This window comes from Pinus tabuliformis, chromosome X, assembly GCF_031772625.1.
Source record: "Pinus tabuliformis cultivar Carrire ecotype Pingquan chromosome X, CPIR1, whole genome shotgun sequence".
NCBI lineage: Eukaryota > Viridiplantae > Streptophyta > Pinopsida > Pinales > Pinaceae > Pinus > Pinus tabuliformis.
Window position 1 is genome coordinate 915,405,547 of NC_142308.1, and position 72,089 is coordinate 915,477,635.

The following is a 72,089-nucleotide window of genomic DNA, read 5'->3' on the forward strand; positions in this document are numbered from 1 at the left end:
ATCCATGTGGCGGGATCCTTGCCATCAAACTTCCTCATATCGATTTTTGGAATATGGTGATTCTTCGATCCAACATTAGCGTCTATGGAATCATGATTAACATTTCTTTTGTTCTCATCATGAGTTTCCTTTACTACCTTTTCACCATTAGTAAGTATTTCTTGTAGAAAATTTGTCAAATCTGTCTTCAAATATCCCATGCCTGTCTTCAAATTTGTGTTCAAATCTATCTTCAAATTGTCCATCTTAGCTTCCACGCCATTTATCTTAGCATCTGTTAACTTTTGTGAGCGTGACATTTGTTGCACTTGTTCTTGTAATTTTGATATATCATGTAGCATTTCTTCCTCTTCTTCATGAGTCATGCTAGAGCTTTCAGGTTCCTTACTAGGTGTTTGCATTTTCTTTCCTCGGGGCATCAGTTACCGATAATAATGCTCTACTATGCCCTTTGAATTCCTTCAAAATAAATTTTCAAACCAAGCTTAAGCAAAAATTTAAAAAAATCTACACACCTTTTTTCACTTTGTAGGAGCTCGATATTGCCTCTGATGTATCTCTGTAATTTCCAGTCATCTAGTTCTAAATTTGTGACCTGTAGTAGCCCTCTGTGTCCTCTTTCCAATGCCACCAGTCTGATCCAAATTGGATTCTCCAAGAAAGAGTTATGCACAATCTCCCAAGATGACCTGATTATAGACTTTCAGTAGAGCGAACTTGTATGAAGTGCCACGTGTACAATTTTCGATCTTTGGTTCTGAAAATGATATACAAGAAACTACAGTCTGTCCTCTTTCTGTACCTTCTTACGAAATTTCAATCTGATTCCCAGAGAGAAAGTTATGACGATTTTCCCCAGGTCACCTGTTTTGAATGTAATTCAGGAGTCTGCAAAAAGACCAACTTCCTCAGATCATATCTCCGAAAATATCACGCGAAAAGCTCTGAAATTCGGACCCAAGGTTCAGCACGATTTCTTCTCAAATGGTTTTTTTTTGGGACTTCTGAAACGTCACAGAAAAAAAGTTATAGCGAAAATTCCACGATGACCTGTTTGGAGCAGCGAAACCCTAGAATCCAAAGCTCTGATACCAAATGTTATGAAACCAGCTCAAGAAAAGATAGAAAAGATAGATCAACGCCTTAGAATTCAGCCTCTTCGAGGGGGCAACCTCCTTTACATTACATAAATGAACAATTCTTGGATGATTCAAATGACAAAACCTCCTTTCTATATATAGGAGTCTAAGGAGTCACAATATAATCCAGCCGACCTAACAATAATAATATAAAGCCACAAAAATAACAATAGAGGGATTCTATGGGGCACAGAAATAACAATATGGGGGTAATAGGGGCACAACAATATAAATAAGGGGTATAACTACAATAGTAATGGGGTAATCACTAGTATTATAGGGACCCAACAACAACATCAACACCTCCCATTGGAATGGAAAGCATTGGGCTAGTCAATACATATTCTCCCATGGATAGCTTGATATTATGGCACTTTCCAGAGCAATTTATTGTTCCTCCATTTGCAACCATCACTTGACACTCTGGTGCTGGATATAGGAAGCAATTCAATTCTTTTGCTACCTTACAATGAATAAAATTGTGGGTACTTCTTGAATCAATCAACACTATTACCTTCTTCTTCTTGATTTGTCCTTCTATCTTGATGGTTTGAGGAGTGGTAATTCCAGCCAATGCATTACAAGATATGGTCAGATTCATTTCTTCTTTATCTAGGCTTTGTTCCTAGAGTATATCCTCTTCTTTTGACCTTTCTTGCTCCTTTTCTTCTTCCTCTTCACAATCTATGTAGAATAATTTCTTCTCAGCACACTTATGACCTTTAGTGTATTTGCTATCACAACTGTAACAAAGCCCTTTTGCTCTTTTTTCTTCCAATTGTTATGGTGTCAACCTTATATGTTGTGGAAGACAAGGGGTAACAATACTTCCATCTTTATAGTTGTGAGTTGTATGCTTATTGGTTGGCATAATTTTTCTTTCCATTTTTTTGCCAACCTGAATTCCTTCTCTAGTGAATCAGGTTCCCAAAGGCAAACATCATGTTGGATGTTATCCTTTAAAGTCTCTATGAACACATCAATCCTATGCTCCTATGGAATATTTTTTACCTTTATGTTCAATATTTGGAACTCCTCAATATGCTCCATTATTGAACCCTTTTGTTTGAGACTTATCAATTGGCTAAAAAAGGTGTTTCTTTTTGTATCCTCATAATGTGCTATAAATTCTTTTGTAAAAATTACCCAAGTGATAATTTGTTTACAAGAGAAAATCCATTGATACCATACAAACTGATTTGGTTCCAAATATAAAGTTGCAATATCTACCTTTTGTGTGTTTTGCACATTATTGAGATCGAAAAATTGCTCCATCTATAATATCCATGTTGTGGGATCATTGCCATCAAACTTCCTCATATCGATTTTTGGAATATGGTGGGTCTTCGTCCAACATTAGAGTCTATGAAATCATAATTAACATTTCTTTTGTTCGTATCATGAGTTTCCTTTACTACCCTTTCACCACTAGTAAGTATTTCTTGTAGAAAATTTGTCAAATCTGTCTTCAAATATATCTTCAAATCGTCAATCTTAGCTTCCATGCCATTCATCTTAGCTTCCACGCCCTTTATCTTAGATTCCATGCCACCTATCTTAGCTTCTGTTAGCTTTTCTGACAGTGAAATTTGTTGCACATGGTCTTGTAATTTTGATATATCATGTAGCATTTCTTCCTCTTCTTCATGAGTGATGCTAGAGCTTTCAGGTTGCTTATTAGGTGTTTGCATTCTCTTTACTCAGGGCATCAGTTATTGATAATAATTATCTACTATGCCCTTTGAATTCCTTCGAAATGATTTTTCAAACCAAGCTTAAGCAAAAATTAAAAAAAAAATCTGCACACCTTTTTTCACTTTGTAGGAGCTCGATATTGCCTCTGATGTATCTCTGTAGTTTTGGATCATCCAGTTCTAAAATTGCGACCTACAATACCCCTTTGTGTCTTCTTTCCAATGCCACCAGTCTGATCCTAGTTGGATTCTTCAAGGAAGAGTTATGCCAAATCTCCCACAGTGACCTGATTATAGACTAGTTCAGTAGAGTGAACTTGTACAATGTGCCACGAGTACCTGTTTTGACCTTTGGCTCGAAAAAAATATATACAAGAAACTACAGTCTGTTCTATTTTTCCATCTTCTTATGAAATTTCAATCTGATGTTCAGAGAAAAGGTTATGATGATTTTCCCCAGGTCACCTATTTGGAATGTAATTCAGGAATCTGCAAAAAGACCAAATTCCTTAGATCATATCTATGCAAATATAACATGAAAAGCTTTGATATTCAGACTCGAGCTTCAATGTAATCTCTTCTCAAATGGGTTTTTTTCACTTTTGAAACATCGCAGAAAAAAAGTTATAGTGAAAATTCCACGATAACCTATTTGGAGCAGCGAAACCATAGAATAGAAAGCTCTGATACCAAATGTTATGAAACCAGCTCATAAAAAGATAGAAAAGATAGATCAACACCTTAGAATTCAGCCTCTTCGAGGGGGAAACATCCTTTACATTACACAAATGAATGATTCCTTGATGATTCAAATGATAAAACCTCCTTTCTATATATAGGAGTCTAAGGAGTCACAATATAACCCAGCCGACCTAACAATAATAATATAAAGGCACAAAAATAACAATAGAGGGATTCTTTGGGGCACAGTAATAACAATATGCGGACAATAGGGGCAGAACAATATTAATAAGTGATACAACTACAATAGTAATGGGGTAATCACTAGTATTATAGGGACCTAACAATAGGTCAAGAGGATGTCAAAGAATTCCTCCTCCCTGACACATCTTCTCAAGATCTGATTTGGGGCAAGTTTGAAGAGATTGCCTCCAATCCAGGTGAAAGGGTCACTTTTCCTTACTATCCTGCTCTTCTCTTTTGAGGATAGGTGTGGTGGGAACTGTGTTGAAACCAAGTAGTTTGCTATATCAACAAACCATGGAGAGAGTACTGATATAGCAAATAGGTGTTCATTTGGCATTTGGTCATCCACCATTCCTTCTTCACCTGCAGGCAAATTTACTCTAGACAAAAAGTTAGCAACAACATTCTCTTTACCAGGCTTATCAATAATGGTCAGATCAAACTGCTACAGTAAAAGAAACCATCTAATAATGTGAGCATTTACATCTGGTTTGTTCATTAAATATCTAATTGCAGCATGATCAGTGTGCACAAAGGTTTGATAGCATGTGATATAATGTCTGAATTTGTTTAAGGAATGCACGATGGATAGGAGTTCCTTCTCAGTCACTATATAGTTTAACTTTGCCTTTGACAAGTTTTTGCTTATAAAGTATATGGCATAAGGTAAATTTTCATCAATTTGTCCTAAGGCTACTCCTATTGCTTTGCTCGAGGCATCTGTGTGAATGTGAAAGGGTAGGGCCCAGTTTGGGCCTCTGAGAATTAGGGCACTCACTAGCTTGCTCTTCAAGGTATCTCGGGCTTCTTGATAGTTTTCTAACCATATGAACTCAACATCTTTGCCTAGGAGGCAAAACAAAGGAGAGGCTAACTTGCTAAAGTCTTTAATGAATCTCTTGTAATATGCATCTAAGCCTAGGAAGCTTTTGACATCTCTCACATTTTGAGGAGGTGGGACCCTTTGGATGATGGCAATTTTGTTGGGGTCCACCTACAGTCCTTGTTGAGATACTGCATGACCTAGCACAGTCCTCTTAGCCAAAAAAAATTCACATTTTTCCAAAATGAGGGACAGGTTCATCTCAATACACTTATCTAGAACTTTTCCTAGGTTAGATAAAGCTTCTTAAAAGTCAAAGCCATAAGGAGTAAAATCATCCATGTATATTTCTACTGCATCATGAACCAGTTTAGACAATATACTCAATACCGCTCTTTGGAAAGTGCTTGGAGCATTGCACAAACCAAAAGGAAGGACCCGATATGCAAAGGCACCCCAAGGACAAGTGAAAGTGGTATTATCTTGGTCTTCTAGGCTAATTTCAATATGATTGTACCTGCTAAACCCATCTAGGAAGGAGAAATTTTTTTTCCCTGCTAGACTGTCTAACACTTGATCTATGAAAGGTAAAGGAAAATGGTATTTTTTAGTGGCTTTGTTCAATTCTCGATAGTCAACACAGATTCCCCACTTACCATTTTTCTTTGGCACTAGCACCAAAGGAGAGACCCATTCACTGTCAGAGATGGGATAGACGAATCCTGCATCAAGCAATTTCTGCAGTTCTTCCTTAACAATATCTTTAAGTGTTGGGTTCATCCTCTTTTGAGGTTGACTGAATGTCTTGCAATCATCCTTGATGTATATATGATGAGTACATACTGAAGGGCGCACTCCCTTGATCTCCTTATAACTCAAGGTGAAGGCATCTAGATGTTTTCTCAGTATGCTACATAGATCCTTCTCCTTGGAAGTAGATAGGGATGGATTGATTTTCAATGTTCTTTCTGGCCAAACTATATATATTTTAAAACAGAGAGAAGTGGGGTCGGCCACACAGAGATCAGTTGAGGGGTTGTTTTGGGTTTCTCTTACTATGCATTCTAATGGTGATACACTGGGAGGTGGATTTTGAACCAAATTTTCAACTATATCATCCTCATCTTGTAGTTTCCCCCCATGGTGATTTCTAATGTACAAAGTGGTGTAGAATAAACTTCATCCCCATCCTCCTCCTCCAAACAGAGTGGTAGATGATGTTCTTGCAAGGGTTGGGCAGGAGGATATAGGGTTAATTGCTTGGACATGTGCCCGTTCTTTATGGTCATGTTCCCAATTCGGTAGCTGATGTAAGCAGGCATCGGATGTAGCCAACCAGGGTCTTCGCAAAATGAGAGGATACCCTATGAGCTTTGCCTTTGGCTAGAGAAGTAAGAAATTAGCAGGGTACTCCCAAGAATCAATGGAGACCATCACATCTTCTACAATCCCCTCAGGGGTCACTGTGGAGTGGTCTGCTAGTTGTAGCCGTATCATGGTCTTCCTCAAGGAGCCTTGGAGGTTAAGTTTTAGCATTGTGTCCTTTGTCATCACATTAATGGTAGCTCCCAGACCAATCAAGGTATGTGGCACCATTTTTCCATTGATGTGGACATCAACTATTTGGCTTCTAGGGTCCAGATATTTTGGACAGATTATCTGCCCCAACATCAGGTCAGACAGTTGTCCTATCACATTGATGGTTGGGACATCTCTCTTGCGCCTTCGTAGATGCCTAAAAAACTTCTCTTTAATCAACCTATTGTATATAGTCACATATTTTATGGCTTGGAGAATTGGTATCTTCACACATAAATGTTTCAATTCTCCCAGGAGTTTAGTCTCTTCTGGGGTAGGTTGGATTGTCATGGATAGTCTCCCAGCAAAGGGTGGATTTGCTTTAGGTTCGATTTCCCCTTTATCTTCCTCAACCTCCCTGGGTGGAAGCTGGCTATCTGGGAGAAATTTCCCGAATCACAAGTTAATTTCTTGAATCTCCACAACATAATTTGGGCATGATAGTTCCCCACTATACACTTGCTGAGCCTGTCTATTGTTCGGGTTCGGATTTGGCTGGGCAGGCATTTGGGATTGCCTTGGTGGAGCAGAAGGTAATAGTTGTGGGTGGGTAGGTGGTGGAGGCAGAAGTGCAAGAAGAGAGTTGTATTGGGGCCTCCACCCCTGATGAGATGCATTCCACTGAGGTTGCGGCTAAGCATAGGATTGAAATTAATGGATGGCTGGTTAGGCATGATATTGAGATTTGAAGGACCAAGGAGGAGGCGTGGACAAGGAAGGATGAGCAGGGGGGCCCCAAGAAGGTATGGATGTGAATTGTTTGGGGTTGTAGTATTCCTGATATGTCCCTTGCATCCCCTGTTGGTATGGTCTAGGTCCATGCGGGCTCCTTTGGTTTATGTAATAGATCTATTCAGTGACTCCTTCAGCCCCTTGGTATACAGGCTTAAGTACAGGCAAGGAAGGGCACTTATCTGTAGAATGATCTTCTTCACAGATTGAACAATCCTCTATAGAGTTCAATGGGCATTCATTCCTAGGATGCCTCCTGGTGCATATAGGGAAAAAAATAGCCAAATCCCTTTCTGCTTCCTCTTTATTTCTTTTGATATGTAAGGTATCCATTTGCATGGCAAGAGTCTACAACATTTCACTCTTGAAGTCTTCTAGCATGTTTCCAATTTCATCTTTAATGGATGAATTGGAAGAAGAGGTATTGGCTATGGGTTGACTCTGTCTACCTTTCTTTTTGGATGCTCTAGAATGGTTTCTAAAAATAGTCTTTATGTCCTCATAGGATAGTTGGTAGATGTCTCCCTCGGCCAATAGATGGAGGGTGTCTAAAAGGTCTTCCTGAATTCCCCTGAGCAGGACCAACTTCAGAGACTCAGGCTCAAGTGTACACCTGGCCCTTTTGTAACTGAGCTAGAACCTATCTTCATAGTCTTCCAGGGACTCATCACTTCCTATGGTCATTCGGAAGATTTCTTCTTTAGTATCTTTTGACCTACAATAGTCTCGATACTTGTTGTTAAAGGCATGCTGCATCTGAGCCCAAGTTTTGATACTATTGTGAGGTAATCCCATGAACAAGTGCAATGCTACGTCCTTGAGAGTAGAAGGGAACAATTTCAACTTTTTATCGTCTTTTGCATAGTCATAAGTTCGACAGACGACAACAAACACAAACAAGAAGGTGTCAGTATCTTTTGTAATCAGACCATGGAAGTGAGGTAGGGCTGGGGACTTATATTCTTCATTCTGGTGTCCCCATTGGTCTCCCGAATGGGGAAGGTACCCTCTATTCTCTATACATTTCCCCTAGTATTTCTATTTTCAACCATTAGCTCCAAGGAATGTTTTCTTCTTCTTCTTCCCCTTCAGGTTCGTCAAATATGTCTAGATGTTCACCTAAGGATTCTTCTTGATTGCAGCCACCAAAGAACAGAGAAGGTTGGATGTGTGAAGCAGTAGGGGTGTTGGGAAAATTTTTTCCTAAGTTATCTCTACTCCTACAAGGCATGAAAGGAAATATTTTTGGTTGGTTTTTTGCTTCATTTTCCCCACACTAAATGTACTTGCAGAAACTGAAATTGTGATTGAAAAAAACAAATTGCAACTAGCTAAAATGAACTTACTGAATGGAAATTTGTAGAATTGAAAAGGAAAGCAAGGAAATTCAGAAGTGAAACAAAATAAATGACTAGTCTACTTTTGCTTAAATAAATTATTAGCAGAATGTTGCAATAGGAAATAGAAGAAAGTAGTAATCATAGAATACTCTGACGCTTCCCCAACAATGGTGCCAAAAAGAGATGACTGCCAGTATTGCAGCAAGAATGTTGCAACTCCTGGGCTACCAAATTTACTTTTATCAACCCAGTAGTTCGTAACAAACTTGGAAGCGTCGATGCTATATGCACAAGTAGTAGTTCTCACTGTAGGTTGTCACTTGGTCAACCGGCGCGAGATCACTAGGAGCTCAAGATAACTTCTATAGACTCTAGAAGAAGCTCTATGTGTGATGAAAGAAAAGAAATATTACTCTACAGATGCTATTCTGACTGCAGAAAGGAGAAAGACTGGAATGTAAAGCAAAACCTAGTAAACCCTAATTAACAAGATAATTCTACTTTTGCCAAAAACACTATGAAAACCATGAAGGAAATGCCATTATCTACTCAAGGAAGTAAACAACATATAACCATGCTATTTCTAGAAGTAAATAAGAAAAAAACATATTTTTGGATTTTTATGTATTTTTATGTGAATTTAACATGCATCTAATTTATTGTGTGTGAGTGTGGCAGCGAACAGGTGCTATTAGAGGGAAGTTTTAGAGCTTGGGAGGATGTAGGATGGTGTGGATGGGTCCTAGGAGGTCTTATGTGGCCTTCTTGAGGCTTTTCTCAAACTCGGCAATCAAAAAAAAGCCTACAGGAAAAACTACAGGAGGACACAAGAAAACTACAGGAGGAAAATAGGGAAACTACAAGAGGCCTACATGGAGGAGGCCGAGAGAAATTTTCGCTGTGTTGAGGGTGTGAGAGTGGGTGGAAAAGGTGTATTAAGATTGGAATGAGTTGTTAGGGTGCCTGAGGTCTACCATGAATCACCAGGAGAGAGAAATATGATTGGGTTTGCTCAAGGAGAGAGGAAGAAGTTCTATGAAAAATGAAGGAAACTAGGGCAAAATTGAGGTGAGGTTTGGGAGACCTATAGGACATGGATTAGATGGATGGTGTGATTGATGGTAAGTTTGCCTACATTTGGAAGAGATCTACTGCATAGAAACTGATAGTCAACCAATAAAATCAAGCAACCAATGAAATAAGTGCATCCTAGGAAAAACAAAGTTTTGCATTAAAATGGCATAAACTATGATGTATAGAAGGAAATGCTTGGAAATGTTGTAAGAAAGGAAAACATGCAAAAGGAATATTGAAAATCAGGAAGTGAACATGATAAAGAATATCTAAAGCAAAGCAAAACTGGACTATCAACCTACTAGAGAGCTGCAAACACTAGAAGTCCTACGAATGAGGAAAATCTGTGTTTTTGGGGTAGAAAGAGAGTCTTTGCCTCAAATCATGGTCCCAAAGGGAGGAAGAGAGGCCAAGGAAGTGTTGTTAGCCTTTTGAATCTTCTCTGATCACTGCTTAACCTGCTATAGAAAGCACAACTAAAAGAAAGCTACTAAATCATCAAAAGCAACCTATTCTTAATCATAAGAGAAATGCATCTAATAGCAAACCAATCTACAACTTGAAGTAAAGCATAAAAATATAAGTAAAGAGAATCTTGGCTGCTTGGGTTGGGCTCTAACCCAAGAGCTTCAACCCTATGACATAACTCAGTGCTAGCTCAAAAAGGATTCCATCTTCATTATCAAAAAATAGCAAGATTACATAAAACTGTCATAAAATAGTAAGCTCGAAATTTGAGCAGAGTTTACACAAGAAAAAAATAAGTCAACCCTAGTGAGGCCCTAGGCCTCTGTACTTACACATCTGAAGCTACCAACAACTTCCTTAAAATCAAGGAGGCTTGGCTTCCAAAACTCAATAAAACTATCAATCATCTTCCACTTGCTCAGCTACCTTCTAGTGCATGATTTGACTGCTTGTACTCTAAGATGAATGAAGGGGAATTTGAAGTGAGGAGAAATAAATGATGGGGATTCCCTCCTATAAGTCCTATCCTTTCTCTACTTCAAGTTATTACTGCAGTTTGACCACTAGATCCTTGACTTTGACCTCGAAATCCATCAATAATCTGCATTAAATACATGTTAGACCACATGGCATAATAATTAACTCAAATCACCCTATAAGCATAAATATAATCATAAAATCATACAATAAGATAAGAGAATGGTTGATTTGACTAGGTTAGGAGGTAAACTGAGCCCATATAATTACCCATTTATGAGGCTTATCAAAGACGAAGACAAAGTTACCTTTACTTCCCATGGGGAACCTATGCTTATAAAGTATTACCTTTTGGACTTTGTAATGTTTATGCTACATTTCAAAGGGAAGTCTTGGTTATTTTTTCTAATTTGATCCATGATTGTGTTGAAGTGTACATGTATGATTTCACTATTTATAGAGATACTTGAGGAATCCCTTGAGAACCTAAAGAAAGTCTTAAAAAAATGTCAAGAATAAAATATTTCCTTATGGAATGAAAAATGTTTTTTAACGCTTAATGAAGGAAATTTCCTTTCACATGATGTACCTTTATTGGGTATTAAGATGGATCCACATAATATTGAAGTGATTTTTAATTTTCCAACTCCATCCTCCCAAATGGATGTAAGAAGATTTTTAGGACACACAAGGTTTTATACGAATTTCATTAAGATTTTTTCGAAAATATCCCTGCCAATATTTAAGCTTGTTGCAAAATCTGTCAAATTTTATTGTGATAATGACTACCAAATTGATCTAGATATACTCAAAGGAGAACTTTATACAACTCCTGTGGTAAGAGGGCCTTATAGGACATTACCTTTTCATATATCTACAAATGCTTGAAATTCAACCATAGGAGCAGTTTTAGGAAAAAGAGAACAACAAAGAGCATATGTTATTTATTATATCAGTAAAACTTGACTCTAGCTTAACTTAATTACATTTTTTGGCATTTTTTTATGTAGTTAAAATTTCATCATGATTGTACAAGATATGAAGCAAGGAAAATTTTAAGGATGGAAGTTTATCTTAAAGTTTAGAAACCTTGGAAAATCTTACTAGTCTCTAATATAAAAATTGTAAAAAATTTGGTGATATTTTTGTAGAAATTTTTGGATTTCCAATGATTTTATATTAGTCGATATAATATTTTGGTGATTTTTAAGGTAAAATAACGGTGTATCATAAAATTTGGGCGAATCATTTTAGGAGAAAAATGGAAATTAGCGAATCTTTTTTTTTGAAAACACATGGCAAATTAGTCCACCTGCGAATATTAGCCCCTAAAATTTTCCATGATATGAGGTATTTATGCATACTGACCATTCTTCCATATGATAATGAATAAAGCAATGAAAAAAATGGCAGAATTACAAGATGGTTGCTACTATTGCAAGAATTTAACATCACGGTGTTAGATAGACTTAGGAGAGAAAATCAAGTAGCAGGCTTCCTTTCTCGTATCAATAATCCTAGTGAGACCATTCTTGTAATAGATATTTTTCTCGATGGAAAATTAATTTCAATTTATTTTATAACTCCTTGGTTTTTTGATATTTCCAATTACTTGTCTACAAAAAAGTTTCCACCACAATTTTCATCAAAATAAAAGGAGAATGCGATTAGACAAAGTGTTAAATACTCTTGGATTTAAGCAGATCTTTTCTATACTTGAGTTAACATGGCTATTTGTAGATTTGTTAGAGAGGACAAGATTCTAGATATCATAAAAGAATGTCACAATGAGTCGTGTGGTGGATATTTTTTAGATAAGAGGACAACCTATAAAATTTTCTAGCTAGGATACTATTGGTCATGCATGTTTAAAGATGACAAGAAGTGTGTGAGGCATTGTGATAGTTGTCAACAAGTGGGTTGTATAATTGCAACTAATGAAATTCCTCTTCATCCTCAAATCCTTGTGGAACTATTCAATAAGTGGGAATTAGACTTAGGTGGGACCCATTAATCCAACATTAAGAAAGAAGTGGTACAGATTGGTTTGGAGAGACTATGACAATGTGCATAGAGACAATGACTTTAACAAGATCTACTTAGCACACAGTGGTAGATTATATCTTTGAAGATATTTTTGTTCATTTCAAGGTACGTAAAGAGATAGTTACTAATAAAGGGGATCAATTTACATCAAAATTAGTCGAGTCAATTATGAAGGAATATAAAATCCAACACTCGAAGTCAACTCCTTATTATCCACAGGCCAATGGCCAAGTGGGATCTACAAATAATGTTTTGGAAGGAATTTTGACAAATATTGTTTAACTTCACCAAACATATTGGGAATAAATGCTTCTTGAGGCCTTATGGTCATATAAACCTACATGGAAAAGCACAATCAATCGTACCCATATGAACTACTATATGGAAAACAAGTAGTTTTCCCATTAAATTTCAAGCTAAAGTTTTCAAAATTGCAAAAAAGTTGGGATTAAACATGTGAAAAGCTCATAACCAAAGAATTTTACAATTAACTGAATTAAATGAATTAGATGAAATGCGATTAGATTCTTTACAAAAGACCAGTCTTATGCAACAACAACATACTAAATGGCATAATAGATTTATGAAGAAGAAGGAGTTCGAAGCTAGAGATTGGGCACTATTTTTTGATTCGAGGTTTAAAGACTTTAAGAGTAAGCTTACTACGAATTGGTTGGGTCCCTATGAAATTCAAACTGTGTTTGATAATGGTGCTATAGAGTAAAGAAAATTGATGGATCAAACACCTCATTTATAGTCAATGGTATAGATTAAAATTGTGGCATTAACTAGTTTCCAGAGATTATTTTATTCCTAATTTATTTTAGCAAATAGAGATGGATATGATCAATTAAGGGGTAATTCCCCTCATCCACTTTCACCTTAAATTTACATTGATGAAAAGAAAAGTACAAGCTTACTATATTCCTTCTTATGCTCGTTAAACTATGAGAAGGACATCTATGAAATACATGTTTATCCCCTTATCTAGTATTAGTAGATTATTTACATAAAAGAAACCCCTTAGATTTTCCATTAAATTTTTTACTCTCTAAAATTGAAAGTACCAACCAGCATCAACCATCCTATGATTGAAAAAAATCCACATGGTAGTATTTTAGTTTTCTTTATTTTTTAAGACTCATTAGAAGTGAAAATACTGCTGAGTATTAACTGTCGTGGGCTTGATAAAAATCCACATGATAGTGTCATAACTAGGAAAGTGTAAATAAGGTGGTATGTAGCAATAGGAAAATGATCCCACCTAGTAATAATTTCTTTCTTTCACAACTGCGTGGATTATTTCTTGTAATTCCAGAATCCATAAAAAGATTTCTTGTAGCTTCTTCTAATTACAGGAATTCCTGAATATGTATATTCTCAAGTATTTGTTCAAGAAATGTAATTTTTAATAAATAATCACTCCTATTAGTGATTATATCAAAGGAAAAAATTTCAACAACATCATAAAAAGAAACTTTAGTGAGAATTAGCAAGAAGGACACTTTTCAAATTCTTGTAATGATGTTTCCAAATTCTTGTAATGACATTTCCAAATCCCTGTAATAGAGAATTCAAAATTCCTAAAATAAAAGCTTTAGAAAAAATTTAATACAATATTGGTTTCAGTAAGGAAATCATTAATTCATTCCTAAATACCAAATATTGATGGTGATGACAAGTTAAAATTGAGAACTCTTTCCAAAAAGGTAATGAGGTAAATTTGTTAAGTTATATTAATTTATTAAACTTGAAATATTTTCTTCAAATGATTGATTAAAATCTAAAAGGCTATCCTATATATATTCCTAAAATTCCTAGATCATCATTACTTGAGATGTGGAATTCATGCCTATAATTTTATTTGTCTTTCTAGAAAATCATTAGTCTTTATGCCTAAAACCCATACTTCCAACATTCGATGAAATAACTATATATACCTAACGACATTTCATGACTCTCAATTTTTCAACATATTTCGATGATTATAAAACAATGTGATATTTTTACTTTGGTTACAAACATCATAATCACCAAAACCAATATCATTTTGAATTATCCTTGTTGATAGTTTACCATTGCTATCAATCCTACAAGCATATTTCTTTTTTCACTGTTCTCTTACAATGCTACCAAGACTTGAACTAAGGTCTATGTTAGACAAGTAAGCATGGTAATCACAGGGGTGGTATGAAGTGAGCCTCACAACATAGCTATTTTAGAAATATTTCTTGCATGTTGTATACAATTCCATAGAGCAATATTGCTATGATATTTTGAAAAAATATAGGGGTACAATGTAGTAGTAATATAGGAATTTTCAAACACATTCAATGGATACACTACAAGTGCTAAGGATATCAAATTCTCAATTTTAGAATAAATACTAGCCAAAATTACAAGATTACTGCAAGCTAGTGAAAAGTGGTTTAAAGGATAGACAATAAAAATAAGACATGGAAAGTGCTGTTGAAGAGGTCAAATAATATATCGATTGGTCAAAAGGAGTTCTAATATGGTGGATTAAAGAAAATTGGGAATATACCGTATACATTCTATAAAAGTAAATAAACTATGAAGGAAGGTATACTATTATATTCCTTACCCATATACGTTTTCTTGAACATGTGAATGATAGTTGTACAAGAATCAATTTTCCAATTTTATTTTGCAAAGTTCTATTGAAAATGGTAAATATGGTTGAAAAATGTCATTCAAATAAGGAGAGACTACTCTACCACCATGATTTAGTGGATTTACTTGTTCTAGATGAATTGAATAATTTAAACCAAACCTATGATGTCCTTTTACAAAGAAATGCACTTAAAGTTAAGGAGGTTTATTGAAAATGATGATGAGGAAAATTATGGCAATGAAGAATATCATGCCGAGGAGAATAGCCGTAGGACACCAATAAACCCTACGACTACTCCTGAAGTACAAGAAAATTAAAGATCAGAGAAAAATTCCCCAATCCAACAAAAATTTGAAGAAAATGAGGGAGAAGAGAAAGGAAAAGATGAGTTACAGCACATAGAAGGATAATCATCATCTCTAGAGATCAATGGTTCAACTTCTGCAACTAGGAAAAGAAAAACTAACTGTAGGGTTACATCAACATCTTGTAGCAAAATGAGAAGGCTGGATGCTCAGATATTAAGAGAATCCTATAGGGAGAGCTTTAATCCTAGTAAGCCAAAATGACCAATTAAGAAAGCCAAAACTATAAGTAAGATTCTCTATGAGGAAGAATTGGAGAAGGTTTGTGTTGAACAATCTTAGCAATTTCTAGAAGAACAAGGGTCTTTGAAGAAAAATGACTACAAGAAGAATCTTGGTACACATAAGAAAAAAATAAACTTGAAGATGAACAAATGAATACCCTGTTAGCTAATTTAAAATGAAAAAAATATATATAAATAAGTTGAAATGAAAAATCTATAAGGTTGAACCGGTAAATAGGATGGTAAAGGACAAGATTGCAAAATTGAGGCATTATTATACCAAGAATAAGGAATAACACAAGTCATTTAGATAGAAGAATGTAAACCCATATGAGGAAAATTTGAGAAACATTAAACACAACAAAAGTTTGATAGTAAGACTTAGAAATTTGTAGGAAAAGCTAAGAAATAGGACTACATTGAAAACCAATCTAAACCTTCTTATTTAGGTAGTAGAGGAAGTATGAGACAACAAGGTCCATAGTTTGGGATACAGTTTTGGAATACCAACTCTAATTTTTATGAATATGGACATGCAAAAATACTAGTCTGGGAGAGATATTGAGCACATATTTTGGCATTTTTACCACTCTATTTTAATTTCTTTTATCCTCAATTTTAATCTAAATCCTTCCCTTTTTTAACTAATTTATGTGAGGATAATGGCGTAAAATCATTATACTAAAGGTAATCATTTTTTTAAGTAAAATATTCTCCTTTTAATTCATGAATTTTAATAAGGAATATTTATTTAATTACTAATTTGTTAAACAACGATCTATAGGAATTCCTGTAATTATAGTGTATTAGAAAAGATAGAATTCTTATAATCCATCCAGGCTTTATGGGGCTCCACACCAACCAATATGATTCTAAAACTTGGAGTATGTTAACAACATTCAACTAATGGAAAAAAGCATATTTATCTCCCTCATACCTGATCATAACCCTATGATCAATGACTAGTTATCGCAACCCCTAAACTCAACAATTTATGCAATCAGTTCAACAAATCACCAAAATCTTCTCTATGAATTGGAGTGTCAGTTGTTGGACCTAAAGAGTCATATTTGCATCACGAAATATCAAGATGAATCATATATGAGCATTAAGTTTCTTGGCCCCATGTTTGGGTAAAGTTAGTTTTAGTTTGATAATTTTTGTATAAAAATAGATGAACAAGTAAGAAATAGGTTAGGCATGCATTTTTAGTTGTTATTTCTGAACAACGTTATTATCCTATAATAAGTTTGTGATCTACAATTCATATAAAGAGGAATTTCTCTAATATGTTGCATAATTTCCTTTAGTTTATGAGTGTTTTCTTTAATGGCATATCCTAGTTGCCCTGCTAGTTTGTGTTGCAATGCTTTTTATCATGTATTCTACTAGTTTTGTTATGTTAGAGTTGGCTTTTCTGATTACTTTTGTCACACACACACACACACACACACACACACACACAGTAGCTTTTTTTTCCTATAATCATACAAATTTCCTATAATTTTCTTGTAGTGGTCCTGTAATCACATAGATTTCCTACACTTTTTCTATAACTTTTCAATTTCCTATAATTAATACTCTAATTTTCATATAATGATACAATTTTGGTGACAAAATGTCGGTAAAGGACACGATTTAGGAGAATTTGATTATTATTGTGCTAAAGTTATTTGTTAGAGTTAGTTATAGTTAATAACCCTTAATGTAATGATTAAGTTTTAAACTTAAACTCATGATTGGAATGATTTGAGTTTTGAATTTAAAAGTGATTGTCATTAGATTGGTGTGAATTTGCTTATAAACTTAGAACGTTGATTTCGCTTAGAGCTCCTTTTCATTACATTCTTAAACTAATTTTGAGGAAAAACAATGATTTCAAAGAGGGAATTTAGTGTGAAAGTGTAATGTATCTCTTTAAATCTGCAATCTTACTCGAAAAGGGTAAATAATTGAATTTAAACTTATGAAAACAATTTTTAAGTTGGAATCAACTCTGTTATTTTCCTGTAATTATTTTGTGGTTTATTTCTACATAGGAAAACACCCTAATAACCAATTTGGACATATTGTGTTTCACCTCATAGTTTAGTTACCTTGGTTTGAAAAAACAAATCTTAAATCATTTACAACACTTTATGACTTGTCACATAGTCCAAAATACGACCCATGATTTTCTCTAGTTATGTACGTATCAAGGATGGTAAAAACATTATCCAAATCTTCTACAAAATTCATCCTAAGTAGTTGCACACCTAAGATGACAGTTAGTATTGGTATAAATATTTGGTTGAATTTAAATGTTTGAAGAAGTATATTGTGAGTGCCACAAAGCTAGGGCCACACTTTTCAGGTGGTTTCCTATGAGAAGAAAACATTAGATACTATTCATCTCAAAGCCAGTTTTAAGGTATATCTCGTTAAGATGTGATCCATGAATTTACTAATTCATCATTTCCAAGCATATTTGGGTAATTAAATTTATGTATTGAAATGGAAGTTGAATATGAGAATGATGGACTAATCTCATAAAACATATATAAGAGAATTGTCTACATCATAAAACTTATCAGGGAGATGGGATTTATGTTAATCTCTGTTAAGGCCCATATTAACCTTAAAACCCCATATTAGTCCCTATATATGAACTGATTACATTTTTATTGTTATATTGTTATGTAGACTAGAATCTTTCATGGACATAGATTATTATAATAGTACCCTTTGTCTCTTATATACACTAAATAGACCTAGTCTTAGTATCATCAAAGATAATATTTTACATTGTATTAATTGTATTAATTGTAAAAGGAGGTTTTCCTGTAAACGAATATGGTGATTATTGGTTTCTTATCATTTTTGAGGTGCAAGGTTTATAACATTTGGTATCAAAGCTCATAATCCTAAGGTTGTTTTGCTTTAAATAGTTCATTGTGGAAATTTTTGCTATAATTTTGTCTGAGATGTTTCAGAAAGTAGAAATTTGAGAATATTGATAAGATATCTCAAGAAATGTCTGGTTCAATTTTCAGATCTTTTTTCACTATATTTTCAAATATATGTTCCAATCACATTCCAATTAAGTTAATCTTTTCGAATTCTCATAAAATCAATCTCAAAGAGGTTAGTTTGGAAGTTTCTTTATAACTTTCTTCCTATGATGTTTAGATGAAGAAACATGGAACATGTCGAGGTAAAATTGTAATGAACATTTTCTTGAAATTTCAAATCTTGGTTCCCTATAATTTTATATATATTCTCTAAGGAAGTTTGTGTTCCTAAATGCTCCTTAAATCAACTTCAAACATGGTAGTTTGGAATTTTCACAATATTTATTTTTTTAAAGGTTTGAGATAGCCAAACTTGGAAGATATTAAGGCTAAATATTAGGTAACTTTTGGCTCAATCTTTAGAATTGGCTTTTCTATACTTTTAGAGTTATAATATGTGGAATTTAGAAATTCTAAATAATCTTCAAATAGATGTTAAAAAAAATTAGTTTGGTGTTTATGCTATATTTTCCTATTTGGGACATTTTAGGCTGTTAAATATTCAAGGATTTCATGAGACATACAGAACCACCTCATGTACAAATTTTGGAATTATATTTGAAGAATTGGACTCGTGACATGCTATACAATTTTTCTCGTGGAAAGAGACCAAAAGTCAGCAAGTTTTGAGAAAGTTACTGTAATTTTCACTTGGCACATCAAATTTAGTTCACACCTATAAATTGTAGAAAATAAATATCAAAGTATTATAAAGAAAAAAAAGTAGATCCAAAAGGGCTCAATGTAAGAGATATATCAATCAAACTTCAACCATTCTAATATTCTGCAAATTAAAGTACATAACTTACTAGTGAGCTAAATTTTGATTAGAAGATCACTTTTTCTTATGACTAAAAGTTTTGATTAATACTTGTACCATTTTGTTTCTAACATGATTCCAAATAAATCTACTACACCAATTAAATCTATTTAAGGTTCATCGTTGACTCATGTATAAAGTGAAGACTTAAAATCTATGTTATCTTAGTTAGAGAATAAAGTTAATGAAATGGATGTTAGTATGATGAAAATGGTCGATTTATTAGGTTCTTAGTAAAAAATTAAAAGAGAAATGGAAAAGAAGATAAATGAAAATAAGCAAATAATAGAAAACAAGATTAATGAAAATAAGGAAGAAAAAGAAAAGAAGATGGATTAAAGTAAGGAATAAATATAAAAATCCATGATTTCCATGCAAAGTATTTTCTTGGAGAGGCTCCCTAAAAGGGATGAGGAGATCGAAGGAAATCATGAACATAAGGAGAAGCATGTTGTTTAGAATAAATCTCATTTGGGGAGTATTCTATCACAAATGAAAATAAAAAAACTAAATCACAAACCATAATCTTGAATTTTTAATCCAATATCCACATCATCTTGGATTGAAGTCAACACCAAGGAACTATTACATTCTAAAGATCGATATGAGGAAGTTTAATTGTAATAATTCTTTAACATGGATATTTCAGATGGAGTGATACTTTGATCTACACAAAGTTGCATCCTTACAAAGGTAAATATTGCATACAAATTTTGAAAACAAGAGTAACATAGATGGTATCAATAGATTTGTGAAAGGAAAAAGTATTATGTTATACTTTGATCCATTTTTATAGAGGAATTGATATCACATTATGTGGATATCAAGAGAAACACATTATTAATTCAATTGGTAAATATTTAAAAACTAATTCTAGTTATAGAGCACTTTCAACAATTCCAAAAGTTGAGTTTTAGGGTAAGGGATATTTTAGAGGATGATTTGTTACACCTATTAATGGGAAATTTAAAGGAAAGCATATATCCTGAGGTGGTTCTCTTTGACCCTAAAACTATAGAGCATGCTCTTAGTCTAGTAAGTAAATTTGAAATAAAAAATATGGCTATTAGAAAATTTGTCACTAATAACTATAGCGAAGATCATGCTCCTTCTCATATGCCGACCAGATTGACTCCTTGGAAAATGGATGAAACAAGAGAAAATGAACCATGTTTCAACAAACAACAAGTATATTAACGGTAATAAATGTAGTGAGAAAAAGTTATTCTACATAGACTTTGAAGAGGAGGAATATGAAGAATTATAACCATCACAAGATCTAGCAATTGAAGAGTCCACTTCAACACACTACTATATAGCACTAAATTTCGATGATACTTTGTATATATTGAAATAAGCATTCATAGCTATATTGAAAAAAAAAATATTTTTCCAAAGGTAAAACATTTTACCATCATATTTTCAACATCTCCTTGATCGTCGAAAGTTGGACAACCTTTACTGTCACAATTATTAATGTCATTATTTTGACAAACATTATCATCACATTAAGGTGTCAAAATTGTGACATTTACACATCAAAATTGTGGCATTTATGCATTAGAACTTGTGACATTATGGTGTCAAAATTGAAATGCGTAGATGTTATAAATTGTAGTGTTACAGTGTCAAAATTGTGACTTTTATTCATTGAAATTGTGATGGATATCGCATAGGAATTGCGACGTTCTTTGCGTAGGATTTGCGATGTTTGAAATTCAAAATTACAACTCTTAGAAATTGAAATTCTGATGGTGTTTGGAAATAAATAAATAAAATTACCTCCCAAAACTATGGTTGACCTTTATGTTAATTTTTGCCAAGAAAATTGAATTAGGATTCAAGAATCATATTGATGTATTCCTAAATCTTCTAGCACTGACATAATAGCCTCTGTTGTAGCCAATATTGGCTCTTTGGATAAGGTATTTATGTTGAAATTTATTTCGAGTTAGATATCTTAGGAATGGAGAGGAAGATTTAATAACATGTAAGGTTTGTGGTTGGGACGTGGAAATCCCAGGGAAACATTAGGCTTAAAGAATGCATGTATTCATGGGTAACATCGTGTGGTTTTAGTATGAAAATAAGGCCTCCACATATCTCCACTCTTAGGCTTTCAATTATAAGGTTTATATATATAACAATTTGTTGGGAATATTTAAAAGGAACATTTTTTTAACCACCGAGCTATGCACCTGCACTGGGATTTCGTATTTTAGTGAAAGAATGAGAATGATTTTTGACTTGTAACAACATTCCTAGCTGCAACACTAGGTGAAATTACCAAGGTCTTTGATTCACAAGAATCCAAGATCACATATTTAATGGAAGAGTTACAAAATATTGTTATTCCAAACCAAAAATCCCATTATGGTACTAGTATCGTTAGTAAAATGCGAAAAGATTTAGTGAAAATGATATATGAGGTATTAGCAAGGAAAGAATATGAAATCTTGGAATCCCATGTCTTGGACATTATGGATTTAGTGGCTCATCCTCTTAAGAATGGGCTTGTCTCTTTTGATTATTCTAGTTTTCTCTCTAATTCTAGGCATGACCAAGTGATTTCTTTTGTTATTAATATAAATTTTAGATATTACTCCTACATGGTATACGCATTGTTTTTTTTGGCCTAATTCTTTCTTTCTCCTTCCATTTGAAATACAAAAATATAAATGCTGAGGTAAATTCTACTATAGTCAAATTGTGGTTTCATTTAGTTAGAAATAAGAATGATATGAATGAATTGAAGGGGGTTCATTAATGATTTTATACTTAGTTCATTTCTACTCATTTTAATAACCCATGGTCTTATAATTACTCTTGATTACATGCTATTCATATAGTTCAATTCTTAGGCCAATTCAACTAATTATTTCATCAATGAATATATTGTTGTTATAAGAGCACATGGAACACAATTTTGATGCTATAAATCCTTGTCTTACTTATTCACATGGTATTTTCTATAAATTTTGTTAGATAGATGGAAAATTTAGATAAGTTACATTTTGTTGGGAAAATGTAAAAGCCTTATTCCCCCCCTTTGGTTCCTTTTTATATATATGCATTTCATACCAAGAGGGGTTATAAAGAGGCCATATGGATCTTAAAAAATTCTACCACTAAAGTTGTTGGTTCATTGAAATATGACTCGCTATAGAGTACCTCTTGAAAGAAGTTGAGTTTCATAGAGGAACCTACTAATATAATCATGAGGAAATACATGAAACCCATACCTAAGTCTGGTAAATACATTTTGTAGGTGACACTTTTCCTCTTATTGATTATGAAATTATAGATTTACTAGCAACAAAAAAGAATCAATGGAGGAACTAAAGTTCAACCCAAACAAGAGAGGTGCATGGTAGGAGATGAGGAAATATTTAGATAAATTTGTGCATTAATATGGTGATACCATTGGGATGATATATTCAATGAAATTTATGAGAAACATCATTAAGATGACAAAATTAATAGTCATGAGAAATTGCATTCAATTAATAAATAAGAATTATAATCAATACCTCATGCTATGCCTACCTCATGTTATGCCTAGCATTTCCAAATCAACAATTTTCCAACTAAAATTAAAATCCAGAACCCCACCTGTATAGTAATAGAAACCTAATATCATAAGATTAGGAAAATGTGATGGTATGAGATAAACATTTTAACTCAATATTCAAAAGGTAATTTCCATGGAGAAAGTTCATCATGCTAGACACAACCTTTTTTAACCCTTAAGAAAGAAGATGAAAAAGCTATACATTCACCCCAATATGTCCTTTCCTGTATGGGCATCATTTATAGAGAACTTCTTGAGATTATACAACACAATCATGCCTGATAAAATAACTTTGATTTCACTATGCAACATATTCTCATCCCATCAAGCCACTTGAGATAGAGAGATATTAATTATCACTCTATCAAAAATATAAGAAAAGACTTAGTAATTTCAAAAGTTGTTTTGTACACCCCAGTGATAGAAGGGACACCACTTTTCTTATAAGCTATGTGCAAATTAGGAGAACTAGTTTCATCTCCTAAACAAAAATATATCTAAACTATTATAACCATAAATCAATAGAAAAGAAAAAAATGTTAGGAGAAAGAGAAGCCAAGTACATAGCTAGTAGCTACACTAATATAGGATATGATTTTTGAAATTTATTATGCAACTGTATCTGGTTATTGTGGAAGTAATAATTATTCATCATCTATGATATTGACCCAAAACGTAGTTTTAAAATATTTGAAAACCCCACTAAATGTTTCCTTGTAAGATGAGACCTCACATAACTCTTAATATGATGCCTTGTGCATAAATGTATCATTGGAAAGGAATTGTTCCAAGCACCATTTGAACAAGAAAAAGTAATTATTTCAAGTAATATTGGAAATCAAAAATCAATTATTTCAAGAAATATACAATTTGACAAAGGAAACATACATTTGTGATTTATTTGCAGTAGAAATAAATGAAATAGTTCCATGGGTAAGCTCAATCTGTTGAACCATTTTCCAAGGCATGTTTACCCAAAGCAAATTCATTGGTCACAAAGTTCCAATCCAGTCCCTCAATGTTACCAACCGCCATTGTGTTTGGTAGTTGATGAGAAATAAAATTGCCATAGGGAAAGAAAAATAGTCAACTTGATCTTAAAATGGGAGAGAAAATATACTCCAAACTCATTCTGGCCAAATTTCTCAAGAAATACAAGAAATAAAGATAGATTCTAAAATGAAAAAAAATCTTCAGTGCTTAATAACTCTCTCACTCCCTTCCTCATACCTCCCTTTTAAAGAAAAAAAATACTTGAATATACCCTATAGGGTGAAATCTACTTGTTAATTTTCCATGAATGCATAAGACAACCGAGCATTTTCTATACACTTATTAAAGTTTAAGACTAATTTACATTTGTAAAAACTTCCAACATGAAATTTCGATGAAGTACCACATGGTTTGGACCCATACTAAAAAATATTACAAATTACAAAAATATTTGTGGATGTATAGCCAAACATGTACTTATGATAATTTCATCCATGTTGACCCTAATGAGGCTCAAGGTAAAGATTATCAACTAGGATTATATAGGAATACCTGAGCTGATATGACAATTGCATCCATGTTGACCTTGGCATGACTTAGTGAATCTATTTTTAAATAGGATTATATAGGAATACTTGAGGTGCTATGATAATTGCATCCCTGATGACCTTGACACAACTTAAGGAAAACATTATCAAATAGGAACCCTACATGAGCAATGTCACCTCAAGTATTCCTATATCAAACAGAAAACTATGTCTATCCCAAATTATTTGTATGTTTATACTAGGTATTTCAAATTAACTAATCATTGGAAAAGGAGGATTCTTGTTAGAGTTTGAAATGGGATATTCTGGACTCGGGGTATGGGTTTAGTTTTCAGTCACACGAACAAGCCTAAAATTAAAATCCACAAAACCACCTACATGAATTCAATAAGAGCATTCATTAGTTGGTGAAGTTTATGGGAATGAGTGTGATTTGGGAGAAAACACGAGTTTAAGGAAAACTTTAATAGAATGGGCATAAAGGTTAGTTGGAATATTAGGCAATGAAGGTTACAAGAAATAAGAAACAAATATTGAGGATAGTCACAATGATTTTAAGATAAATTCCTTAACCTAGAGATGGGATGCAGAATAAGACTATATACAAAGAGGATGGAAGGTTGTGGTTGCCAGGAGAAATTTTCCATAAGTGGTAGCTTGATTTTAGGAAACCAACTACCCAACTTGCATGGATTACCACACAACATGCTTTATTCCCATATCTTGCACCTTACTTATCAAACCATAATTAGTTCACTCTCCCAATATTTTCAAGAAACAAGAGAAAACACCAAAATACAAATAAATACCTTAGGTTTACCATTTATCATTGATTCTATCCAATCATGTTAATTTTCTCGATAGATCTATCATTGTTGAATGGTGGAAGATTTAGAAAAGAATATCTAAGTTGACTTGGCATTGGTTAGGCTAATCAGTTTTTTGTAGTTTCAATGGTTCTGATAGGTTTATCGCCATACTTTTATGGTTATGTTTCGGTTTGCAATAGGAAGAGCACAATATCTAAGGAGAAGTTGCAACAACTTATGTTCATATTTGAAGGAAATTCCACTAGTCTAGTGATGGAATAATTTGGATTTCAAATCCTCATAATGTAAAATCTTCATCAATAACATCAAAAGGTTTCTCTATACAAAATATAAGGATATTAAATATAAATAAATAACAGAACATCAACCTAGAGGAAAAGACTATGATTGTATATATGTATATATATATATAGAGATATATCTATATCTATATATATATATATATATATATATATTATTTTTCCTTGACGTACGCACTACATAACAAGTTTTTACCATTTAAAATTAGTCTTTATACTTGTTGGTGTCCAGGTATGAACAAATTAGTCAAACCCTTTTCCTACATTAATTCATCAATCCGAGTTCGCACTCTTTTCAAGGTAACACACAAGCTATATGCAGGAGAAAAGTTACAATCTTACATCAACTAAGGATTCGTGATTAAGAAATCAAAGCATCGCTATAATAGTAATAGAAATTAAACTGTAGAACTTAAAAAGGTATTCACATCAATCTATTGAAATTTGTCATAGCAATAACGAAATAAATACAATAAGTAAAACAACACACATAAAAGGAAACACGCAGCACCTAATCAGAAGAGTGGGTCCAGCTCTCTGACCAAGGTTGCGTTTACTCATAACCAAAGATAGAACAACAAAGCATTTATATTTTATTAATCTGAAGAAATGCTGTTATAATGCATATCCCAGTACGACTAAACCTTCGAATAGGAACGATCCATATTTTATACAATACAGGGGTGATAACATCTTCCCACAATACCTAGAAACTACATGCCTAAAAATATACATCAGTTCAAAACAACACTAGTGCCAAGAGAGCGAGAATAGAAATGATCCAAAATGGATTGGGAACAGGTGCAAGTTAGTTATGTTGTTTCAGCATTGCTAAACTGCTACTATGAATTGTGGAACTGTCGCTATATGTCATGAGATCAACAACTGTTCTTCAGGATCTGCGGACATAACAAGTTTTAGTGGTTCGCATAGGCAAAACCCTCGTGACTTTACTTCATTAATTAAATATTCCAAGAGACAAAGAAAGGAGGGTTACAATACATGTTAATGAGTGTAAAAATGATGAAAAGATGAGTGGAAATGTAGGGAAAATGTAAGCACATTTGGTCCCAACATCTCCCCCCAACTAGCCTTCTGCATGCCCTCATGTAGCTCGCCAGCTCCGCAGGACTGGATTGGATAGGCTTTTTGTTATGAAACCAACTCACAAAAAGATAGAAAATATAGATCAATGCCTTAGAATTCAACCTCTGCAAGGGGGCAACCTCCTTTACATTACACAAATGAATGATTCCTTGATGATTCAAATGACAAAACCTCCTTTCTATATATAGGAGTCTAAGGAGTCACAATATAACCCTACAGACCTAACAATAATAATATAAAGGCACAAAAATAACAATAAAGGGATTTTATGGGGCACAGTAATAACAATATGGGGACAATAGGGGCATAACAATATTAATAAGGGATACAACTACAATAGTAGTGGGGTAATCACTAGTATTATAGGGACCTAACATGCCCCTCTCCTTCAAAAAGGTGTTGTCCTAGACGCTTGAGTAGTTCTGGATGCTTGTGTATAAAATTCTCATCCTCCCATGTGGAACCTTCAGCGGATAAGTTCTTCCACTTGATGAGATACTCGGAAATTGATCGATTTCGTAGCTGTCAAGTACTTCTTTCTGTGATTGCTTCTGATTCCAATATAATTTTTCCTTCCTCATCAAGTTCTGGAAATATTGTTTGAACTGGGAGCTTATCGCCTATAACCTTCTTTAAACATGAAACATGGAAAGCTAGGTGCACTCGAGAAGCTGCAGGAAGCTCCAATTTGTATGCCATAGTACCAATCTTTTGCAACACCTTGTACAAACCATAATACTTTGGTGATAATTTATTATCCTTCTTATCTTGCTTGAGGGAAATTTGTTTACATGGTTGTAGCCGTAGGAATACCCAATCACCTACATCAAAACTTCTTTTGCTGCAATGTTGATCTACCTGTTGTTTCATTCCATTCTACGCCAACACGAGGTTATCCTTTAAGAGTTGGAGGACTTGCTGTTGATGCTCGATGTGACGTTCCACTGCTTGAACCTTATAATTTTCTCTTAAATATGATGTGATGGATGGTGGTTAATATTCATGAAGTGCCATAAATGGGGTCATTTTTGTTGTTGTATGGAAGAAAGTGTTATACCACCATTCAGCCAGAGGCAACCATTTGACCCATTGTGTCTATTTATCGGATACAAAGCAATGAAGATATCCTTACAAACATTTGTTTACTATCTTAGTTTTGCCCATCAGATTGAGGATGATAATATGAGCTATGAGCTAACTGAGTACCGAGACAAGAAAATAGTTCTATCCAAAAATTTCCAGTGAAAACGGGATCTCTATCAATTACAATAATCTTTGGGTTTCCATGTAGCTTTTGAATTGTTTCCATAAATGCAGTATAAAATATACTAGCTTTAAATGGATGTGATAATGCACAAAAGCATGCATACTTGATAAGTCTGTCAACTACCACCATGATGACACTCTTTCCCTCAGACTTGGGTAACCCTGTGATAAAATCCATCGAAACCTCCTCCCAATGTTGGCTTGGAATGGATAATGGTTGTAATAGACCCAGGGTCTTAATTGTTTCAACTTTATTTTTTTGGCAAACCAAACATTCCACCACAAACTTTTAAATATCTGATTTAAGTCCATCCCAAAAAAATTCCTTCTTAACCCTGTGGTAAGTTTTTAAAAATCCTGAGTGCCCACCTAAGGGAGAAGTGTGCAATTCCATAAGAATCTTTTGTTTGAGTTGGGAATTCTTACAGAGTATAAGCAATCTTTGTACCATAACAAATCATTTTTCCACATAAATGTATCAGATGTACTGGAATCTTGTTGTAACTTTTGAATAAGTTCCCACACTTCTTCAGCATTCTTCCATTCCTCCCTTACTTCGTTTATCCAATCTAGTTGGATAAGAGAAATGGCGCACAACAATGCTTCCACATCCTCATCCTTTCTTCAGAGTGCATCTGCCACCACATTTTGCTTCCCTTTTTTGTAGATGATTTCAAAGTCATAACCCAACATCTTTGTGACCCACTTTTGTTGCTCTTCAGAGGATAATCTTTGTTCTAAAAAGTATTTAAGGCTATCATGATCTGTTTTTATCTTGAAGTGTCTTCCCACTACGTAGGGTTGCCATTTCTTAAGTGCATGTAATATTTCCAACATTTCCTTCTCATAAATAGCTTTGTGTAAAAACTTTCCCTTGATTGGACCACTTTCAAAAGCAATGGGTCTTTCATCTTGCATTAAAACAACACCAATACCATTTCCTAAAGCATCACATTCCATAATAAAGGTTTTTGTGAAGTCTGGTGTAGCTAAGACCAGTGCCTCGCACATTACCTCTTTAAGATGTTCGAAGGCCTTTGTTGCTTCTAGAGTCCAAGAAAATGCATATTTCTTCAATAATGTTGTTAGAGGTGCTGCTATTCTCCCATAATTCTTAAAAAACTTGCGATAATACGCTATCAACCTGAGAAATCCTCAAAGATGCTTTATGGATGTGGGGATTTTCCATTCCTTAATGGCTTTAATTTTGCTAGGGTCTACCTTAACTGCTTCATGAGATACAATATGACCCAAATATTTCACCTCTTGTACTCCAAAGAAACATTTGGATCTTTTTGCATATAATTGTTTCTCCTCCAATAGTTGTAGGACCCTGTCAACATGTTCAACATGATCCTTCCAAGACTTGTTGTAGATTAGTATATCATCAAAAAATACTATCACAAATTTTCTAAGGAAGGGTTTGAAAATGGAATTCATCAAACATTGAAATGTAGAAGGTGCATTGGTAAGGCCAAAAGGCATGACCAAAAATTCATAATGACCCTCATGAGTTCTAAATGTTGTTTCTGGAATGTCTTCAGTATTCATTTTGATTTGATGATAACCTAAACGAAGATCGAACTTGGTGAAGTAAATTGATTCATGCAATTCATTCAGTAATTCATCAATGACAGGAATGGGAAACTTATCTTTAATAGTGAGCTTGTTAAGATCCCTATAATCTGGACACATGCGCCATGATCCATCCTTCTTGTGCAACAATACTACTGAAGCAAAGAAAGAACTTTGACTAGGTTGAATTATACCAGCCTCTAGCATTTCTACAACCATACGTTCAATTTCACTCTTTTGGGCATAGGGATATCTGTACGGCCTGATGTTTGGAGGAACACTTCCTGGAATCATATGACTAGCATGATCATGATCACGAATAGGTGGGAGACCTTTGGGAGTCTGAAATACATTGGAATGATTGTCCAAGACTTTTTGGAGATCTGGAGAAATAGATGATTTTGATGAGGAAACATCTAGCGAACATAATTGTGCAATTAAAACTCTTTGTTCCTTTTTTAGAATCTTTGTCATACCGTTAGAGTTGATTATATTTCCCAGTTTCCTTGCAATACCCCTTAATTCAACTTCCTTTCCTTTCGTAGAAAATTTCATGAAAAGTTCTTGAAAATTGAAAGTTATTGTACCCAAGGATTGTAGCCATTGGACTCCTAGTACAACATCAACACATCCCATTGGAATGGAAAGCATTGGGCTAGTCAATACATATTCTCCCATGAATAGCTTGATATTATGGCACTTTCTAGAGCAATTTATCATTCCTCCATTTGCTACCATCACTTAACACTCTGGTGCTGGATATACGAAGCAATTCAATTCTTTTGCTATCTTACAATGAATAAAATTGTGGGTACTTCTTGAATCAATCAACACTATTACCTTTTTCTTCTTGATTTGTCCTTCTATCTTGATGGTTTGAGGAGTGGTAATTATAGCCAATGCATTACAAGATATGGCCGGATTCATTTCTTCTTTATATAGGCTTTGTTCCTAGAGTATATCCTCTTCTTTTGACCTTTCTTGCTCCTTTACTTCTTCCTCTTCACAATCTATGTAGAATAATTTCTTCTCAGCACACTTATGACCTTTAGTGTATTTGCTATCACAACTATAACAAAGACCATTTTCTCTTTTTTCTTCCAATTTTTGTGGTGTCAACCTTATATGTTGTGAAAGACTAGGGGCAACAACACTTTCATCTTTATAGTTGTGAGTGGTATGCTTCCTGGTTGCCATAATTTTTCTTTCCATTTTTCTTGCTAACCTGAATGCCATCTCTAAAGATTCAAGTTCCCAAAGGCGAACATAATGTTGGATATTATCCTCTAAAGTCCCTATGAACACATCAATCCTATGCTCCTCTGGAATATATTTTACCCTTATGTTCAATTTTTGGAACCCCTGAATGTGCTCCATTATTGAACCCTTTTGTTTGAGACTTATCAATTGGCTAAAAAAAGTGTTGCTTTTTTTATCCTCATAATGTGCTATCAATTCTTCCGTAAAAATTACCCAAGTGATAATTTTTTTAGGAGAGCAAAGCCATTGATACCATACAAACTGATTTGGTTCCAAATATAAAGTTGCAATACGTACCTTTTGTGTGTTTTGCACATTATTGAGATTGAAAAATTGTTCCATCTATAATATCCATGTTGTGGGATCCTTGCCATCAAACTTCCCAATATCGAATTTTGGAATATGATGGGTCTTCGATCCAACATTGGAGTCTATGAAATCATGGTTAACATTTATTTTGTTCGCATCATGAGTTTCCTTTACTACCCTTTCACCATTAGTAAGTATTTCTTCTAGAAAATTTGTCAAATCTGTCTTCAAATCTGCCATGCCTGTCTTCAAATCTATCTTCAAATCGTACATCTTAGCTTCCATGTTATTCATCTTAGCTTCTACATCTTTCTTTAAACCATCTAACTTAGATTCAGTTACTTTTTGTGCGAGTGACATTTGTTGCACTTGGTCTCGTAATTTTGATATATCATGTTGCATTTCTTCCTCCTCTTCATAAGTCATGCTAGAGCTTTCAGGTTTCTTACTAGGTGTTTGCATTTTCTTTCCTCGGGGCATCAATTACTGATAATAATGCTCTACTATGCCCTTTGAATTCCTTCAAAATATTTTTTCAAACCAAGCTTAAGAAAAAATTTAAAAAAATCTACACACCTTTTTTCAGTTTGTAGGAGATTGATATTGCCTCTGATGTATCTTTGTAATTTCGGATCATCCACTTCTGAACTTGTGACCTATACTAGCCCTCTATTTCCTCTTTCCAATGCCACCAGTCTGATCCAAATTGGATTGTGCAAGGAATAGTTATGCCAAATCTCCCACAGTGACTTGATTATAGACTAGTTCAGTAGATCGAAATTGTACGACGTGCCATGTGTCTATGTTTCGACCTTTAGCTCTGAAAGAAATATATACAAGAAAATAAAGTCCATCCTCTTTTTGTACCTTCTTATGAAATTTCAATCTGATGCTCAGAGAGAAAGTTATGACGATTTTCCCTAGGTCACCTGTTTGGAATGTAATTCAGGAGTCTGCAAAAAGACCAACTTCTTCAGATCATATCTCCACAATTATAGCACGAAAGCTCTGAAATTTGGACCTGAGGTTAAGTGATATTTTATATCAAATGGGGTTTTGTTTTTACTTATGATACATCATAGAAAAAAAGTTATACCGGAAATTCCACGATGACCTATTTGGAGCAGTGAAACCCTAGAATCCAAAGCTCTAATACCAAATGTTATGAAACCAGTTCACAAAAGGATAGAAAAGATAGATCAACGCTTTAGAATTCAGCCTCTTCGAGGGGGAAACCTCCTTTACATTACACAAATAGATGATTCCTTGATGATTCAAATGACAAAACCTGCTTTCTATATATAGGAGTCTAAGGAGTCATAATATAACCCAACTGACCTAACAATAATAATATAAAGGCACAAAAATAACAATAGAGGGATTCTATGGGGCACAGTAATAACAATATGGGGACAATAGAGGCACAACAATATTAATAAGAGATACAACTACAATAGTAGTGGGGTAATCACTAGTATTATAGGGACCTAACACTTTGGGCCTCGTGAAGCTAGATGAGATCATATTCCTCTGGCACGTCTGTTCCTAGAACCTTATACCCTTCTGAAAGAAGAGCTTCCTTCCACCAATCATTTGGTACATTATATGCTGGGGTATAGTGCTCTGTTGGCAACCAAATGACAGGGAACTGGAACCAGATTCCCATCCACTGGACCCCACATGTTTGGATGCATGCCACATACCTTGGCACACTGGTTAGTTCCCTACAAAATTTGATGCTCCAAACGGTTCCCTATTCTGGACAAATGTGAGTGACATCATCCAGCTTTTCTGGCAATTTTCAAGGGCCCCATCTTGAAACGTGACTAGTTATTTGACAAAAATATCATTGCACCACTTCTGTGTCCTCAACATATGTTCTCTATTTCCCACAATTTCTAAAAGGGTGTTGTGCTTATTATACATAGTCACTGACCGCTCGTGCTCCCCTCTCATCATAAAAGTCTTCGTGGTGTGATTTGACTAAAATGTATTAGAAGCCTTCTGCTAGCTTATCTGATTGAGAGTATAAGAGGTAAGAGCCCTTAAATGATTGTCCCCCACATATGGGACTAGATTAAAATCTTCGTCATCACGCAGAAGATATCCATGCATATAAAGGTCACACATCAAGTGTTGAGTTACCAAATCTTGAACCCTTAATATCTTGAGGAACTGTCCATTTTCCTTGATCTCATGACTAATTTTCTTCTTAATGCTCTCCAAACAAAAGAAAATAAATTTCTCATGCAAGAACAAAGCATAGCTAGAAGCAGGAGGGCGACATGCCATTACCTCTTGTGCTAGGTTGAACATTTGTTCTTTGTCAGCCTTCAATTTCGTCACTTGTTCCTCCAGTCACTCCACCTTGAGTTGTTGATTTGCGTGCCTCAATCACAATATGTGTATGCACTCCACATATTCGAAGATAGCCTTGGATGCTTGTTCCTGGGCTCTCTTCACTTCATTCCAATATTGAGTTGTAGTGGATTTCTAGGTTTGAACTTTGGCTATGAAGGAAAGCCCACAGCCTTCAAACAAATGCTTGATAGGGTTCATCTGAATGGAAATAGAGGTTGTTGTCACATTGTCCACCTGTGTTTTTTCTTCGGCCACCATGGCTTTGGGCTTCTTAGCCTGCCACCTATATTTCTTCACCTATTTCTTTAGTTGGTGCACCTACCTTCTCAGCCTCCTAACCTCTGTTTTTAGCCGCATCACATCCCTGAATTGCAGCTAATATTTCTTCTTAACGAGCAACCTTCATTGCTCACACAACTCTATCCATTCCTGCTTGACCACCGCCTCATCTGGTAGTACAACCGATTCAATAGGAGGTAGGTCAGCCGGGGAAAAATATGCTAGACCTACTATTGGGTTTTCCTCCATTCTTTGCTCTTCCTTAATCACTTCTTTCTTCACGACCACCTCTCCTGGCCTTGTCGCTGGTTCGGCAGGTGGTGGATTACTCAACGAAGTATCCACAAGTTCAATTGTCGGGACCGCTCTACTTGGTCCCTCTTCCTCAGGAGCAACTAATTCCTTCTCAATCGTTACCTCGACCCGTTGTGAAGTTGTCTCAGTAGGTGGTGGATCAACTGGATGGATATCCATCGACGTTTTAGTCAGCATCTCCCCTCCTAGTTCCCCTATTTTAAAAACGCCTGCTCCTTCCTCTTTTATAGGTTCTAGGGTACCTGTTTCTCGAACAATGTTTTCCTCACCTAATTGATGTGCTTGTGGCTCTGCAGGGTGTTCTTCCTCCCTTTGCCTCTCAGGAAGGTCTTGTTGGGAGTCTGTGGCCAACAGACCTGTGGCAACTAGTCCTTTGATCGACCCATTCAATTTCAAAATAGGAGGAACATCAACCTCCTCGTCTGCGTGTCAGGGAGAGTGAGACACCCTCACTCCTCTTGGGATGGAGAAATAAAAGGGGGATTGAAAGAGGTTTTCTACCTGGTCTATCCCAGCCCCGACTGTGACCATGATCTCTTTTCCTCTATCTGTAATAGCTCTGCTCTCGGTTGACACTTCCTTCTGTGTGGTCTCTTGTCCCATGTTTGACACTGGTTCTTGTGGAACAGGGTCAACCTTAGGATTTAATTCCCCCACAATTTTAGGAGTCGGACGGGTTGGTGGTCATTGTTGTGTGACACCACCACCCATATCCAACATTACTTGAGCAGCTGATGCTGGCACTATTTCTTCTAGTATGGAATTGATGAAAGTGGACTCTTGTATAACCATGTCGACCCCATCCATTATGTCCATAGTTTCTCCTCCTGTTGGTCCCAAAGTTCCTTCAGACTTGGGCCCCTCTTGTCCCAGTCCATCTTCCTCCATTGGCCCCATAGTCAAGGCTGGTTCTTGTGGAGTAGCCACAGTTGTGGCGCTAATGACTTCTTCCATCCTAACTCCTTCCTAACTCAGTCTGTCTTCCTCCATTGGCTCCATGGTTAAGGTTGGTTCTTGTGGGACAGCCTTCGTCGTAATGTTGACAATTTCTTCTACCTCAGCCTGCTGTAGTACCTCTTCTCCAATTATGGTGTTGCATATTTTCTCCCTTGGCTCCATAGTCAAGGCTGGTTCTTGTGGGACAGCCTCGGCCATGTTGCTGATGACTTCTTCTATATCAACTCTCTCTTGTTGGAACACTTCTTCCATTGGTTCCACAGTCGAGGCCGGTTCTTGTGTAACAGCCTTGACTATTCTCTCTGCTTAAAGCTCCCTGTTTTTTTCCAACTCCTCAGTCTCCATCTCCATTTCCTCTAGTTCTTCTTGATCCATGTATTCATCCTCCACTACCGGTTCCTCCTTCATTGCTTCTGTCTCTTCCTCTCTAGCAGCTATAATAGATGCTATCTCTTGCTTTGTAGATTCCTAGAATGTTTCCCACAGGATTTCAATCCAGGCAATTGCATGCATAACGAATAGCCTAACCAACCCATGGTTGGTGATTACTACCGCAACATTCCATGAACACTGCGCAGATTGTACCATCAGCTGGAGGCTTTTTAATAAGAAGAAAGGCATGTTTAATGAAAAAGCTTCCAACTGTGGAAACCAAAGGTGAACCAACACTTTGAAGTGGTATTTAAATATAGTGGTATACCTCCCTTCAAAGGTTATATATCTCATTACAAAACCTACTACATCACCCCATGGGTGTGGTAATGAAATTTGGCCATACCCTCGGCCTTTCTAGATGATGTTCTCACTAGCTTGCAGAAATGCTTCAGGGAACTTCAGGATGGAGGTTCTTCATGAAAACCAACTCTCTCCTTGCTGGGGTAGTCCACTGACCTCCGTGATGACTTCCTCTGTGATAGGGATTTCTACCCCTCGAACTTGAGAGCTCTCCTCCCCTAAATTTAGTGCGAGTTCAATTGAAACCTCTTCATTGAACCCCTACAACCTATCAAGATAGACGTCCCAACCTACATTTATGAAAATCTGCCATACTTCCTGGTTGTTTCGGACCATTGTTGTATCCTCCGGCTCATGGCGCACAACCAACCCACCCATTGCTATAGAAATGGTAATAGCATGGTGGACACAGTCGAATGGTAGGGGAGACTAACCATAATACACACTAATAGTGGCGATGGTAACAACATGATGGCCGCGAGGTAAAATGGTAGTGAGAGTGATGGGTAAGTTCTCAGAAAATGCAATGAATGATGGCGAGTTATGGTAGTACAACTGAATGATTATAGTAATTAAATGTAGTGTATTGGGAAAAATATAGATAAGGTTTTTGGCATACAAATTCAAATCCCAATGCGTCGGAATCATAATTACAAAATCCCGATATTTTTTTGATTCCCATTCACATTATATTTCGTAATGATGTGGTATAAATACGATTAAAGTATGCCATCGTTTATTTATGATTGGACCCCTCCCCGCTCCCCACCAACTTAAATGCAGTCGTCCGTGGCACGTACTAGTCTCTTTAATGGAATATTTTAATTAAATCCGTAAGAGTCAATGAAGGCATACCTGGCGACCTACCTGGTGGTGGAGTAGTAGCAAAAATAACCGGCAGAGTAACAGCAATGGCGAAGTAACACAACTAAAGAAGTAACAACAACGGTGGAGTAACAACACCGACGGAGTAACAACAACAATAAAGTAACATCACCGATGGTGTAACAGCAACGGTGCAGTAACAGAACTGATGGAGTGACAACAATGGCGGAGTAAGAGCACCGATGGAGTAACAACAACGATAGAGTAACAACACCGATGGAGTAACAAAAACTAACACTTAGAAAAAAAATTTAGGAGTAACAACATGAAATATTCCTTGGAAAATTTTTATTTTAGCTCCTTCTTGTCATAATTTGATCATTATCGCTACAAAAGACAAATGAGTAAGTAGTAAAAACATATATGTATGTATATATTGTTTTAGAAGGTGGAGAGAGAATTCTCTGCACCAACAACCATCAAACCAGATTTATGAGAGAGATGTTCGATGAAGGCATCCTTAGAAGCTGGACAGTGGTATAATTTCAGACAGTATTCATTCACTAGGAAGGAAGTATGAGTTTCATTTATTGTAATAAATTTGACTATTCCATTGTCAAAAACAACGTCAACTTCATAGGGTCCCTTAAAATCCTTGAATCAGGAGTCATAGAGAAATGCCCAATCTCCTATACGAAACAACTTGTTCTTGATAAATTTATCGTGCCACTTCATTCTCAAGTGTTGAATAGCAGGAGTTTTCTGGACAACCACTGAACGGATCTCATCTAACTCATTGAGTTGTTCTAGCCGATGTTTCTAGGCCTCTCATAAGTCTAATCCAACTTCCAAAGCTGTTCTAAGCGTGCTGATCTCAAATTCTACTGGAAACAAAGGTAATTTCCCATAGACTAACTCAAATGGTGAAAACCCGATTGTATTCCACCATGTTGTCCTGTACACCCAAAGATCTTTTGGAATTTTCTGAGACCAATCTTGATGATGACTTGCTATAGTTTTTGTCAATATATTTCCAATACCTAGTTTGTACTTTCTACTTGTCCATTCGCCTGGGGGTGGTAAGGAGTTGTCACTCTGTGTTTAACCCCATATTTCTGCATAAGCCTTCCTGTCACGTGGGATGTGAACTGTGCTCCCCCATCTAAAACGATCTCCCTTGGAGTACCATAGCGAGAAAAACTATCTTCAAGAAGAAAATTTGCAACGACCTGTTTTGTTGCTTTCATAACAGCTCTGGCATCCACCCACTTAGTCACATAATTAGTGCGGACCATAATGTAAACCTTTTGGTGAGAAGGTGGGTTGAAGGGTCCAACGAAGTCAATGGCTCACTTCACAAAAGGTTTGAGGACTATCTGGGGTGGTAGTGGCATCTCATCCGATTTCCCAAGCTGTCCCATCCACTAACAACTGTCACATCTTCGGACATAATCTCGAGCATCACGAAAGATAGAAGGTTAGTAGTATCTCATTTGTAGCACCTTGTGGCATGTTCTTTTATCTGCAAAATTTCCTCCACAAGGGCCATCATGGGTAGCCTTCAGTATCTCATAGATGTCATCCTCTGATACACAATGTCGAATCTGCTAATCAACCCCTATATGAAAGAGGTACACTGCCATCCATGAATATCGGGTACTATGATGAATAATTTTGTTATGATCCCTGTATTACAAATGACAAGGTACCTTCCCTGTAGCAAGATAGTTAGCAATATCTGCATACCACGGAGTGCTAGCAGAAATTGCAAAAATATGCTCATCTGCAAAACCATTTTCAATGGGTGTACCTTCAGCATTATTTTCTAGTCTAGACAGAAAAGAAGCAACGACATTGTCCTTCCCTAGTTTATCTACTATGGTAATGTCAAACTCTTGAAGTAACAAAAGCCATCTTGTAATACACCTAGGAATAATGGGTTTATTCATCAAATTACTGATTGTTGCATGATCAGTATGTAGAAAGGTGGGGTACCCATTAATATAATGCCAGAACTTGTTGATGGCGTAAATGACAATGAGGAATTATTTTTCAGCCACTGTGTTGTTCAACTCAGCAAGAGCTAAGTTCTTACTAACATAGTAAACTGCATATGGTGCCTTATCCACTTGTTGTCCCAAAACTGCCCCAACTACTGTCTGAGAAGCATCAGCATGCATATGGAATGGTAATGTCTAGTCCATCCATCAAAGGATCAGAGTGCTACAGACAAGTTCCTTGATATTCACAAAGGCTGCATCAAAGTCATCTATCCACACAAAATTTTCATCTTTTGTCAGCAATTGAAAAAGTGGATGGGTTATTTTTGCAAAGTTTTCTATAAAGTGCCTGTAATAGCTAACACAACCAATAAAGCTACGTACCTATGTGGGTGTTTTAGGTATGAGGAAGTGCAATATTACCTTTATCTTAGTTGGATCCATTCGAATTCCAACAGCTGAAAGTAAATGTCCCAAAACTATTCCTTCCTCCATCATCATGTGGCATTTTACCATACTCAAAGAGACATGCACCCATTTGCATCTTTCAAGTACTTCTTCCAGATTTTCCAACCCCTCCTTGAATGAATCCCCATATGGAGTGAAATCGTCCATATAAATCTCAACACTGTCATCTACCATATCAGAGAAAATCCCCAAAATTTCCCTTTAGAATGTTGCAGGTTCATTACAGAGACCAAATGGAAGGTCCTAGTATGCGAAAGTTCCCCAAGGACATGTGGAAATGGTTTTATCCTGATCTTCAGGCGCTATTTGGATCTGGTTGTACCCACTAAATCCATCCATGAAGGAGAAGAGCTTCTTCCCAGGAAAGGTATCCAAGACTTGGTCAATGAATGGTAATGGAAAATGGTCTTTCTATGTTGCCTTATTTAATTCTCTATAATCCAAACATATCTGCCATTTACTGTTTTTCTTTGGAACCATCACCAATGGAGAAACCCATTGGCTGTTCGAAATGGGGTAGATAAATCCCACGTCTAGTAGATTTTGAAGTTCTTCCTTGACAATGTTTTTTAGAGTAGGGTTCATCCTTGTCTGGGGTTGTCTCACAGGATGACAGTCCTCTTTGATGTATATATGATGGGTACATAAATTGGCAGGAATCCCTTTCATGTCTGAGTTGTCCCAGGTGAATGCTTCTTTGTGTTTTCGAACAACATCCAAGAGTTGTTTCATCTAGGACTCTAACAGATATGGGTTAATATTCAGGGTCTTCCCTGGCTCTATTTCCACCGAAATGTTGTCATAGGATTCAGTTTTAGGTGGCTCATCGAATCCATCGGTTGTTCCAATATTTTCCTGCATTTCACAACTCAAGATGGACTCTAGGATTCGTTAATTTGAATATGAAACAGAACAAGGTCCCTAATAAAAGTAGTAACTGTGTCATCTTATGTTTTTATTTTCAACTGAAGGACATGTCCAATAGTAAGGACTTGTCTTAATTGCTAATTTTCAAATTCAAATTCTTCCTTTGGTAAAGATTTCTTGTGGCTCGCTGGTTTGGCTGATGGACTAGGTTCTACAAGAGGATATAACATTAAATTTTTAGTAATTTGTCCATTCAAGATAACCATATGTCCAGAATGACACCCAATATAAGTGTCTGCGATTGCTAGCCACGGTCTTCCCAGAATCAAGGGATGGCCACCAGTTAAGGATTGCATTTGCAGTCTTAGGAAATCCACAGGGTAGTGCCATGAATCAAACGATATTGTGATATATTCTAACTTCCCTACCAGTTTAACTATAGATCGATCTGCCAGCTCTAACACAGTAGGTGTATGTTTTAGGTTTCTAAGACCCAATGCATGCATGGTTTCAACAGTAATGACATTTATTGCAGTGCCCAAATCTACCAGCATGTTTGGAATTTCCGCTCCATTAGTTTGCGTTGTTAAAATTGGGTTCCCAGGATCACCATATTCCACAGGCATGACCTTCCTCATCATAAAATCTGATAGCTTTCCCATCACATGAATGGTGAGTGGGTCCCTTGATTTCTTTTTAGGCTTCTTAGCACATTATTCCATAAGAGTTTTTGCATATATAGGTACGTCCCTCATAGCTTATAGTAGGGGGGTCTTAACAAACAAATTTTGTAACTCCCCAAACAAGTCAAAATCATCTTGAGAGATCTGTTTACTCAAAGCCAATATTACTAGATAGGGTGGTTCATCTTGGTGTTTTTGAGTAATTAGCAACTGAGGAGGTGTCTAATTTTTAATGACTTGGTTCGATTCCTCTTCAACAATTTTTGGTTCCTTTACCTCACTGCCAACTTGTTCAATCATAACAGGTGAGGTTTGAGCATCTACTACCTACCCAGACCTTAAATTCATCTCATAAAATTCTACGGTGGAGATGTTGTATGAAGGTAGGTTGAGGGTGTCAGCTTGTTGAGCCCTTATATTGTTTTGATTTAGATTGGGTTGGATGGGAAGTTGAGGATGAATAGGATGATTACCAGGCGACATATTACAAGGCAACTAGAGTTGTTGTTGTGGAATTGGCTTGGGAAAATGCTTAGGAGGAGAAGTTCCATTCTAGTTCGAGGTCCATGAGGAACTCGAACTAGCTTGAGGGTCCCATTGCTACCAGGGTGGAAGCTAGTATTGGGGCCACATAGGCGGATCTGGCATGGGCTATGGACCCATATTAAAATTACTAAAATATTGAGATAGATCTAGGAACATACCTTGATTTCCCATTGATGGCTGAGTTTGCCATGGCTTTTTAGGTCCCATAAAGTACAGCTACTCCATGTCTTTGCATGTCCCTTGAAAAACCACTTTAAATCCTGGCAAGGAGGGTCATGAACTTGTTGCATGATTCAACTCACATATTTCACATTCCTCTACAGAGTTCAATGGGCATTCCCTCTATGGATGTTTCTTTCTACACTTTGGGCAAAATATAGCCATAGTTCTTTCCAGTTCTAGTTGTTTCTATTTTACTTGTAGTGTGTCCATCTATGCAGACAGGGTACTCAGGATATTAGTTCTCAAATTATCTAGCGAGTTTTCAATTTCTGCCTCTGTGACACCTCTGCCAGATACTTTTGTTGACCAAATCCCTTTTATATTCCTTGCAACTCCCCTTGAGCACTAAATGCACAGCTGACAGATGGCATCGAAGTCCTCTTGATATATCTCCTTTTCCTACTATGTTTAAAAGCTCCAAAGAGTCCCCATGAAAGGCTCGGAGAAGGATAATTTTCAGAATATCCTTATCCAAGTCGGAGTGACCTAATCTCTGCAGTGTGTATTTAAAACATTCCACATAGTCTTCCATGTTCTCATCTTCTTTCTGTATAAACTTGAAAAGTTCTTCCTTGATATCCTGAGATTTGCAGTAGTCCTGATACTTCTCCAGGAAGGAGGTTTTCATGTCATCCCATGTGGAAATAGTCTTTCCTCCAAGACCCATAAACCATCGCAGGGCTATCCCCTTTAGTGTGGCAGGGAAGATTTTCAGTTTCTGAGCATTCGTTATATAGTCATACCCCCGACATACAATGTCAAATTCAAACAGGAATGTGTCAGGATCTTTGAAGTAAGCCCATGAAAGCTAGGTAAGGCTACTAAAGGAATAGGTTTCGTGGGTGTTCCAGCCCCCAGATCTCCAATTGGGAAGTCAATAGTAGAGCTTGTCGATGCCATGAATATCTTGTAATAATCACTGGGTATTTCAATGGGTTCTACAGGAAATGATGGAAGGGCTCTTATCACAGGGGTTTGAGTTGCTTTAGCAATTCTCCCTCTATCCCTTGGTGATATAGGTACCCCTACAATTTCCTCCTCTCTTTCACAATGGCTTGATCCTTTAGACCTATTCTCTACAACTTCTTCTTCCCTACTGGAATGGGCTGGTCCCTCTGATGTTTTGCTTGCAACTTCTTCTCCCTCTACTACCAGCAACGGTGCCCCTTAATCAGGTATGTTGTTGCATGCTCCTTCAGCTATTGGAAGTGTCTGTTGTGTCGAATCAACAGGGGGTGTTGTGGATAACACTAGCTGATCTATAGATTGTCCCCTAGATCTTGTTTGAACACCTGGCCTTACAACAACACAAGAGGATGCCTCTGATTTAGCTCTTGCGATGATTTGATGGATATAAGTATTCCTTCCCAAATCCTTTCCTCCCTTCTTTGGGGCTCTTCCTCTGCCATTTCATTTGAATCTTTGTTCATGCAAGTTGAGTCGATACCAGATCACAATGCTTAGGACCTAGACTAGGGTGTCAAAAGACCATTCCCTCCCCAAGACGAGAGATCAAGTAAAAAGAAAAACACTTAAAGAAAAATGAACCTAGGGTTCAGGACATGCGTCAGGGTGTCAAAGGACCGTTCCCTCCCCAAGACAAGAAACCAAACAAGAAAAGAATGCACACAAGGAAATCTGAAGCTTGGGACCTGAAGCAGGGCATCAAAGGACCATTCCCTCCCCAGGACAAGAGATTGGGATTTTCAAAATAAAAACAAACAAAAATGTAGGAAAAATTAAAGCTCAAGACTTGGAGTAGGGTGAGAAAACCCTTTCCCTCCGCAAGACAAGAGAGTGGCCCTAAAGATAAAAAATGAAAAAAAAAAAAAAAAAAAAACAAAAAAAAACCAAAAAAAAAACAAAAAAACAAAAAAACAAAACAAAAAACAAAGAAAGACAACAAAACATCAAAATGAATGCGCTCAAGACCTGGAGTAGAGTGAGAAAACTCTTCCTCTCCCCAGGATGGGAGATTGACCCTTGGTCGATATAGATCGTGTCTTGTACCTTTTTAGCCTCCCCAGCAACGGCACCAAAATGTTCGTGTCCAGGTATGAACAAATTAGTCAAACCATTTTGCTACATTAATTCATCAATCCGAGTGCGTACTCTTTTCAAGGTAGCGTGCAAGGTATATGCAAGAGCCAAGTTACAATCTTAGATAAACCAAGGGTTCGTGAATAAGAAATCAAAGCATCATTCTAACAATAATGGAAATTAAACTGCAGAACTTAAAAAGACATTCACAAAAATCTATGGAAATATGTAAGAGTACTTAATAAGGAAATAAATATAGCAAGTAAAGAAACATACATAAAAGGAAACACACAGCTCTTGATCAGAAGAGCAGGCCCAACTCTCTGATCAGGGCTTCGTTCACTCACAACTAAAGATAGAACTGCAGAGAATTTATATTTTATTAATCTGAAGAAAAGTTGTTACAATGCATATCCTGGTATGGCTAACCCTTCACACAGGAACGATCCATCTTTTATCCAATACAGGGGTGATAACATCTTCCCACAAAACTTGGCAACTACAGGCCCAAAAATATACATCAGCTCAAAACAACACTAGTACCAAGAGATCGAGAACAGAAATGATCCAAAACGGATTGAGAACAGGTGCAAGTTGGTTATGCTGTTTTAGTGTTGTTGAATGGCTGCTGTGAATTGCAGAACTGCTGCTATATGCAATGAGATCAACATCTGTTCTTCGGAATCTGTGGACATAACAAGTTATAGTGTTTCGCATAGGCAAAACCCTCATGAATTTACTTCATTAATTAAATATTGCAAGAGACAGAGAAAGGAGGGTTACCTCATAGATTTAGCATAGTAAATACATGTTAATGAGTGCAAAAAGGATGAAAATATGAGTGGAAATGTAGCGAAAAGGTAAGTAGATTTGGTGCCCAAAAATACTCTTCATGCCTATAAAAACCCATATTATATGGAAGTTACTTTGACTCTTATTGTAAGGATCTACTTTGTTTATAGGTACTATCCCACTATGTGAAATGTAGTTTTGTAATAAGTGTCACAACCATCTAAAGATGTAATTTATCTATAATATCTCAATTTCAAACATCATTATCTCTCCAAAGATGCACACTTTGACACAATGAACAATGGAATAATCCATTCCATTAATTGGTATAAGGTTACAGGAACCAAGTATTCGTGTCATTTCTTATGTGTTATGTAGTAATATAATAGGTGGCAACAACCATCTAAGAAATTATAATGCACTTTTTCTCTCTCTTAATTAAAGGAATGTTCATTCCTCTAAAGATGCAAACTTTGAAATTGATGTACACTCTATATAATAATTCCATTAATTGGTATAAATGACCAAGTATTAGTAAAGGAAAGTAAGGACCACGCTATTGTTTTCATCACTTGCTTCAAGTTTCTCAATAGGAAGTGAGTGAGGTTTCAAATTTAATTTTGGTCTCTCACTAGATCTAATCTCCTCCTCGAAGTCATATGCCACCAAATACTTTACAGTTGGATGAGTGTTGTTTCCCATAACTTCACTATAAACCTCAACAAGAAATGAACCAACAATAGAATGACATTCATATGACTTGCTCATCAATCCACTATGTGAATTATTCCATTAAATGCCAAGGAATTAATAGAACACATTAAACAAATTTAAAGACTCAATTGATGTGTGATGACTATATAAAAATCCATATTTTGCAATACCTCTACAACTTCCAATATTGCAGTATGCGAAGTAGCATACAATGGCTTAGTTCATGGAAGCAACTTTAACTTGGGCTGCACCAAAACATCAGTTTCCACATGAACTGAAGCATATATGGAATTTGTTTTAGAATCATGGTTTTTTTCACTCAATGGTAGTTTGTGGCCCATACTCTATGACTCATGAGAAATTTTTGAATTAGAGTGAGACTAAGAAACTTCACAACAATTTTCATCTTGAGGAGATAGTGAGGTCCTCCCTTTGAGGTTATTTTTAACATGGCTACCTTATGTAAGGCCCGAGGCATGAGACATTTTCGTTGGGACAATGTTTGTAGGAAATATTTTTTCATTCTTATTCAAATATGAAAGGCCTTCAGCATTATTCCTTTTAACATCTCCATAGCCATATTATTCTACATTACCACCAATATTCTCATGTGTAAACTCTCTATAATTGTCTCTACTAGTTTATGCAAAGACACATCTATCATCATATTTATTTAGAAGACAAGGTCCAACTGCAATATTACATGCCAGTCTAGCTGGAAAATATTTGACAGTATCTGTAGAAGTGTCTCTGTAATTATTTATTCCATAATCATAAAAACTATACTTCTCTTTTTCATTGTATAAGTTTTTCTCTACATTAGTTGGGGTCTTAGCTCATTGACCAACATTATTTCCCTCACTAAGCCCATAGGTAAAATTTCCATAATCTAATCCTACTTTTACAGTTTTGTGTAATGAATCAATGGGGTTGGAATAATAAGTGAGGTGGAAGCTTAATAAACACATCTGTACGCATCCCATATTTTGGACCCAAGAAAAGAAAAAGGACCAAAAATTGAAGACCATCCTGTATTCCAAGAATTCAAAGATTCTTTTTACAAGGCACCCAAGGATACTACGAGGAAACATTGATTTCTAAATTTACCCTATGCCTAGTGCTACACTAACATCTAAAGCTCCTTACAAATACCCCAAAAATGATGGAATTAAAAATGAAATTGCAAGAACTGTTGGAGAAAGGATGCATCAACCAAGTGTACCTCCATGAGAAGCAACAAATTATGTTTGTGAAGACTCAACCAAGTCAACATCAAGCATGATCCCCATTGGCTTGAGGGGGCTTGGAGCAAGGTTCACAGTTAGTTGTGCTAACCAACAAAATGCTACATTACAAAAACTTTTGGCAACAACCCTTGTAGTGCAAGCTGCAGTCTCACCCGATGCAATATTAGGGGATGCTAGAACCTGTTTTCTGCATCCAAAGGACTATGTGATGTGTTTCTGTTACTTTTAGGGCCTTATTCTGACCTTCGTGAACCATAACCCTTAAATCCCAGAAATTACAGTAATTAACAGATAACATATTCAAACTCTTCACTAATTGTTCTAAACATTCACAACATCATGTAATTAACTAGATCTACCAATTTCACGTATCTATTAAGTACTTTTCATAATAAATGTGGTAAACAGAGTAAACATGAAGTAAATTCAGAAGTAAAGCTTAACACACAGATACATAAATAATGATCCAAAATATCCTTTATTATGCTCAAATCTTCTATTATAGACTCTTTTTACCCCATGCACACACCTACAAGGGCCCGCACACTCAGCTGCAGACTTACCAAGGTCTTTGCACACTCAGCTGCTGGAGCCTTCCCCTTCGCCTAAGTATAGAAAATATAGTTCTCTTACTTAGATTAATTACCCATACACAGACTTAGATTAATTAACCATACATAGACTTAGATATCTGTCATGACTCTCTATGACTCATTTTTATATCCTCTTCTATTACAATACCATTGTCCACGAACCATGTGTGTGCACCAAAACATCTTAAATTCAAAATAAACTAAATGGTTTTGACCTTCCTAAATCCCCTTTAACTCATATCGACCTTCGCACTTTGCTCCTCAAAATGTATAGACTTTACAATAATAACAAAAATTGTTTACAAAATTTACCCCAGGGGATCCTGTCCCAACAGGCCCACAACACAAAGTTATGACTCATCCCGAGTCACTCTGGTTGTGTTTCCTTGATGTTTTCTTACAGATCGCTAAACATTGTCTTCAATGTTTGAAGATATATTGTTCCCTACACAATAGATTCAATTGCAAGGCCCATGGTCCTCTTTGTTTGTTGCATATCCTTCATCTTGCTCTGCACGTCTATGTCAACTTACTCGCCTCATCCACCCAAGGTTGCATTCATGAAGATATGATGTATTACTTCCGACGTATCTCATCAATCTCACTCTAGATGAGATTTCCCTCTTGTAATTTGTTGAACCTTTGCACTGGTGCTAAGGTTCGCGATGTAGATTTGATCTCGTCAAACCGCTTCTACTTTTCTCGGATATCTTCTTTGATTTTCTGCAAAGTTCGATCCTCTTGCAGCAAGGTCCATAGTTCCACGGCTTGTTCAAACAACTGGGTGCGATCCTTGACTACAGCTTCTAATGTAGCCATATCTTCGTTGATAGTAGCCTCACGCTGCTCTGTGACTTCTGGAGGACTGGTTGGCTTCAACATAAGTGGGAGCTCAGATATCTGCAGCTTTAGCTCAAATAAAACTTTGCCAATTTCCTCCTTCGGTTCTTTTAGTGCGGAAGCTAGTTTTTGAATATTTTTTGCAGAGGCTTCTTCTGTGGGAATCTGGAGGTCGAGAAGCTCATTACAGGGCTGCACTATCTCCGCTTCTAGCTGCTAACTACGCACAATAAATTCTTCACGTTCATTAAGGGCCTACGCCTTTTCCTCAAAAATCTGTTGGTTGTTTGTTTTTACTTTGTTGATGACCAACAATGTGCGTTGTTCCTGAAATTGGAGCTCATCTCATACTCCTTGATGGATATCATGAAGTGTCTGAACAGGAACCTCTGCAAGGTTCAAGCTCAAATCCTTCATGTGCAAGAGGCATATCCTACCTTCTGAAGTCTCAACGTGCAGTGATCCCTCTGGTAAATTCACTGTGTGGAGGTTTCTGGTGAGGTCTACTGCTAAGGTTGTCTTGGTAGCTTTCTTTAGCCTCGTCTATCCGATGCTCTGTTGAATAATCCCTATCTAGACTTGCAATTCCCTCAGTTCTTGCTGCACCTTCTCCAATTTATGATGGTACTGGTCTTTATTGTAGCTCCAAATAGTCTCTGTTGCATCACGGACCACATCATGAATCTCGTTTAGTTCCCCCTCCATGAGTACCAAAGGGATTGCGCTCGTAGACTTGTCAGATTTTTTCTTCTTGCACGACCCCATGGAGCTCCACTTCTGCCTCTTTTTGAAAATAAAGGGGAACTCCAAGCCTACACCCCCTTCCTATTCACCCTCTATCTCAACCTCTTCATTGGTGTGCTCTATTTCAGATTCGCCATGGTCAATTATGGCCTACAACATGGTGGTAGTTGTTGGCATTATGATACAGGTGTTGTCCTTGATGGAAACTCACTCACATGACAACTCAGATTTGATAAAAGGTAACTCACAGTGTAACAGGTCAATTCAAAGGAAACAAGGCATTGGTACAGAAGAACAGGTAGTTGGAACAAAGGTCTACTTATCAAAATCAAGAAATTGAAGGAAAATGAGGTTTTCAGATAGTTTAAGCTATATACACAGATTCAACTTGATAAAGCGGCATATACACATAGGTTCACAGGACATAAAGAGCATATATGTATGCACACAATTTTGCAAGAGGAAAATCATGTATGGGTTGGAAAATCAAGAAATTTAAAGAGTAAATAATACCAAGGGTCAATATCATGGTATTAGCCGACAATTTTGATTGGAGTAACGATTATTTGAAGCCGTCCAAGAATACCATAGGATCTAAGTGTTGTTTTGGTCTGAGGTATTAAGGAAGGCCAAAACTATATAAGGAGGATAAGATCAAAGGGTCAGGTGTGCAAGTGAATGGGTTTCTCAAGAATACTTATATCTAAAGTATATTTTTTGTTGAAGGCGCTATGATTATGATATGATCTGAAATATTCTGTGCACCTTGGATACAATGTTGGATCAGGATCATGAGACCTAAAATGACTTATCATTGTATGATTTGATATTGATTGGGCTAGATCTGATTGCTTACGCATGTTATTCTTTAAATGTCATGATATAGGTATGTCTGAAGTCTGGAATATCAGTGAAGTTGTAAATTAATATTTTCAGATCTATATACTAGTTCACCTTGGTCAAGGTGTGTACACACGCAGGTTCGACTCTTCTGAGTAGTGTATGCAAAAGAAAAGTTTGTTGTTCAGAAATGACTGATCTATCTTATCAGTGTTGTTGTTTTATTGTTGTCTATCAATGAAGTATTCTTAAATATGAAAGTACAAGTAAATGCATAAGGAGTTTGTGTCTGATTGATTAATTGATTAAGTGAGAAAGGTTAACTTTGTTGCTGACTGTATAGATCTCTACACGTTGACAATAGATGTTTAGAAAATTGCTGGTCTATACATATTTAATTCAGAAGATTTTATAGTTTTGGAGGTATACAAAAGTTTCGTTATAGGAAGTGGCGTATACACATAGGTTGGTTTCATAAAAGTAGTGTATAAATTATGATGTATGATTCTTGAGGTTGCAGCTGGTTCTGAATGATGATGTAGGTTTCTGGGTTCAGCACAGTGTTTTAGTGACAGTGATCTGACTGTTTAGATTAATTGATTGTTGGTTGATGCAATTTTAGTTTCTACGTTTCTGATGGGCCCAGTGTGAAAATTTGATGAAATGAGGCCATCATATTGTGTTTTTGTGTACCAGGGGCATCCAGTCTGAAAATTAATGAAACATTGTCCCTGGAGGAATAGAGAAGGTCGTAGCCTTCTTTAGGTCGGTGCCTATGTACTAGTAAACATATTAGTTGGTACAAGAGCCAGGTGCTTGTAGCTCCCTTCCAGTAGAAGCTGGAAAACAAGAGAGGGTTGCAACCTTCTACAGGTGGGTGCCTGCATACTAGTATGAGTTTGCACCAGTACAAGATTGTAAACATATTTTCTTTATATTAAAAGAAGACAAAGATGACAATAGTAGGTGGTTTTTATCCTGCATTGGGTTTCCACCTTAAATCTTGGTGTTCTTGTGTGTTTCTTATGTGTGATGGTTTATTATGTTATTACTACACATAGTTACTATATATTAAGATACTAATGCACTGATTAAATATGGACACTTGATAAATTGACTGAGTCATAATTTCACTGGGTATACATTGGTTTATTTAATCATAGTAGCTACACATGCAAGTCCACTTCACTGAAGTAGCGTATATAAATCTTATTCGAAACTAGAAATTATCTAATTGAAAATATTGATTCACCCCCCTCTCAGTGTTATTTCCAACAATTGGTATCAGAGTAGGTCCTCCACAAGAAGCTTGATCGCTTGAAGGGAAACATTTCAAGATGAACAATCACGAAGGCATGGGATCTATCAGATCACAAATCTTCAATGGGAGCAACTTGATATATTGGAAAATAAGAACCAGAGCCTATCTTTAGTCGCTTGGAGCCGATGTTTTGGAAATTGTGGAAGGAGGATATAAATTTCCAGCAGCAATACCTACAGATACAGTAGATAAGAAGTTATATGAAACCAATGCCAAAGAAGTCAATACTTTATTGGGAAGTCTGTCAGAATCAGAATTTGTCAAAGTCATGCAACTCAAGGCAACCCAAGATGACATGGGACAAAATCATTTAGAGCTATGAAGGAGACTCCTAGGTAAAATGTGCTAAGCTTCAAACTCTCAGAATTTAATATGAAACTCTTAAGATGTATAGTGATGAAAGTATTGCTAGTTACTTTTTATGTGTGGATGAGATTGGTAACTGTATGAAGAATTTGGGTGAAGAGATAAAGGAGGCTACTTTAGTAGAGAAAATTTTGACATCTTTGTCTTTTAAATTTGAGTCGAAAGTATCTTCCATAGAAGAAAAGCAAGATCTTCAATCTATTACTATGGTTCAACTTCATGGAATTCTAATTGCCTTTGAAATAAGGAAAGGAGGTCGATTAGATATGGGAGAAGTCGCTTTCAAAACGTTAGCAAAGGGAAAATAAAAGGAAGAGCACAATGAATCAGCACATGTTTAAGAAGAAGAATATGAGGTGAAATTTTTCAAGAAGCTTCAGTGGGGTTCCAGAAGATTCAGAGGTAAGATACCATTCAAATGCTTTGCTTGTGGTAGAGTCGGCCATTATGCTGCCAAAATGTCCTCATAAATATAGATATGAAAAAAGAAAGGAATATGCAAAAGGAAATAGAAAACAGGTTGTTAATAGAAGTTACTATACCCATGAAGATAGTGATGGATTATCTAATAGTGATGAAGATAAAACTGAACAAGATTATAAACTACTTATGCCTTATCGCAATGACAATTTTTTGGATGCCTTAGAAGAGGAAGACTTTCTTGAAGAAATAACAAAACTCAAAATCTATTTATAAGAAAAAAATATGATCATAGACACGTTGACACATCAACCCACTGAAAGAGAAAAGCACAATGAAAAACTAGAATATGAAGTTGTGGGTCTAAGAAAAGAGCTTGAGAAGACAAAATCTCTTAATCTTAGATTTTCTAAGGGATCAAAAAATCTAAATGAAATCATCAAAGTTGAAAATTCTCTTCTTATAAAGACAGGTCTTGGATATACTGAAGAATCATCCCAATCACAAAAGTCAGCAGCCTCCACTAGAAGCTATCTTGATGCAACAAGGACAAGTGAATAGTATGTCAATCGACAAAAAAGCCTAAAAGTACTCATCAGGTAAATCATGCTTAATTTCCTCCAAGGACGAACATCAATAGAAGCATCAACCAACAGGTAAACAATGCAAAAATATTCTATGATCATAGAAACTTATTTAATGGATAATGTTTTTCATGCCATAACTTTGGGCATAAGGCTGCTCAATGTATTTATTGCAAAACTATCATGACTAGAGAAGCATGAAAACAAAGGAGTGTAACAAGAATCAAGAAAAGTTCCTATAATAACTTTTCTCCTCTTGATGATGAAATTGAATGTTCATTTTGTAATAACTTTGGTCATGAAGAATTTGAATGAAGGATCAAATTTCAGCCAACATTTCAAAAGGAACAAACATTATAAAATTCTAAGGTATGGAGAAAGAAGGAATTTCAATCAGAAAGATGTGCCATAGTTCTATTTGCAGAAGGATAAGACAACCAGTGGTACATTGACAACAGATGATCCAAACACATGACAGGTGATAAAGAGAAACTTCATTCATATAATGCCTTAGAAAAGGAAAAGAATGTCTCCTTTGGAAATGACACACCAGCTATCATTAAAGGTAAAGGTTTTTTTAATTTGAAATAAAAGGTTAAAGTTGGAAATGTCATGTATGTTGATGGTTTAAAACATAACTTGTTGAGTGTTAGTCAAATGTGTGATCAAGGAAATGAGGTTGTGTTTCGATCAAACGGATGTGTGGTTCATGAGCTTGATACAAGAAATATTGTAATCAAAGGTACAAGAACTCCAAACAATTTATACATACTCAAAGGAGGAGAAAAACAATGTTATCTATGAAAAATAGATGAAAAATGGTTATGGCAGAGAAGATTGGGGCATCTAAGATTTTCTCAAATAAGAAAGCATGCAAGCTCAAGGCAGTTTGTGATCTTCCAGATATCAACATCCCAAAAAATTCCATATGCAAACCATGTCAAGTCAGTAAGCAAACCAGAGTTCATTTTAGTGAAAGGGAAGGATCATCAAGTAAGCCTCTTGAACTCATCCATACTGATTTGTGTGGGCCAACAAGGAAAAAGTCACCTCGTGGAGAAGAGCAATTTATTTTATTCATTGATGATTTTTCTAGAATGTGTTGGATAGGTATAATAAAGCATAAAGATGAAGCATTTTAAAAGTTTAAAGCCTTCAAAGCTTTAGTTGAAAATGAATCAGATCGAAAAATCAAATGTCTCAGATCTGATCGAGGGGGAGAATTCATATTAGATGAAATTTTTTATTTTTGTGAACAACATGGAATAAAAGGGCAGTTCTCTATTGCTAGAACTCCTCAACAAAATGGCGTAGTAGAAAGAATGAACAAAATGGTTCAACAAATGGCTTAGCTATGCTTGATGAATCTAGAACTCGTTCCACCTTATGGGGTGAAGTTACATTTACTGTCGTGACTATTCTCAACAAATCTAATGTTCGAGTAAATAGTGATCAAACTCCATATGAACTTTGGTATGGTAAGTCTCCTACTATAAAACACTTTAGAGTTTTTGGAAGAAAATGTTTTATCAAAAATAATGATGAGAAACTTGGTAAGTTTGAACCCAGAGCAGACAAAGTAATTCTTCTTGGTTATTCATCTAAAAGTAAAGGATACAAATGTTATAACAAAAGGCTTCAGAAAATTATTGAATGCATTAATGTAGTAATTGATCAAGCATGCAGAAATCTGGAACATATGAAATCAAAAAAGGAATATGACAATGAGGAAGGCAATGAATTCTTTCCTGTATCAAATCAAAATGATATAGAGGAAGAAACCAATGAAGCATCAAAATAAGATATAACTGACAAGGAAAAGACTCCATCTAGGTATGTTCAGAAGAATCATACAAAATATCAAATTCTAGGAGAAAAAGGGTCTAGAGTACAGACAAGAAGAACTCTTATAGGAATCTCAAGTTATCTAACATTACTATCCTCCATAGAACCATGGAGTGTAAATTAAGCTAGAAAATATGAATGTTGGGTTAAGGCCATGGATGAAGGACTTGACCAAATTGAAAAAAATGATACTTGGTAATTAGTTCCTAGACCTCATGATAAAAATGTTACAGGAACAAAATGGATATTCAATAATAATTTGAATGAAAATGGAGAGGTTATTAGAAACAAAGCAATACTTGTTTGTAAAAGGTATGCTTAACAAGAAGGTATAGACTTTGAAGAAACTTTTGCACCTGTTGCCAGACTTGAATCCATAATAATGTTTCTTGCTCGAAAATTCAAAGTATATCAAATGGATGTAAAATTAGCTTTTCTTGATGGAGACTTAGAAGAATAATTTTATATTGAGAAACTAGAAGGATTCATTCCAAGAAATGATGCAAAACTTGTATGCAAGCTCAAAGAGGCTCTATATGGTATGACAAGCTCCAAGGGCTTGGTATTGTCGTCTTGAAAAATATCTACAACAACAAGGTTTCACAAAAGGTTCTGCAGAAAACAACTTATACACAAATATTGAAAATGACAAACTACTCATTATTGTTGTTTATGTTCATGATATCATCTTTGGTAGCAATGAAGAATCTATGAGTCAGAACTTTGCTTTGGGTATGCAACACAAATTTGAAATGTCCTTACTTGGTGAACTTACTTATTTTCTTGGTCTACAACTACAACAAACAAATGATGGTATTTTTCTTTCACAAAATAAATATCTCAAGTAGATTCTAAAGAAGTACAGAATGGAAGACGCTAAACCAGTATGTACTCCAATGGTAATAGGATGTCATCTCAGTTCTAACAGTGAATCACCTACAGTGAATCAACCAACATACAGATCTATGATTGGAAGTCTGCTCTATCTAATAAGTACCATACCTAATATCATGCATGTGGTAGGAATTGTTGGAAGGTTACAAGAAAATCCAAAGGAATCACATATTAAGGCAATAAAAAGAATATTCAAATATCTTCAAGGAACTCAAGACTTTGGTCTATGGTATCCTAAAGATACAGATCTTACTCTTCATGCATATACAGATGCAGATTGGGCAAGAAATGTTGATAATCAAAACGACACTAGTGGAGGTGCATTCTATATGGGATCACGGTTAGTATCTTGGTTCAACAAGAAACAAAGTTTGATTGCCTTATCTACAACTGAAGGGGAATATGTGGCTACTACATCTTACTGCACACAACTACTTTGGATGATGCAAACACTGTAAGATATTCAAATCACATGTACTCCACCCATCTCCATTCTATGTGATAATATAAGCACCATCAATATTTTGAAAAATCGATTCATGCACTCCAAGACCAAGAACATACCCATTAAGTACCATTTTCTATGAGAAGAAGTGCTTGAACAAAAGGTTAAATTGGAATATGTTCCCTACAAAGAATAGGTTACTAATATCTTCACCAAATCACTTCTGAGAGAAACATTTAAGTATCTCAGACAAAAGCTGTGAGTAGTTTCTGCATCATCTTGCTGTTAAATCCAGTGTTTCAGAGGAATGTTTCTATACGTGGGTTTCATGAAGGATAGTTGCATATATACACGATTTTTTGTTGCTACAGGAGCGTATATGTTTTTATGATAGAAAAATAGTGGGTCAGACTATGATATAGGTGCTCAGTCTAATATTGATGATTACTATCGGCTGATATGCCTTGATTATTGATTTTTATCTAACTAATCAAGATGCCTTGATGAATGATTTTTTGACACTACACAGGTAGCACATGTTCATGGGGAGCATTAACCTTATCAAACATTCTGCATTGTTGGCATTATGGTTGCTGATTTCAACTATGACTTGAGATATTCATATAATTTGTTGCATAGGTCATGTATAGATCTACGGTGTTCTCCTTCTATCATAGTCTATTTTTGAATGATTCATATTGGGCATATGATGTAATTTGTGTCCCCACTTTTCATGGGAAGGATGATGTAATAATTTTTATATTTCATTCATGTATAAACAATTGGTATATCCCCACTTACTTGGGTGGATGAGTCAAATTTGGTGTATCCCCTCTTGGTTGGTTGATTAATGTATGTATGCGTAATTGGTCTTAAAGAGGTCATACTCACTTAGTTGAGTTATAGAGTCATGTTATTATTTTGAAACATATCTCTGCATACTCTGCATGTACTCAGGGGGAGCATGGACAGTGTAGTGTATCTGAGGAGAATATCTTGGTCTGCGCTTTTCCCTTGATGTCAAAGGGGGAGAGTATTTTGGTGTTGCTTGATATCTCTAATAGTCTCTACAGCTTGCCGTAATCAACAACAATATGGTTGTCATCAGGTACAAAGGGGGATATGGTTGGCATTATGATACAGGTGTTGTCCTTGATGGAAAATCACACATAGGATAACTCATATTTGATAAAAGGAAACTCACAGTGTAACATGTCAATTCAAAGGTAACAGGGCATTGGTATAGAAGAACAAGAAGTTGGAACAAAGGTCTACTGATCAAAATCAAGAATTTGAAGGAAAAGGATTTTTTAGATAGTTTAAGCTATATAAGTAGGTTCAAATTGACAAAGTGGCATATACACACAGGTTCATAGAACAAAAATAACGTATAAGTATGCATGCACTTTCACAAGAGGAAGAGCGTGTATGGGTTGGAAAATAAAGAAATTTAACGAGTAAAGAATACCAAAGGTCAATACCATGGTATTAGCCCACAATTTTGAGTGGAGTAATGACTATTTGATCCCGTCCAAGAATACCACAGGCTCTAAGTGTCGTTTTGGTCCGAGGTAATCAAGAAGGCCAAAACTATATAAGGAGAAGAAGATCAAAGGTTCAAGTGTGCAACTGAATGGGTTTCTGAGGAATACTTCTATCTAAAGTATATTTTTTGTTGCAGGGGCTATGATTATGATATGATCTGAAATATTTTGTGGACCTTGGATACAATGTTGGATCAGGATCATGAGACATGAAAGGACTTATCATTGTATGATCTGATATTGATTGGGCTAGCTTATTTCTTATGCATGTTTTATTCTTTAAATGTCCTGATTTGGGTATGTGTAAAGTCTAGAATAGCAGTGAAGTTGTAAATTAATATTTGCAGATATATACACTGGTTTGCCTTGGTCAAGGCACGTAGACACATAGGATTGGCTCTTCCAAGTAGTGTATGAAAAACAAAAGTCTGTTGTTCAGAAATGATTGATCTATCTTATTAGCATTGTTGTTTTACTATTGTCTGTCAATGAATTCTTCATAAATATGAAAGTAAAACTAAATTCATAAGGAGTTTGTGTCTGATTGATTGATTGATTAAGTGAGAAAGTCTATCTTTGTTGTTGATTGTCTATATCTCTGCAAGTTGACAATAGATGTTCAGAATATTACTCGTTCGTACAGATTTGATTCAGAAGATTTAATAGTTTTGGAGGTATACAACAGTTTTGTTACAGGAAGTAGCGTATACACACAGGTTGGGTTGATTAAAGTAGTGCATATATTCTGATGTATGATTCTTGAGGTTACAGCTGGTTCTAAATGATGATGCAGCTTTATCAGTTCAGGATAATGTTCTACTGACATTGATCTGACTATTCAGATTAACTGATTGTTGGATGATGCAGTTTGAGTTTCTAAGTTTCTGAAGGGTCCATTGTGAAAATTTGATGAAATGAGGTATTCATATTGTGTTGTTGTGTACCATGAACATCCAGTGTGAAAATTAATGAAATGTGGTCGCTGGGGGAAGAGAGAAGGTCATAACCTTCTATAGGCCAGTGCCTACGTACTAGTAAACATATTGGCTGGCATAAGAGCTAGAGGGTTGTAGCTTCCTTCCAATAGAAGCTGAAAAATGAGAGAAGGTTGCGGCCTTCTTCAGGTGGGTGCCTGTGTACTGGTATGACTTTGCACTAGTACAAGATTGTAAATAGATTTTCTTTATATTAAAAGAAGACAAAGATGACAGCAACAGGTGGTTTTTCTCCAGCATTGGGTTTCCACCTTATATCTTGGTGTTCATGTGTGTTGCTTATGTGTGATGGTTTATTATGTTATTACTGCACATAGTTACTATATATTAACATACTGATGCATTGATTAAAGATCAACACTTGATAAATTAACTGAATCATAAGCTCTCTAGGTATACATTAGTTTCTTTAGTCCCAATAGCGTACACACAGAAGTTCACTTTAATGAAGTCGTGTATATAAATATTATTGGAGACTGGAAATTATTTAATTGAAAATACTGATTCACCCCCCATCTTAGTATTATTTCCAACAGTAGCTTTCTCCTTTCGCACTTTTGTCTCTCTGGCACATTCCTTCCCTTTTCTTGGTTCTTTCTCCATTGTAGAAGCCTTCTTCTACTGCACATCCTTTTCCTTTTTTGTGGCCTTTTCTTTCATTGAAGCCTTTTTTCCTTCCTTCTACTTCTCTTTCAGTGCTCCCATCACAGTTGTGGTTTTCTCTGCTTCACCTGCGACAACCTTACTACTTCTTGAACCCGCATCAGATGTGGTGATCCAGTCTCTCAGGAATTTACTGACAACCCTGATAATGTCATCTTTAGTGACCAGGTATGGCAAATTGTGCCATGTTCTTATGGCATATTGCTTTGTTTGGATATGCAGATTATGAAAATCTGCCTTGAAATTAGCAACATTAGCATATTGCGCATGCAAGCTAGGTAATAACCATGGCTGCTAGTTAATCACTATCCTCAACTCTAATTCTAACAAGACCCAAAATATTTTAGTCTCCATGAAATTCTCAAGGTCATTCATCGCCCACAACAAGGCAAAATTTGTGGCCTCGCATAGATCTTGATTGTGCTATAGAAACTGGCTTTCCTCTGGCGTCGTTCATGCCACTAGCATGATTGACAAAACTATCTAGGCATAATGAAATGTTTTTCCCTCATCTTGCACCTCTTGAAAATATTCCAAAAACTCATGACATAAATACATAGCCCAATTATATTGGACTCCCTTGGCAAATTGCGCCACTAGAGATACCACTAGCGCTTGCACTTTATCAGTGAAACGTTTCCTCATGATCTTCCTAGCCAGTATTTGTGTAGTGAGGTACACCATGCCATGTGATATGGAACTGATCGCATAGCTCTATGACTTCTTCGCCAACCCAAAGTCACCATTCATCTGATCAGCTAACTTCTTCTCCTGCGATTTACCTATGAAAGCATCTGCAACTTCTATTCCTTGATACGAAAATAGTGTTATCTGGTGAATGGTCATATCAATGATACGAATGGGCCCTCCCAACGAAAGACAACCATCATGAACTAGCATATTGTAGTGGTTACATCCTACAACCACCCTCCAAAATTTTTCCTTTACTTCGTTTTGGAGCCTCCCTATAAACCTTTCACAACACTTTGTCTTTCTTTGTCAAATACACAAGCTTCAATGTTTTTCTTACCCAAAGACAACTTGTCAATAAAAGCTTGATGCATTCCCCTCATAGGTTGTTCATCTGGACATGGTCCAGCTGTAGGATAATAAGCTCCCCTAAGAAATTGCATAATTCTAGAGGGAAACCAGCCTTCCCTCCAGAAATTGCGCAAATTCTGTCTGCCAACTTGTTGGTCCTCAGTATTCCGCAATCCTGCTAGTTAGACTTCACCCAGAAAACTACACAATCCTTCCTAGTAGGGTTTCTCAGTCTAGGAATTGCATAGTCATGGGAAGCAATCAGCTGCTCTACCTAGAAATTGCATAAATCTCCTCGGTAGTTAGCCCAAGTCCCATCCAAAAATGCGCATTTTCCCCTGCAGTTGAGTAGCCTCATGCATGAGTAGTTGGGTTGACCAGTTCTACCTGGGCCCAAGGAAAATTGACTTGCATGCATGGCTTTACTTTCTTTGGAATAGCAAAAGGAAACATGAAAAAATCATCCCTTGATTCAGGGAGCTATTTTTAGTAGCTGGAGGTTACATGTAAAGTTTGTTTCAGAAACATTACTATAAGTGTCGCTTTTTCCTATATTTGTGGCATCCACATCATGAGCTCAAAATTATCTATTTGACACATCAAAGCTCATTCTTTCACATCGATCTTGGAGATCTAACATTCCACAACACATCAAATACTCTTTGACACATCCGGCTCAGCTATTCACAGGTAAGTGCTCTCAACTTGTCCTTTTCAGCATTTCTATCGCTTTTTGTGTTTTCACTTGTGTAAGTGTAGTTTTCTTTATATATTTGAACGCTTGTTGTCATTTACATGCATACTACCTTGTACTAGTACCATTTCAGTTTTCGTTTCTATCTCACTACTGTTGCATGCATGAAATTGTTTTTGCACGAATGGTCACTAATTTGGTGACTTGCTTCACCCACATGCATGTTGATTTGTTTACTGAATATTTCATTCAATATTCTGATGCATGATCAATCACTCCTGCTTTCACTCAGCACTGCCATGCACTCACTTTCATATTTTGTTTCAGTTTCCCGTCAGCAAGTTTGGCCAACCTTGGCCCGGACTATGCCTCACCTAGACAACAATGCACAATTCGGGGGAGGAAGGCTCTATCTTCCTCTCCAAAAATGCACATTTCTTCCCAGACATTGTCCTCTAGGAATTCCTTGTACATTTTTGAGGGACAGTCATTGCTATCTCAGAAAATTGTGCAATGCAGTCCGTGAACCTACAGTCATTGCCAGCTGGAATTGCACATTGTGCAATTCCAGCAGTCAGTAGTCAGCCTAGATTGTGAAATACACAAATTTAGCAGCCAGTCAGACTAGATTGTGGAATGTGCAAACCCAGTAGCTAGTCAGCCTCCCCAGACTATGCATACTTCCTTTTGCACAGTTCTAGTAGCCAGTCACCTAGCCTCTGAGAAGAAACTGTGCAATCTTTTCCTATCATTCCCCAGGTATGTGCTACGTTGTTCCATGAATTTGCTTTGGTTTTCGCTGACAGATTTCTTGCCATGCATGTCTCTTTGTCTCCAGATATTTTAGGTGTTCATCTGCCTCTTAGTAGTATAGGATCAATGGCCTCTAAGAGGGTAGGATCAAAGGACATTGATGGAAGTGCAACTGGAGCAGTAGTTGAACAGGTGGCTACATGTCTACCAATCTATTAAGATACCAAGTTGTTTCTAGACAAAGACATCAAGCTGAAATGGAAAGAGATGAATGAAGAATTTGTAGGCACTTTTAGGGGAGACCTTGATGACCTCCAGGTGTATGTGAGCATTCACAAGTCTGGATTATACAGATTGCATGTAGATACCCCACGTTCCCATGCATAGACATGATACACTGGATCACCTCGTACACTAATCCCGAAACGATGAATTTGAACAGTGTCAGTGGGATGAGGCTTGCAACCTTCTGGGCATAAGATTATGATGAGATGTATCAGATGTCGGAGCCCATGACTATCATGGAGACTCCTTTCAACTTACCCAAGAACAATGCCAACTCTAGAGACATTCTTTAGAACTAGGTAAAGTAACAAGCTAGATTCAAGATGACACCCAACCAGATCTATAATATGAAGATACTTCGGAAGGTGTATCAATACTTGGTCATATTTTCATGTCAATTGTATGGCTAAGAAAGCACAGAAACCTTCCCACAGAGTTGGGTGATTGTGCTGGACCAACTAGCCAGAGAGGGAAAACCATGTAACTAGTCTGGCATGTCGGCTCACCAGCTGAATGAACAAGTAATGAAGGCTCTCCAGTCACCCGAAGGTATGCAAGCAAAGATCTACATGTACGCCTACATCTTAAATTCAATTTGTTCCATACAGGAGTTCCTAAGCTTGGAGTTGGCATGGTCACTAGCGGAGACTGCTATGAACACATATTGTAAGTTGTTGTTTGAATGCAACTTCAGAGAAGTTATCACATGGCTATCTTATCATTTTGTCACCCGAGTTTACAAGACGATATTTGAATAGGATATACCCCGCATGTCAAAGGCAACAATGGAGGCATTGATAGGCATTTCTAATTCATATGCCTCATGATCCAGCACCCTCACACTAATGTTCAGCGTGGAGAAGCCTCTTCATGTTCTACCGAATTTTTCCTTGGACATACTCGTCATGCAGGAAGTAGCATATCACATCTCAGCAGGATTGACATCTAGACTACACCGAAAGAAGCAGGAACCTTGGCCCGCTCTTCCATTGCTGATTGGGTTATATGACATATAGAGTTTCAAGCAAGCGGATTTCAAAGCAAAACAAATGAAGAAGTATCCATTCGACCTCCAAAGTTACAACCCGTATGACCCACATTGTATTTTGAAAGATCACTTAACAAGAGTAGAGTTCAACTGGATCCATGGGGCATCTCATTAGGCCGAGGAGGACCCATGGAGATATTGCTACAGTTTCTCCATAGCCAATGAACAGGTCAACTTCGTTGTGGAGTGGTTAGCGAAGCAGCATGAAGAAGCATCCCAGAGAGCAGTAGAACTAGCAACAGTAGTAGCAGAGGCAAGCATATTAGTGCGTGACAAGGGAAATAGGAAGATTGTCGATTGCATGGAGGAAGAGCAAAGTTGCAAGTTTTGAGTAGATCCACTAGTAGAGAAACTAGCTATGGCTATAGAGGCGAAGAGACAACAACGTGAAAAGTGAATCGCACAAATGCAGAGGGAGAAGAAAAGAATGGAGGAAACAGAGAAGGAGTTGCATGAACTGAAGTAGCAACTCTAGAAGGAACAAGAGAGCGAAGTACAATAGCAATAGGTACAATAGTGGGCGTAGCATGTGTAAACAGATGAAAGAGTGCCCGCACAGGTAGTGGATTCATCAAAATAGTTGGCATCAGGCATACTGGGTGAACCATTACAGGAGTAGGACTTCTCTTGTGAGATAGAGAAAGCACTTCAATAGTTGGATATGGATATGGAGCAACAGGAATTGGAACAGGACATCAACCTTATGCCTCACCACCAAGAGGTCAACTTTCCCACTTCACCACATCCAGAAGATGAGCAAGTCTCAAGTGACCAAGGAGGCACTGAGATCCTTGGAGATCAGTCGAAAGGAGAGATGAACAACATCTCATTCGACGAGACTCAACATAGAGTTGTGCAATCTCGTAGAGTGTCGACTCTAGATGATCATACATCTCCTGCGCAAGTTGAGGAACGAGTGATCATGTCTAATGTGCGCAAACATCCAACAACATTGGCCGATGCAACCAAAGTATATGCTGAAGCCACTAGCTCAAGTGTGCACTTTCTGACAGTTGAGAATGAGTGAATGGGTAAGGAACTATAGACAGCGAAGCAAGGAGGAGAGTTGGTGACAATGTCCACCTAAGATGAACTGAAGAAGGAAATATTATATGAAGTATTGTCCCTTGACATAGTTATGCAAGTATTGTACTCCAATTTTGGCATAGTGCATAAGGCAGTCGTCCATCTCAACGGATGGCAATAGCGATGTGCTAGAAGAGACTGTATCTTCATGAACTTGCATGTTGCTGTTGATTACATGCATACATGGATGATGAGATATAAGGGAGCCCAGCTTCACTTTCCTAAGATAATGAAGGCCAATGCGGTTGATCTGAAGGCACGTATCCGGAGTCAGATCCGAAACTATGAAGAGCTCCCGTAGTGCATCACTAGCATACAGGTTTCCCATGCACATGTGTTCAGGAGTATGGATGTTGTGGTGCATGCACATGTGATCCCATCTATTGGGACTCTCACTTAACCGAAGATAAAGGCACAGGTCCGACTAGATCTTGACTTATACTTTAATGAGTTGATGCGCATTGCCACCAACCTAGACTTGCCCATCAATGCAGACATCATGCACAAGTATGTTATTGGTCCAACCACATTGAATACAATGATGCACATGCTTAAAGACAAGTTGGATAGAGGAGATCGAGTAGTGTACCCAGATGCTATGGAGGCAAGAGTCAAGTTCCAGAAGGATGTAACCTTGGAGCAGATGGACACCATCATGGACTACTGATCTTGGCATCAGTATGTTATTGTTGATCATTGCGAGGATGTTGATGAGTTGGACTTCCATGGTTTTATAAGTCATAGTGATGTCTAGAATGGCTTTCTCAAGCCATTAGTCTCACATGGGTACATGTGCATTGTAATGTAACGTCTTCTCAAGTGTAAGTCAAGCATCGATAGTTGGATGTAATAGTTATAGAGTAGATGAAGAGTCATGAGGGTAGTTGAATTGTCATAAAGGTGAATGTCGAGCGACATGCTACCCCTTGCTATAAATATTCCCTCGTAACTCATTGTATAGGCTTTTGGTGAGCCAAGCTTTCGAAAACACTGCCTTGGAGAGAGCTTGGAGAGTATTGTAACAAGCTTTGGCTTCTCCACTGCTTAGAGGTAGTACCTCTCTTTGGAGGAGCGGGCAGTTGTGGCTGTAACGTTCTACTATTAGAACTAGTGGTTAGACATGGATGTATTGTATGACTGGAACTTACACTTCTTAATATAAAAAGAGCTAGCATGTTTCATGCATATGTTGTATTGTGTTCTATGTTATCTGGTTTAATCTAAATGATATATGTATCTATTTACTTATGCATGCATGTATAGCTATGTATGTATGTATGTATGAATCTTTCTTAAATGTGATGTTGGTTTAACCATCACATTGGATTGCTAGCAAACTTTCCTTCCATGTTGTGATGCATCTTTGCTTGTGTGCTCCCTTCTTAACTATGTGCTATCACAGGTTTCCAAGGGGAGCACTCATCTCAACCCCCATGTGTTAGAACCTCTCATGCACCTTCCTTTGGTTGCTACAGTTGTCACACCCTTGCTACCAACAAATTTATCTTACTTTCCTCTGTGCAAAATTGTGGACCAAGCACTATCATAGGACCCACTGTTGGGACTCCTACACCAAACAGTCTAAGGTCTAATTTGGAATTCTTACTAGGGAGATCCCATGACATGTTGGTGGGTCCAGCACCATCAACATTTTCGACACTAGAAGGTGGGCCAAATGACAAGCTGTGTCCTCTCATCGAGTTTTGAACATTTGCATATCTAACATGGATTCTTGCACTCTTCTGCCTTCGCAATGTTTTTTGAATCATGAAGATGTCACCATCACAAGGGAGTTCTTTGATCTCTTGTCCACTTACATGTATGATGGTGAAGGCAAAGTGGCCCGGCCTGAGTTCTTACAGGAATTTCTTTCCATGCTTCATGAGGAAGATGGATGTTCTGACGAACAGGCCAGTTTACTGCTTTCATACACACTTCGCGAATCTCCAAATCGATGATTGTGCAGCCTACTAGCTGATAGTGTGCACTCACTTGAGCACTTATGTGATCTCATTGAAGACACTTTCTATCATTTTGATATAGACCATCTTGACCAAAAACTGTTACAACAATGGAAGGCTCCGCATGAATCGACTATGGATTTTTGGCAAAGCTTCCATGACTTGCAGTTTCAAGCACCGAAGAGCTAGATGAAATTTTTCTATATTTGGGATCAGTTCAAGTATTGCGTTAAGAAATCTACTCATCCCAAGAAGAAGTTTGAAGTCAAGCCTCACTCAGAATTCTTCAGTGATGGAACTACGCAATCCCAGATGGATGCGGAAACTGTAACAACTGACTCTCCATCATCCCCTCATCAAACATCTCCACCACTGTAGAGTGATGTTGAGAATCATGTTCACACACCTATTCATTTCTCACATCCTCCCAACCTCACTTCACTTAATTTTCGTGTAGATTTGGTTGTGAGTCCATTATGTTGTCATATGCATTTTCTTCCACAACCTCCCTCTTCACACTCGGCTATTCCTCTGGATGATATTGTCTTGTGTTCTTCCATATCGGACTCTACACTTGTTGTGAATGAGGAACAAGCCACTATCAGAGTTAGTGTTGCAAAACCAACATACACTGTCATTCATGAAGAATATGAGTGGGAGCTTGAGCATCAACACTCAGCGAAGGATGACTCCCTTCATCCGAGTCTCCTCTGTTATTTCCTGGCATCTTTGGTGAACCTACCATAAATTGATTTCACATGTGTATCTTAATCCAAGGATGCACCCATTGTTGGTCACTCGTAGGACACACCGGATGTCAGTCTATCATCGAACAACAGAGAGGATAAGTTATTCATTGAAAATCCACTTAATTTTTTTATCTACCTTTTCCAGAAACACAGAGGATGAATTTGTCTGCCTTTCATCTACCCATTTGTTTGATTCATCAAATCACAAGGATGGCTATGAAATCATTGATTTTTCCGATCGTGGTTGTCGTGATCAATTTACTCCCATATTTGATCACGATCATGTTTCTATCGCAGTTTATTTTTCGAAGCCACTGGTCTATGATGATCTATCTGATGATGAAGTCCAAGACTATCAAGGCACTTCAACCCAAGAAGATGGTTATGTTAGGCCCTCACTCTCTTGCGATAAGTTTCACTTATGATTAGGAAACTATTCAATCACCTAAGTCTCCTCATCACTCATCTATATGCATTGAAGATCAATGTCACACATAGATCATGCTTCCTCCACTCGAACTGCATGATCCTATCGCTCATGCATTGGAGGAATCTTACATTGCAAGCACATGTACACGATGCAAGTTGTCTTTGTTTCTTTTGTTTTCTTTCATGTCACAGTCAAGAGTGTGCATATGCTTCAAAGATACACCTGTAGATCACTTGATAATGCAATAGACTAAAGCAAAATACTTGATCTACTTCTACAATCAATTTACCGGAAGCTTAATTGAACATGAGCAACATAAATAAGAACACATATAACTGATAAGAAGGAACCAATCACACATAACACAGAATATATAACCAGGGGAAAGCCTCAGCCTAAAACCCCAACTCTGTATTATGATACAAGTGGAAATATAGCTAGTATTACAAAAAGAATCATCTCAACAGCTATCTTGCTCTCTCTGCAATACCTTTGCTACTTATAGACAGTCAAAGGCCTCTCTCAAACCTCCTGATCTTCCCTCCAAGCCTCCTATTTCTTTGTGCAATTTTGATTGGGGTCCAGTGCAACCACTTGTGTGAATTGGCCTCTTGACACACTCACTAACCTCTGGTCCAACTACACAGTCCTGAAGGAGATAAATCCTTCTCCATGGATGAGTTTCCTTTATAGGAAAAAATTCATCCAGCTGATAGTACAATATCCCTTCTCTGATGTCAACTAGGTCTCTGTCTAAACTGACATGCATGAGTTATTCATGAGAGAATCTTTAGTCAAGTTGAAGTGCAATAGTTATATGCAAGCATGCATTAACTAACTGAACTCACATTAATTTAAACAAACTGTTTAAATCAATCTATCTGGACTTGACTCAGTTAACTGAGCCAACTAATTAACACTCAAATTAGAACTCATCCTTATCTTTTTAAATGATGGATAAATTCCTCAATTAATAGAGAAACTATTGCATGTCCTCACATAGACTTCATGTTTGATTTTTCACAACTAATTAACTCATGGTGAATTAATTAATTTATTTTCAAATAGTTGTTAAGTTCAAATTTGAATTTTTACTTCCTATGTTTAGTCTAGGGACTGACTAAAATAGGAATCCATCCTGAACTACTAAAAATAGCGATTCTATTTTTAGCACTTCAAGTTTTCATTCCCTGTTTCTCAATCTAGCAATGATACCCAAACTAATATTTATAGCAGTGCTATTTTTAGCGCTTCTATTTTTAGCATTTCTTGTGGTTATTTTCAACACTCCCTCTCAACAAGAAAGGCATTCAACTCGAACCCAATCCTGTACCTCTGGAATGTTCTGCATGCAACACTTATACCAAGTGTGGTTGATCCAACAACTCTCGGAACAAAAAAACTTCCCATTGACCTATCTGTTGGGATAGAAACATACTCTGATGATGATGCTCTACCTACTGCTGACAAGTTCTACCTCTCTGACCTCTGAGCTGCTACAACACTCCATGCATCTCGCACCATTTCACACCTCTCTGTGCCATCCTGCACTGGTGCAACACTCCTGTGCCTCTTTCATTGTTGCAGCCTGCTAGCTCTACACAGTCCTAGGACTCCCGCACTATAGCTTTCTCTGCTGCTCCATCCACATCTGTCTCTACCCAATTAGCCAATCCTGCTACTCCTCCTTGGGGCTCCTGTAGCAAGGTCTAATCCAAGAGGTTGGGTACCTCAAGGATCCTGCCCCTATTTGAGCTTTCTTTGGACTATCACGTCACATCGCCCCACCTCACACCTAGAGGTATGGCTGCATGTGATCCCTCTGCACACTTAGCTCGAAATTTCCCCCTATTGGAGGTCTCTGCATGAGTGGATGCCTCCAGTCGGTCTCCTCTCAGCATCTCTAGTTGTGGCTACTCCACAACCTCCTGAAGCGACTTCACCAATTGTGGCTCCTCCATAATTTTCTGAGACATCTTCTGGCCCTGCATGTTGAGAGGTAATTTACTCTCCTTCTCAACCACCAAGTATCTAACCTTTACCTTGCTCCTCAAGGCTTTGCATGCATCTTGTACCTCAAATGCATATAGGTTCTTGGCTAGTACACCAATCTGTTTCATATTTCTTACCGTCACGAAATTTTCTGGAAAAAGAGCTGATTTTAAATCAGCGATATCTCCCTCATCCGAACTCCAATTCAACTATTTTTTTTTGAATTTGGGTCTTTTTCTACAAGGAATCCAAATCGGCTATTTGTTTTTGAAATTTTTTTACAGAAATTTTTGGGTATGCTCTGCAAACTATCAACGCAAAACTCAAAACTTTGAAATCTCCTCTCAATATACTGTTCTTTCCTTTAATCACCTTTGCTCTGATACCACGTAGAAATTCCCACTTGTAGATCACCTAATAATGCAATAGACTAAAGAAAAATACTTGATCTACTTCCACAACCAATTTACTAAAAGCTTAATCGAACATGAGCAACATCAATAAGAACACATATAAATGATAAGAAGGAATCAATCACACATAACATAGAAGATATAACCAAGGTAAACCCTCAACCTTACAAAAAAAATCAGCTCAAAAGCTATCCTTCTCTCTCTGTAATACCTCCATTGCCCATAGAAAGTCAAATGCCTCTCTCAAACCTCCTGATTTGCCCTCCAAGCCTCCTATTTCTTTGCGCAATTTCAATTGGGGTCCAGTGTAGCCACTTGTGTGAATTGGCCTCTTCACACACTCACTAACCTCTGATCCAACTATGCAGTCCTGAAGGAGATAAATCCTTCTCCATGGATGAGCTTCCTTTATAGGAAAAAATTCATCCAACTGATAGTACACTGTCCCTTCTTTGATGTCAATTGCGTCTCTGTCTGAATTGAAATGCATGAGTTATTCATGAAAGAATCTTAAGCTATTTGAAGTGCAGCAGTTATATGCAAGCATGCATTAACTAACTGAACTCACATTAACTTAAACAAACTATTTAAATCAATCTAACTGGACTTGACTCAGTTAACTAAGCTAACTAATTACAACTCAAATTAGAACTCATCCTTATCTCTTTAATTGATGGGTAAATTCCTCCATTAATATAGAAACTATTCCATGTCCTCACATAGACTTCATGTTTGTTTTTTCACAACTAATTAACTCATGGTGAATTAATTAATTTAGTTTCAAATAGCTATTAAGTTCAAATTCGAATTTTACTTCCTATGTTTAGTCTAGGGACTGACTAAAATATGAATTCATTCTGAACTGCTAAAAATATAAATTCTATTTTTAGCACTTCCATTTTTCATTGCCTGTTGTTCAATCCAGCAATTATACCCAAACTGCTATTTATAGCAGTGCTATTTTTAGCACTTCTATTTTTAGCATTTCTTGTTGCTATTTTCAACAACAAGCACATGTACATGATGCAAGTTGTCTTTGTTTCTTTCATTTTCTTTCATGTCACAGTCAAGATTGTGCATATGCTTCAAAGATACATGTAGTGTTGCACAACACCATGGTAAGTCCACAGACTACTCATCATGCACTTGGACTCACTTATGTCCTATGGGCATTTTGAAACATGAAGTGTGGTTGTCTTCATTGTTATATCTTTCTCACTTGCTAGTTCGCACAACTGGGTTGCTCATGGATCAAGCCTTCTCTAACATGGGTTAACCAATGGGAAGGTGGCTGCATTGGAAATATCACTTCATGTGATTAAGCCCATGCACCGTTACTCTAGGAGTAGGAGTAGTGTTTGCTTTTAGTTGGTTTGCTTGCATGCTTGTTTGCTTGCCTATTTTCTTACTCACTTCGCTTTCACTTTTGCTTCTTTTTCTCCTTTGCTTTTTTGTTTGTTTGTTTGCTTGTTTTGTTTGAAGGTTATTTTCCCATGAAACCATGTATGACCCTTAAAACGAGCTGGGTAAAGTACAAGAGCCCTTGTACAACTATCACTACTTGGTTATTTGTCATCATTCCTCTATATGAATAACTTGTTACTTTTAGTCCATGATACGTCAAAGGAAAATAAATACCATTCAAAGTGAAACTTGGTGAAAACACAACACTTGCACACTAACTAGTGTCACCTATTATGCTCGGTTGTTTTTGGGTTAACCCTTGTCATCTCAGTCAAGTAGAGTAAGGTGAGGGGGAAAACCTTAACAGGCATGTCATTAGCATAATAAACTACTTCTCTGTAGGAAAAACCTCTTCTTCTCTCAATAAGTTAGGATCCTTCTTATGCCTATGAAATGAATAAGTGGTATGCACAGTTACGAAAATGAAAAAATGAAAAAGTGAATTTTTTTTGAAAAAATGAAAATGAATAAGTCGAAAGAAGAGAAAGGTTTTCTAGTGTAGAGAGGTGATGCAAGTAACTCCATCGAGGTACTGGCCAGGCTCACTAGCAGCGGAGACATGCTTGGGTTCCTATGTGACTCCGTCAGGGTACTATCCAAGCCTTCTCGCGACAGAGCAACACCTGAGATGAAACTAAGACTCTCACGACTACACTGTTTATGCACCAATATACCACTCAACCCCAATCAAAACAAATCTATTTCCTTGGCTTGGAATGTGTGTCAATTGACCAAGAGCCTCACATATGTTACATCTTACAACCAAGCTAGTGTGAAACCAAGATGAAGTTAGAACTGAACAATACTTCCGTAGGTGTTAGACTTGATTTTCACGAACAAGGTCCATTCAGAGAGCTGGAGTTCTACCAGTGTGTGGCCAGTTTTTGTAGCGACTAAAACCAACCTCCAAATTTTCTCCTTAGCTTCGTTTTGGAGCCTTCCTACCAACCTTTCACAACACATTGTCTTGCTTCATCAAGTACACAAGCTTCAGTGTTTTTCTTGCACAAAGACAACCTGTCGATCAAAGCTTGATGCTTTCCCTCATAGGTTGTTCATCAGGACTTGGTTCATCTGTAGGCTGAGCATCTGCCCCAAGATATTTCACAATTGTGGAGGGCAACTAGCCTTCCCCCGAGAAATTGCACAATTTTGTCTGGTAGCCTACGAGGCCTCAGAATTGGGCAATCCTGCCAATCAAGCTTCACCCAGAAAACAGTGCAAGCCTTCCGAGTAGGGCTGCTTAGCCTAGGAATTGTGCAATCCTAGGTAATAGTCAGTTGCTCTTCCCAGAAGTTTTGAAAATATCCTGTGTAGCTAGCCCAGCTCCCATCCATAAATGCACATTTTCTCCCGACAATTGAGCAGCCTCATGCATAAGTAGTTGGGTTGACTAGTTCCACTTGGGACTAAGGAAACTTGACTTGCATGCATGGATTTATTTTCCTTAGAATAGCAAAATGAAATGAGAAAAAAGCATCCCCTAATTCAGGGAGCTATTTTAAGCAGCTCGAGGTTACATGCAAAGTTCGTTTGAGAATTTTTCCTTCGAGTGTCACTTTTTCCTAGATTTGTGGCATGCGTGTCATGAGCTCAAACTTATTTATTCGATGTATCAGAGCTCATTCTTTCATATCCATATTAGAGCTTTGACATCCCATAACACATCCAGGACTCTTCAACACATCCGGCTTAGTTATTCATGGGTAAGTGGTCTCAACTTGTCTTTTTCAACATTTTTGTCACTTTTTGTGTTTTTCTTGTCTAAGTGTTTTTTGCTTGATTTCTTTGAATGCTTACTATCGCTTACATGCATACTATATTTTACCAGTATCGTTTCAGTTTTCATTTCTATCTCATTGCTATCGCATGCATGAA